Consider the following 72089-nt stretch of genomic DNA (forward strand, 5'->3'; position numbering starts at 1 on the left):
TTGTGTGTTCTCCCTGTGTCCATGCCAGTTTTCTTCAAGTAACACTATATGAACTGAGCTACACACACATACACTCACACCAATGGTGACAGCAGCCACGCAGAGTGCTGGACATCTATTCAGTCCTCCATCATTCAAAGTCGCTTCAACACAAAGCCAGACGGAGGATTTAACTGAAAACCTATAGATTGGAAGACATTTGTTTGGCAGCTGTGGCTCAGTTTGTAGAGGTACCCTAACTTCCTCCAATAATCCGAACACTGTACATGCTCAGTAAGTTAATTAGTGACTCCGATGAATCTCACTGGATTTTTCCTGCGACAAATTGGTGATCTGTCTCATTCATACCCTACCCTTTACCCAATGGCAGTTTGGATTTACTCCTTGTAAATCCTCCTCCGTTGGTGTGTGAACGTGTATGTGAATGAGTCAATGTGATTAACGATGAAAAGCGCTTTTTTAGGCTGCTATAAATGAAGTCCATTTACCATTATCATTTACACGGGAACTTACAACTTATCGACAAAAAATGAATTTGGCATTAGAATGATAGCGTCGATTATTCATTGATTTGATCACACGTTCGGCGAAAATGTTTCATTCCAAGGCATCAAGTCATTTTCATTCTTCCCCAATGCAGACGTATGCAATCTCTTTGATTCTATGCTCATACAAAAGCTTTGCAGTGACGTTCCTCAGTCCTGCACACGTGAACTCTATGTGACTTAGCAGATAATTCTTCTCTCAAAGGAATAATTTATTTCAACTCATTTGGGGGTACCTTTTTTTGAATTCCTCGCCAGGCTCAAAGGCACCCAAAACCTTTCTTCTGAAGGCCGTGGGGAGCTCTTTAGATCTTGATCACACCACGCACACATCTCAGCAGACCCTAAATGTCAGGGGTTTGAATAAATCATGTTACAGCTGCCACTCCTGAAGAATTTCAAATAATTGGCACCTAATCTGGAACCTTGATGGAATTTAAGGTGTGATACCTGGAGAGAGAGGGGGGGGGGGGGGGGGGGGGGGGGGGGGTACACTTTCTAGAGTACTGATCTGTTTTCTCTAATTTTACCGAGTCACACACGAAGCACATGTTTTAAAGGGAGATGTAGGAAAGGGATGAGGAAAGAGAGGAACTCCGGGACAGCGACTTCACGGGGAGCAGCCAAGAGTCATTTAAGCGAGTGACATTTTATTTATTTTCATTTAACCTTTATTTAACAAGGCAGGACAATTAGGAACACATTCTTCATTCATTATCGGGCCGATCTCACTGCTGCTCTGCCGCTCGCTCTAATCTTCTACTCCTCTCCTTAAGTAAGTTCAAATGAAAAATCTACTTCAATGGAATGGAAAGGATAAAGACAGAGCATTCATCAGATTGTTGTTTTCTTTTTAATGTTTAGATTAAATATCATAAGCCAACTCTAAATGTATGTTAGGTATTATCATCACATCAATATTGAGATCATGTTATTATGGATATTAGTACAACTGGGTAGGTTTTGATTATCAAAAGTTATAAATAACCTAAACCTGATCTACAGGTATAGAGGCTGGGACCTTTATGTGTTCAAGTCGTCTGCATGTTCTTCCTCAGCCACCGTGTTCTGGGGAACCGGGCTTCTTCAAAGCTCCAAAGGCGTACTTGACTCCAAGCAACCTGGGCTTATGATAGTTTGTTTCTCTGTGACTCCCTAGTGTGACTGGAGACCATCTGGCCTGGTGACTCTAACTTAAACAGCAAATGGAGTTCACATATATAGCAATTTTTCCCGTGATTTAACGACCCGCAAAGAGCTTTCTAATGTCTTTTGATGCAGTTGCCTGATATGAAATGGCCTTATTTACAAGCTGGCCAAAATGGCAGCGTTACAAGCAAAGGATGATGGGCAAACACATATACAGAAAAAGTCATGAATGAACAAACGAAAACACAAAGTCCATGTGTCCAGTGGGTGAGTTATGTCCAGAGAGGGATGGGAGAGTATGAGAGTATAAGAGGAAAGAGATGGCTGGACGGAGTAGAGAAGGAGGGAATATGGGGGTTCTGAGGAGGGAGAGAACGACCACAACACAGGAAAGAACCATAACACACACTAAAAGACCACTGAAACAAACATGCACAGAATTTCACAATTGTCTATTGAAAAGTTACATTCACCAATATATGGTATATATACATACACCAATGGATTCAGCTGCCATGCAAGATGTAATTGTGGGGTTTAGTGTCTTGTTCATCGTCGGTGTGGACAAATGGGAGATCGAACCTGCGACCTTCCAACTGTGAGACGACCTGCTTTACCAACTGAACCTTCGCTGCCCCAACTTAGAAGAGAGGGGTTTATAAACGGCCAATGGATAAATTACCTCTAACCGACCTGCAGAGTCTGACAAACTGAACCATAACACCTACTGGAGCCCGAATGTCAAATTAATCTAGAGGATGTCAAAATACTGATTACAGTAATGAAAGAATGTGTCGGTGGAAGCTTTCAAATAATAGGATTTTAAATGCAGGAGAGAGATGTTGGATTCATATCGTGTCTTGGGAACAAAAAACAAACTCCAAAAATTACCTGAAAAAAGAAATGCAAAAAAAAAAATATTTTCAAAGCATCCAGAGTTTCTTTTTTGAGATTCCTAGACTGTTTTAACTGATTTTCCAATGATTTGGGTCACTGGATGGTTATGTAATGGTTTATTATAAGTCCTCCTGAGCCTACAACAAGGTAGAGAGGCGCTGAAAACAAATAAGTTACCCTCACATTCCCATCTTGTATGTTGACACACTTTAACATAGGGCTGGGAAAAAAAATATATTTAATCGATTTATTGAATTTGGAGCTAAAATAAGATTTTTGTTTTGCAAGTGCAAGTTTTTTTCTCCCCACAGTTTTAGGGGATTTCTTTGCATCCCGTTCCATCTTTCTTTGTGGGTTTCCGTCGTTGCTGTTGCACTTTTGCTTAAACCTGGGATAAAGCTTGAATTTGATGAAAGAGAGCGCCTCATTTACTTTTTTATCATTTTGGGATTGTTTATATGCATTTTAACTCGGGGGACAATCAAAGCAAGAAAGTTACACTTTTGAAAATATATCTGATGTCTGCAGTAATTAGAAAAAGAAAAACAAATCAAAAATAGAATTGAAGATGGGATTTTTTTAGGCCAAATCGCTCAGCCCTACTTCAACATACACATATAGCATAAGCATAACTCAGACACCACTTGCAGTATGAAAAACTATAAAGCCCAGAACTACCAGAAACAAGAGAAGCACAGTTTTGCAGCATTATACTACTGATGAAGAAATCCCCCAAGACTTGTGTAATCGCCAATCATAGACAAGATTCCCTTGCATGTCAAACATTTGGAGCACGAGTCTCTCAGTACCATCAAAACACACAGTTATGTGGAAGAACGGCCAGATTTAGAGAGTTCAATTTATTGTAGAAAAAGTGTCAGGAGCTCAGTCTTTGCACATTACTTTAAAATCCGGACGCCATTAAGCCAAAGATGTGGTGTATCCAGACTTCTCAGTCATAAAATGGATAAATTAAGGAAATATATATACAGAGCTGGTGCTGAAGCTAACATTAAGTGGAAAAGTGCTATTAGGTAAAAAAAAACAAAACAACAACTTAGATTTTAGCTTTGGCTGACTCATAAAAGTAAATTAATTAGCTCCATAACAGACTTTTTTCATCAGTCAGCATTCACTATATCCTTTGATTCGGGCATTGTGAAAGTGTATCACGTTACACATTAGTTAAACCATTACCCATTCAACTGTAACAACAATCACGTTTTTCATCAACCGAGCGATTTAAACAGATCGTTCCCCAACAAATTAGTGTTTTCTCTATGAAGGCTGTGTATTCGTCTTATTCTTTCCTTCCTCATTCAAATAATAGAATTAATCAAGCCGAGAGACACATTAAATGGAAACCTACAAACTGGTATCAAACCACTGCTGAAAAGTCAATCGGTATTGCTTTCCCCCAAATTAGCCATAATTAATTTCCAAGTATGTGTTTTGGACCTTCCAAGCTTGGCCGCCCTTCTGGGTCTTGCTTGGTCAGGAATCGATTTATTATTTCACTCACTGGTAGTCTCCTCATTGCGCGAGATTTAATTAACTAATTGATTTGTAAAAAGCTTGAATACATTGAATACTGAATTAGCCGAGGTCACACGCCGTTCTCTCCATTCCCCATTATGCCAGTTTATTTGCGGGCCAACGTTTTAGCACTTCTGCGTTTACTCAAAAACCACGGTCGCCCTTTCATTTGTAATTGCTTTTCACCAGTGTGCATCTCGCTGTGAGTGTGATATCGGTGTAAAAAAAAAAAAAAGCATTCTGGCTGCTTAACATGGGAAATTAAAAGCACATGTTTTCATTCTGTTGAACAGCAACTTACGACTGGTGCACGCTGCAGTTGTAGAAGACAAAGTCCACGCTGGCAAACTTCTTCCCCGTCTCCTTCGACCTCAGATAAAGCTTTATTACGCGTTGGTCACCTATAAGGAGAGACAAAACATACAAAGTGATGTACAAGTGATTTTCCTCCAGTGTTCCTATACTTCCCGAATCCATTTATGACCCATCACCCCAAAGACTGTGCCTTATATCCCACTCTGAAATGTTAGCCGCCTCATTTTAAGGTGCTCGTTGTCATCGTCTGGGCTATCTGGCATTTGGGATTCACCACGTTTCTGCGAAGCGGAAGATCGAGCCCCAAGCAGGATCGATAGAATTTGAAGAGCAGTTGCAAAGTGCAGTAGAGCGGGGACTTTCCACAAACGGGTTTGTAACTCCACAGCCTCTAATTTTGATAATGGCAAAGAAATGTGCGCATTTAAAGAGCAAAATGTCTGCATGCTTCACACAGCTGAATGAACAGTCTGACGGAAGCAATTTATGTTTGCGCGCCGTCAAAAGTAACTGCTCGAAATTGGTCGCTTTGAGAAATGGAGTCGCCTCCCCGAAAGTTTTAAATGTCACAAAACTTTTTTTTTTTTATATATATATATATATTTCTCACAAACAGCACCATCTAAACATCAGGTGAGATTAACAAAAGCATCTCAAACTTGCAGTTGGAATAATATACTGTGACATTACTGGAACATCAAAATGCGAAACGTTACCAATCATTGTAAAACTGCGTTTAGGTAATAACCGACAGACTTAATCCCAGAATAATTTGCAAATAAATAAAGATTCTCTGTTTAACTGTTCCATTCTGCTGTAATTACAACGTCCGCAATGAGGTGGTTGAAAAATGTGGGACCTAAAACTGTCACAAACTGTTCATGTTTGTTATAATTTAATGGTGAACTGAGTTAAACACCTGGTTATTTCCTCTCATTATAGCTCCATGCTAACCACTCAGATGTGTATCTCTATAACGAAAGCAGTTGCTTCATGCTAGTTTGTTCAAAGCAATGCTTTGCATTAGTGTTTAGGCTTTGGTCGATAAATTATCCGGTGAGATGTCAAATACCAATTATTGATCTATGCAGAGCTGTAGCCTGTTAGCTAGCGCAACACCAAGACGCCACGTACCTTTGTTCTATTTTGAAACAGCTAATTAGCTGGCTAGCTCGGACTGCAAAGCAATTTTTTTTTTCCTTTTGACAACACTCTGACTCTCTCTATGAAACAGGGTAAAACGAAACTTTTGTAAAATGCTGCTTCTGCACATGCTCAGCAGACGAACAATAACAACAAGTGCGACTTCCAGAGTGTCAAGACTCCCAGTACGTATTATCCTGGGACTTGGTAGTTTCATAGTTACACGTAATGTCAATCCAACTTGGTCTTCTCTCCATACGTATGCCTATGTATTCGCCATAGTTAATATTTATAGTATATTGTTCTCTGCGCGCATGTTTGTGTGGTTTCATCACAAAAAAGAAACAACAGCACCAACCCGTGGCCTGGCATGCTTACTACATTGTTTTCAGCATCTCTGCCATTTCTTTGTAAAAGGAAATCGTTGTCAAATGTTGCCATGTACACGTGAAACTTTTCTGAAAGCAAAATGCAAAAAACAATTTGTTTTCACTTGAAACGTGGCGTAAATGAGGCCGTAGCTTGGTGAAATTTACAGTAACGGTGGACGACTTTGTTTAGATTTTAGCTGTTGACGGGCAATTATTTGGTTCTGAAAGTGACGCGATTAAATAAATTTATATAAAATCGACATGTTACAGCAATAATATCCTGAGGTAATCAAAAAAAAAAAAAAAACACCCAACAAGCATATTAATAATTAACATTGTCAAATCTTAATTAATCGTGTTTGATGAGGTTTTTTCCAAAAGCCATTGGTTCATTTTTCTGACACAATTCATTCATATAATTAATTCATGAAGTCTTTTTAATTGAACTATTTAATTGAAATGATTTATTTATCGTTCTTTTCTGGGACAGTTCTGCATGTGTTTGAAGTCTAAATTAACCAACTTGAGTCCATATCTTTCCGGTGCTTACCCTGGTCTCGTGTGATTGGGGCGATCTCTTTCGTTGATGGAGACAAGCAGAATATCCTTCCGCTGTATATGCGTCCCTCCGTTTCTACGAAGTCCTCGAAGGAGCAGTTCACTCCGGCAGACAGGCTGGGCACGTTCTGTGCCTGAAGCACCAGCTATGAAGAAGGAAGCAAAGCAGCAAGATGGAGTACAACACAGAAATGTAAATCAATAGAGTTCATTAGTGAAGTCCCACAGCAGAAAACGGCAGATCGAGACTTGATTCTTGGCTCACGCTCAAAGTGATTGCCGGCGATGACACAAAAACAAGGCTTATTTCAGCTCATTTTGCATCCATCAACTTCGCTTTTCTTCTGCATCCGTCTTCACGCCGCCTCTCCCCATTACACACGCGTTAAAAAAAACAACCACTGAGCAAACGGGATGGCACAGTACCTGTACTTCTGACATGGTGACGGAGACGGTGCCGGGCTGGACGGACAGTCGGACGCATTGTTCCACTCTGGTGGTGAAGCGCTGGGGCTCCTCGGCTCGCTCACAGTGATCCTTCCGCGAACATCTAGAGAAGCCGATCAAAAATTGCACGTTGAAAACCGTCAAGCGTTACATTCAGGAAAGTACATTGTACTAGGTAGCAGAGGTAAGTCACAGGGTATAACTATGACCTTCAATGTTGGACTGAAAATCGTATTTGTTCACACAGTTGGACATAAGCCAGGCTTGTATTATAGCGGACGCCACAAAATGAGAGTAAGACAGTTATTGAGCAAATCCAGGAAGCTAAAGAGGCAAAGAATCTATTTATCCTTGTTTCCACTGCGCGGTACAGCACGGCACAGTGCAGCACAACAAAGTGTACCTAGACTCAAATCTGTTGCCTGGTCCCACTGCAGAGAGTACGATTAAAATGTAGACGGAGTCATGAACGGAAGATCAGGGTGCTGTGTAGCGCACCGACATTTAAAAGTTAACAAAACACGTAGTGGAACAAGATAGGGAGGGTTGACGATCGTCTCGACCAATCGGCAGACGGCTCGGGCTTGGGTAAATTCCTTCGACAAAACCAAGGCCTCCGACTCGACTTTAAAACAAATGGACGGTTTAAACTACATCCGGACTATTTGAACTCGACACAGACTGCTTGAGAAGCACATCGAACTGACGACTTTTTCAGAGGAAAGGTATTTGTACGTATGATTCATCATAAAAAGATAACGGTGAAAGAAACTGCAGATTCCATGTAGAAGAAAGGGTAAGAACAGAGCGAAAAAGTTAAGCTGCACTTGCATTAGCTGATTGGTACAAGCTGCTCATTCAGGCTTCAAAATCAGTGGCTCATTCATCAGCTGCTTGCTTGGCTACCAGCTGACGGCAAATTTCCAATCATCTTAACAAGACGTTGCCCTTTACAACTAAAACACTTCTCGCCATTACCCTGATGATACCTGCGTGTCAGCTCTTCACCATCTTCACACTTTCACACATTTGATTTTATTGGTTGAATTAAGGGCTGAAGTCAGAGTGCTGCATACTTTTGTGAAGGAGAATTAAATCTCTCATCAGACTCTCCATAGTCTTTTTTTTTTTTTTTTGGACTTCCTGAAAGAATAACCTCCTCTAAGAAAGTTAACTATGTAATCAACCCAGAATGGGCAATTTCTTAACCCACGTAATTTTAGCTGGATTAGTACAAGTAAAGTGGCTCCTGAACAGAAGAAGGACAACTTGCAGAGCACCATTTACATCCTTTGAAAAGAAACAGGTAGGTCTGAATGTGGTGGTTGAATTTCCTGGTGATATTTAAGAGAACTCATCCCTTAATGTCTTTCTCATGTTTGCATCTTGGGTTAAAGTCTCCTTGTTAGAACTTCAGTCCATCAAGTTCGGTCAAGAGAAAGAGCACTGGCTCATTATGTCACAAATCTTGTCTACAAATGTTAGGCCCCGTTTCAGAAAGGTTTTACATTTACACGTCACGGTTTTGAAAACAACGTCTGTTTGCTTACTGAAACCCCAATATCTCGTGGATACATAATGCTGACTGTGGCTTAACAAAGAGCTATGAGACATCTTGGTTCAATAATCAAACAATCACATTGATGGTAAAACATTTATGAATTATTGGTGCAAGAAGGACATCTGAGTTAAACTGTTTGTAGTCATTTAAATGGAAGGCATGTGAATTAATATAAATGAACTTTGCATGGTGGTAAAATACTGTATACTATGGTGGTGCCAAGACAAATCTATTAAATGTGGTTTTTCCAAGAAAGTGAAGCATTAATGAGCATAAGACAAAAAAAATAATCAAAACCTTCAAAGATGACGGATTTGTCAAACAAGCACATGAACTTACACGTTGTGCAGAACACACCAGCCACAGTGAGGATCTCCTGATCCCAGACAGGCTCCACATGAAGTGTACTGCTCACAGCTTTCCACGGGTACACGGTTGACCTGCGAGGAAATAAACACACCTGGTCAGCGTTGCACATAAACCCCGTCCGCGAAACCCTTCAAACAGCTTATATCCTCTATATAAACCATATAGGCCTGCTATAAACAGGCTCGACCCAAGGTGTCCTGTGTCCAGAACATGAGATTAAAAGGAGGAGGCCCACCGTGACTATCAGAGATAAACAGCTCGGAGGGTGCTGCTTACAACCACATACTGCTGTTTACAAGGCTACCCCGAGGGGCAAAGTATGGCTTTGCAACTATGTAAACACGTACTTTCCAACAAACTTATCTCTGCAATATAAAGTGCAATACCTTCAGTTCTGAAGCACATCAGAGAACACTGACGCTCGGGAGCGATTTGGTGATTTTTTTCTTATTCCTTTTTTCTTTTGCGTCTCATGTCAGAGAGTTGAGGCTCATTTGAAACTGAAAGATCTGAAAGCTCCTCACAGATTTACACATCCAGATCAGCTTACCTTCTTTAGATTAGAGGTGCTAATCTTCTCAGGCTGAGCAGATTAATATTCTTCATGAGTAGTGCTAATCAGCCTTCGATGACATCAGGGCCTCACATTGTACATTTTAGCAAGTCCGTTTCATCTGGAGGTCATTTTTAGTTTTTTTTAGATGTTTTATTGCTCAAGCACACTAACTTCCGATGCAAATGTGTGTAAGTATTGGTGACTGTAAAGCTCCTTTAAGAGCCCTTCTGTTTTATTCCTGTCATTTTCCCTTTGGCATTTTATCATTATTCAAAAGTCTGGATTCTTGGCAGTACCAAGTGGAGTCTCCCACATTCTGACCTCTGCATGATGGAGACACTACCTAAAGAATTTGCACATTTACATAGATTCTACACACTAATAATGTTGACAGCTGCCATGCGAGGAACACATTGGGGTTTCCATGTTTTTTTCCTGAGAGCTCTTTAGCACATGAACAAGACAAGGCTAAATCACCAGTCTGGGGACTGGAATACTGGGACGAGCTCACTGCTTCAAGATGTTACAGCTTAGCCACAACTGCCAATACGTTACCCTGAGGCAGGATAAATGGAGTACTGTCTCTCCTAGGCCCTGTCTGCACATCAACATTCCATGATTAAACGCATCAACTCTGCATTTTTGATTCAGAAAGTTCCATATTTACACATTGGGGAAATGAGGTCCATTTACACGGACATGGTGGAAATGATAAAAAAAAAGATGTAGCTTTCATGTTTGGCCAGTAGTGGGTGCTGTATGTTTTTGTAGTGAAAGCACACACACATGCACATAGACAGCAATGCACATTGGCGAAGGAAACAAACATTTGTGTGGACAGACAACAGAGTTTGATTACTATTCCAGGCGACTGTCAACGATAAAACCGCCAAGTCCCAGGAGAATATGTACTGGGAGTCGTGACACTCTGGAGGAAAACATTGTTCGGTTTGTCCATCTACTCACGCATGTGCAGAATAACTATTTACTATGGCTGTGGTGTGCAGTAGCAGTGTTTCCACTGTGATGGAGTTAGAGAGTTTTCCAAAAAGTCCACCTTATTTTTCAAAAAGTTGTGTTTAAGTGAATCGGAGCACCATTGTCATGTAAACGGACGGCCAGCGGAAGTTTCCCATTTCCACTTGAAAATGTAAACGGGACATTAGGTGACTGCAAGCAAAGCCTTGTTATTTCAAACTGTCGTGACTTCAGTCCAACACTGGGGGGAAAAAAACGTTATCTTGCGTCGGGACAAACAGAAGTTATGGAGTTTGATGGCAGAGAAGGATGAGAGGAGTAAATAAAAGATGAGGCGAGTCCATGAGGTATCTGACTGAAACAGAGTAAACCCCCTTGCTCTCATTTTTATTTTTTTTTTTTATGGACGTTCCTCTCCAAAACAGTAAGTGAGCAAAATGAACTTTTGACCAAATGTCTCATACAGTCAACAGGTTTATGCCTGAACCCTCTTCTTAGCAAAAGAAGACCATATTTTCGTCATGACTGAAGATTCCCCCGGAAAAAGGATAAGCCATTGTTCTTAACACCATTAAGATAAACATCAAGGATTACTTATTTTGTGTTCTCTAGATCTCAGCTGGCTGCCATCTGTTTGTCTGCACAATAAGAAGAGACTTTTAACAATCTCTTTGGTAAAACAATTAAAATAAAAACAAAACCTGAATATCAAACAACACTGCCCACGTTTACCTGGTTCCTAAGTGTGTGTGCGATCAAAGAAGTCTTTGCACATCGGCTTACAGAGACGCAACTGCGTCCACAGACGTAGGCAAAGCAGGGATGTTTTATGTTGCTCTCCGCATCACTGACTTGGACATCTGTTGTCTGTTTGCGAGATCATCAGGAAGCACGAGTTACTTTAGCTTTGGGCAAGCCATTCCTGCCCGGTGTGTTTTGAAATACTTTAATCATAATTGTGAGTAATCTGGTTCAACCAGTGTTCTTACAAGTTCCAAACCTCCCGCGTTTCAGCGTCTGACCCTTTCCAGCTCGACGCTGTGTTTGCGTTCTCCCGTACCGGCGGGCAGAAACCCCGCCTCGGGCAAACACATCGCACACAGACACAACAACCAGCGAGGAACTTTGTATTTGGAACCGAAATTGGGAGCTTGAGTGGAGTTTTCGGGGGCGGCTGTTACATTTCTAAATACATCGCTGACCACACGAGGCGAGCGTGATTGCATGACCTGGCGCACGCCTCCAGCTGCCTCGGCGGGGTGAAGTTCGACATCAATAACGCTGCAGAGGCAGGAGGCACGCCAGGTGAGCTGGGAGGTGGTGAGGGTGAATTCTAATGGCAGCTGCAAGCACAGCAGTGTGGAAACCTTCAAAGAGGAAACTCAGCCATCTCTGCACCACTTTCTTTTTTTTTTTTTTTTCCTGGACAACACTTCAAACATTAAATCATATATATATATATTAAAAAAAAAAAAAAAATCTTTTTCATGCCACCGCTGCATCATTAACAAGCCACAAAGACTTACTCTCATTTTAATGTCGGTGTCTAGTTGAAAAAAAAAAAAAAAAAGCCCTTCTTTTATGCAACCGGTGCACCAGGTTTCTGCTGAACATCACACGTTTCTGCTAATTTTCACGGGTTTCATCATTTACAGCATCCTCCACAGCACGCGCCCCTCCTCGGAACCCATGAATCTCACTGCATGAGGCTGCATCTGACACCCACTTGCAGAAATGCCTCCCTCTCCCTCTCCCTCTCCCTCTCCCTCTCTCTCTCGCTCTCTCTCTCTGTGTGGCTGGTAAAAGCAAAAGAGCCCGCATCCAAACAAGCCTTTGCACTCAAACTGCGGTAAGAGAGGAAAGCCAGAGAGAAGGCACTGCTTCTGTCACTGAACCCAATATATCAGTGGCTTCACAGCATGACTCACTCCGTTTGGTGATGTGACACCAACGCTGCACAACAATACAAACAGAGTAACCAACTGAGGCAACTGGAGACCACCGGTTTCTCAGTTTTTTCCAAGAGAAAGTCATTTTTTTCACTTTCTTTTTAAATGAATTGTGGTTTTTTTTGTTGTTTTTATAAGGGCAAAGACCAGCAATCTCCAGCTCCGACACTGGGTTAGCGGGAGCGATGTGTGTTTTAGGTCATGTATACACATTTCAAGTCAACTGTTTTTGCATTTCCGCTTCAGAAAATAAACTTTGGAAAACATTTTGAAAACAATGTCCATTTTCATGGAAAGCAATGCCAATTCCATGTACATCCACTAGTGGCTGCTGTCGTTTGTTTTTGTAAAGAAACCACACACACACACATGCACACGGCGAACAATACGCTACAAACATTAACAATGGTGAGAACACGGACATTCGTATGGACAGACGGCCAAGTTGGATTGTTAGTTTGGCGACCAAGTCCCAGGAGAATATATACTGGGAGTCCTGACACTCTGGAGGGAAACATTGTTGTTACTGTCCATCTATTCGTGGATGTCCAGAACAAGTATTCACTACGACTGTGGTGCACACGAAGCAGCGTTTTCAAAAAGTTGCGTTTTTTCCGGCGTGATAATAATAAAACCATTTTTAAAAAATCAAGCTAATTCAGCTCAAGAGTATATTCCCACAGGAGAAATGTTTGAGGTTGTAATCTCAACAATCAGCGACAGCCTGTCACCGGTTTTCATTTTAAAAACCTTTTGTTCTCCTACTTGAATGCCGGATTTGTGCACATTGGCTCTTCTGAATTTGAGGTACCAAAGTGTTTTTTTTAGGAATATCGGTAAAGTCACATTTGTTGTTTACACTATGATGTTTCCAATTAATCCCGTTTAAGGTAAAGGAAATAAAAATAAACAAAAGCTCCAGAGCGGCTGATGATAACCCCTCCCGGTGATACACATCCATTTGTGCCGTTCGAATGTACAGTTGCTCAACACAGCCTATAGCAGATTCACAGCAGGGTAATAGTAACCCGTGCTTGATAACTATTATAATACAGCCATTACCAGGCACAAGCCTCTTGCAAGACACCAAATAGCAGCAAATTGCTGTCATTACTTGGGCCTGAACAAATACAGCACTAGTAATACAGCCTATCTGACAGAATGAAGGGGGGGGGGGGGGGGCTGGTACGCTCAAGCACAATAGCCGGGAAAAGAAAGTTTATTCAATTGGGTTTTGTGTGATAGTGAGCCAGATGATGTATTCCAGTGGAACAGTTCAATTATTGAGTTTTAGAAATCAGATAATGGGATGTGGAAACGAAAGATGCTCGGCCGAGGACTCTGTCTTACCAAGATGGTAGTGTGTGTGTGTGTGTGTGTGTGTGTGTGTGTGTGTGTGTGTGTGTGTGTGTGTGTGTGTGTGTGTGTGTGTGTGTGTGTGTGTGTGTGTGTGTGTGTGTGTGTGTGTGTGTGTGTGTGTTTAAGATGTGTTTGTGTGTATGTGTGTGGGGGAAGAGGCGGTACGTAAGTGAGAACCACCTATTTATATCAAATATGGCATTTTCATTCCTGGCTTATTTGCTGCCCGAGAAGGGCAAACACACCCCGCTCTGGATGTTGGGGAAGGTTTCAGGTTGAAATAACAAAAAACGAGGTGAAGAAAGATGGCAAGGATTACATCACAGTGGAGGGAAAGTCCATTTAAATTGTCACGGTTGCCTCAAAACAAGACTGGATGATTTTTGTTCCTGGTTTCCAAAGAGAGCAGAGGAGATGAGGAGGGAGGGTGGAAGTGTGTGTGTGTGGGGAGCTTAGAACAAATAAATATCATCTACAAATGAGCCTCCCTCATTTGGGCCATGATAGAAAGGCTCTTAATTTGCCCGGTGGCAGACGAGAGGAAGGAGGAGAAGATGGGTCGGGGAATGAGGAATGCGAGAGAGGTTTGGAGGATGGATGAGAAAGACACACAAATTGTAATTGCAACTGATGTTTCATTCCACATATGGGATCCGCCGCTCGCGGTCCCGCCTTAGCCAGCGCTATAGGCTGAGCTGTAATTGTCCCATCTGTATAATACGGAGGAGAATATAAGGTGCTATCATCGAACAATGGGCTGATGGATGGCTTGTTCTGCAAGACTGCCGCACAATTCAGCGCACATGTTACCAGCAACAAAATGCACATCGATATGCAATTTGGGGTGAGGTACATACACACTGGGAGGAACCACTGAGGTGAAGGGGGGGGGGGGGGGGGGGGGGGGGGGGGGGGCGACATCACCACAACACAAGTAAGATCAAATTGTAACAAAACTTTTTCCTCTATCAAGCAGTTTGCCCCAATTCTCTTTCTCCCTGTGACTATCTGCCTCTTCAGTTGTCAATTTGTCTGGACACGCCAACAAAGACGGCAAATGAGGCAATAGATCACACAAGGCCGCTGAGACATGCAGCCTTGGGAGGAACCGGACGGACGGACGGGGGAGGCACACGGGGCCTTGTGGAGAGATGCGCTATCAGTCTTTATCCTGGAAAAATGGAGACATAAAGTAAGTGCGTTCTTTTGTGTGCTTTCAGGTCAGTGGCGAGTGCGCGGCACACCTTAACGGTGTGAATAGAACTCCCGACTGACAACCCGTGGCCTTTTAAACTTCTCTTTTTCACTTTGGTGCGACTCCTGCATCACCGACTGAGTGCAAATCTCTTCTCTTGTGTATTAAACTCGGCTAATCATGCTAATTAATCCCCCAATGGAGATTCATTTTGTTCCACGTTAACCCATTCTATTTCGACGATGTAGTCACATCACGTCGCTCCGGGTAGCTGATGGGGGTCGGTGGTCTTGCTCAGTGACCGACGGTGGTGACCTGTCCGCTGTGGGATTCAAACCTGCAAATATTCGATCGTCTTCTCGAGCCTCTCTTCCACCAACCGGCGGATGTGGCTGCAATGCAAGGCCCTCAGTCCATCCCCATGGGAGCAATTTGGGGTTCAACGTAAAGCTCAAGGACGCTTTGACATGTAGACATGGCAAGATGGGGAATCAAACCTGCAACGTTCAAAGTGCGAGACGACCCCCGCCACCAACTGAATGTAAGTTTGACACATAACGCTGGCCTGCCGATATGTTTATCTGTATTCTTGCAATGGCCAAAGTTTACATTCAAAACTCAAATATAGTTTCATAGCTTTATCGTCTCCTCTGGGAAATTGGTTTGAATGTTTGTTGTCATAAACCGAAAATAAATTATTGAAATATGCAACACAGAAGTGAAACGTCAAAGAATTAGAATCAAGCAATAAGTCAGATTTATGAAGAAAGAAAGAAGTAAGAACAAAGGAGGACCTGTCTATTCTACAGGTCACATGATCTACCTGGTTTTATATCCAGACCTGTTGACACGACGACAGTGCTCAGAGCCTCTCAAAACGCGACTTTTTGAGAACAGCTCTATATTTTCGAAAACGCTTCGATTCCATGTCTGTGGAAACGGAACTTTGTGGACGGTGGAAACGCTGCTACTGCACATTCACTCCACCGCCATAGCATGTGTGTGGTGTTATGACAAACACAAATAACAGCACCCACTAGTGGCCCAACATGAAAACTACGTCCTTTTCTGTGTCATTCCCCATCATTTTCTAAACAATGCCATGAAATGGCGAAACTTTTCTGAAACGAAAACATGAAGATGGTCTATAAGCCGCCCAGTACAGTAAAAAACACAGTTTCCTTGCGACCAGCAGTAATAACATGAAGATATGAGGCTGGTGTCAATTTACAAATACTGAATCTTCAGTGTTAGTTGAATATAGGACAGGGTTCCTGGAGGCTGTTTTCCAGTTTCTTAGATGTTCGGATGAAATTAGACAAAAAACATTCCAGAAGCAAGTGGATACTTCCTTTGATTCTCCCAGGATTCTCCACTCAGTTCACATCAGTCACTCCAACTCCAGTCTATCAACTTCTGGCCCATTTCCTTCTTTCAAATCCAAGTCACGCTGTTTCCTCCCAACCAAATTAAGACATCTCTGCCTCTCTCGGCTGCTGTCTGTCTCTTTGACCGTCTCACAAATCACATTCTGATCAGACGATCACTCATCTCTTCGCCGTGATGGACGGACAGCCGGGGTGTGCGCGTTCCGAGGTGTGTTTGTGTGGAAGTGAGGAGAGGACGAGGATTCAGTCGGTGCCACGTCAATCAAAAGTATAATGGTGACATATTCAATTCTAAAGAATTGCTTCGTAATTAAAGTTCAATGGACGCCGTTTTCAATTCACTGATGGAATCACAAGAGGATCATGTGATCAAGTTTTGCTGGATTAATCATCAATTTTGCAGCAATGATATCGTATATTTTGGATTCTTCCGATTCAGGAGGTATACATTATGCAGCTTTTGGGGCAGTGTCTGTTCTCATAGTAGCTTTTCTCCTTTACTCTTTAAGAAGACCTTCTAATGCAGAAACAAGTGCATTTTTTAAAAACGGTTCTGAAGAAGGAACTTTTTGAAACTTCGAGAAAAGCTGAGACAGGTGTATCAGCCATTCTAAACCTGATGTCCAAGGTCTCCTCATGGTGGCAGGGGGGGGCCCCCCCAAGACTTTTTACCCTTAAAGAGCATAATAAGACAATATCATCTAAATCAGACCTGGAAAACTATATACACTGATTTCATTGTCACGGCTTCTATTATTGCTTGCTCATGAGAATTGGTATTTTGGTCATATTTTAGCTTCATTTCAAAGTTATGGTAAATTTCAAGGTAAATTCGAGAAGGCCTCCTCTTCAATGATAAAAAGTTTTACACTTTGCCTACATTTGTTATGAAAACCCAACAATGACAGCTTGTGTGGAAAAAAAAAAAGTGATATTGTACCGGCAAGAAATGTTTGTATATTATCATGAGTCTCTACAAGTCGTAGTTAATAGCAACGATTCCTCTTTGGTGTCAGTCATGGAAGAATTATTAATGCTCTGTTAACGAATCCTGAATTGAAATTATTGTAGTGTCAGAGAGTGCTACATTAGTAAAGTAACAACAAGAAAAAGAGTACTTGGATTTCATCACTGTTCAACACATACATGTCAGTTTATTGGCTAATATGTCGATATGTATAGTCTCAACCCTTTGCTGGAGCAACACTCACGTCCACCTCTGAGACCAAATATAAAACTGAAACTACAAAACAACACAACCCATCCAATGGAGTCCTCAGAGACTGCTAATGAGCTCGGGAGCAAGTACTATCAATGCTTCTCGCCGCACGTCCTCGACTGCTGTCAACTTGAGAAGCAGAGTTTAAAATGTTTTTTTTTTTTTTTTAAAAAAGCTGCAGAGCAGCTATTTGTGTCTGCTTCGGGGCCATTCAAGTAGCAAAAACAAGCCATAAAAAGTGTTTACTGATGCCATCGGATGGATTAAAGGTCAGAAAATGTCAAGTATCCAGCTTGAGCTTCACATCCCCGCCGCCCCAAAGGCCTGTGGCATCGTGCTGGCTTACACTCCAGCAACAGTATCCACCTAGTTACAAATAAAAGCGCCTTCAAGCAATATACCCCCCCCCCCCCCCGTCAATAATGTGCCCATGCAAAACAAATGCTGTTCTAATACTTAACTCCCCAATTAGCTGAAGCGGGCCAAGGGCTCTTCTGGAAGAATTTGGGATCCCTCCTCATTATTCCCCAGCGTCCCTGTCTTCAGTAACATCTTTTTGGCAACTTGGACAAACACCAAAGGAAAGTGCGCCGAAAAAGGTTGTTGGGGGGAGGGTGGGGTGTACAGCGGTCTTTTTCTCCCTGACCTCCAAAAGGCCAGAATTGCTGAGTGAATTGAATATGAACCCCTCTCTGATGTGGTGCCAGGGGTAGAGTTTCTCCACTGCGCCGTACAGTGCGGCTCTCCACATTTCTGTGCAGTGGCTCGATCGATACATGAAGGTACATCATCAGACCATTATGCCCCCGTCTGAGCAGGCCTCGCGGAGGAAGAGGAGGAGGAAGAAGAGGGGAGACGAGGCCAGAAGCTGCCAGCGGGTCACCTTACGAAGCTGTTTTACAAGAGGAGAGGCTTGACCTTGCTCCTCCACTTCGGATCTGGTCGGAGACACCTGAGCCCGAGCAGCTCGTACACGAGTGCATGAAGCAAATTACACATCAAATCAAGTCCCCGGGCTCGATTAGCGCGCTTTGAAGCAAAAATAATTGCTTGTTATCCCTGGGATAAGAGAATAAAAAACTCACCTTGTCGCTGTATGTTGGAAGCAAGGCCCGTATTTATATGATAAGTAAGCCATTTGGTACAAAGGTACAGTAGAAATCAATAGATTATGTGCTGTAATCCACTTAGACACTTACTTTGAAGCAATTAGGTGATGTCACCCGTTGGGACATGCGGGATAAAAGAAATATTTCTGTCTTGGTGACGTCAACGACAGAGAGGTGGTGACAGGATGACAAATCTCTCTTGCCGCGCTGTTTTCATTCGATCGGGACAATTTTTAACACGTAATGAGGAAACAACAGTGATGGGGAAATTGATTTAGCGCCGTTGTTGGTTTTTTTTTTTTTTTTTTTTTTATGGGCGCAGGAATGACACGATATCGTGGAGCAGACGGAGACAGAGCGAAAGATGGAGGCAGACAAAGACACGCGGGGCGAGAAAGAACAGAGTGAGACAGTGTGTGTGTGTGTGTGTGTGTGTGTGTGTGTGTGTGTGTGTGTGTGTGTGTGTGTGTGTGTGTGTGTGTGTGTGTGTGTGTGTAGCGAAGACACTAATAAAAATGTGTATAAATCCATCTCCAGCTGATCAAAAGCCCCTCCTCTCCTGGCGAATCAGTTTTATGTTTCAGCATTCGCCGCCTGCGTGTATGCTCATATTCTGGTCACCGCCGCAATAGAGACACGCGGCCCATAATGCCGCAGTCCAAGCCACCACTTTTAATTATGCGCGGGTGAATATGGGAAAAGGTAAATTGCTCTGTCAAGCTGGGAAATGGGCTTTTTGATGTTTGAGCTCTCATCACTTGGCATTTCTATTATTCAACAAGGAGACAGAAACGGAGGGATGAGACGGAGGAGGAGGAGGAGGAGGACAAACAGGACGAGGGTGCTCCTCACTTCTGAAAGTGATCATCAAAGAGAGTGTGGATATGACAGCCTTCACATGACATGATGAGAGGAGCCCGATGGGAAGGAGTGCAGGATGGGTCTCCACAAGAATGGTAGATTTTAAAATCAAGCAAGGGTGGGGTGAAAAAAAAAAGTTGTTCATGCCCAGTATTCACCCAATGTTCGCCAAAATAAATGATAAAGTAATAGAAGAGTAACATTAAGTCACCCTTCATCAAGCACTAACAGTTGACGTCTGGGTCTATCCAGAACAGTGGAATAGCGCTGTAGTCCCCTTACGGAACATTGTGGCCACTAACCGCTTTTTTGGACGATTCCAACTAAAATCTGCCTTTAGCTGATAAAGGAAAAAATTATAACCCCTCTAAAGTATGAGCCAGACTTTAAGCACACATTACGGGGTATTAAAATAGCTAAATTGGACTTGAATGCGGCCAAATGCAGTGAGGCCGTGGGCGTTAGACTGTGCGCTTCAGACCGTTAAAATAGGCCTCAGTGCCTGCAGCCTGTCGCTGTCGCTGGGCGAAGGTAGAACAATTAACAAGAAATTAAAACTGGTAAGATAACAAGGCACATCACATGAAATCAGGCCATGCTTTCCAATAAAAGTAAGTTTTAAAAAAGTCTCCTAAAAGAGGGCACTGGCGCAGACAGTCTAATTTCCTGAGGCAGGTCACTCGACAGCCTCGAGGCTCTGCCAGCGAGAATTCTGCCCACTTTAGTTATCAACCTACAATCTCCAAAGTTTCTCAAAGTAGTAAGAATAAAAGGCCTTGAATATGATCTTGGTGTTTGAAATCAGCCAATTAGACCCGGAAAATCAATTATAAAACACACAGGGAGCATCCCCGACGAAGCCAAGACGGCATCCTGTAATTGTACGTCTCCGTCAAAATCTTTTCAGTGGCCATTATCGTAATCAAGGTCAGTATGAAAAATGTCAGAAGAAACATCATATTTAACCTCTTGCTGATTAATGGGTGAAGGCAAATAAGTGTTTACCGTAACATAGCAACAAACAAACATCAGCTCTAAGAAAACGTTAATTTTACAGCATCATTTGGTACAGTGGCTTAGCTTGGCCTATTTCTCTGTATTTTTGATGTCCCAGTGTTGGTATTATGACATTTACCTGTTTAGTCTTATTCCAGAATCCGATCCTCAAAAAGGTCTGAGCATCAACCTGCTGGTTGATGATTAAAATAATAAATACATTTAAACAAAAATGTTTCCGCTTGTCTTTCTTTGTAATGATGGAAAAAGCTTCAATGACCAAATATTTTTTTATGTGTACACTGTGTTCTGTACATAATTGAGGAATTAAAAATGAGAAACAAAAGAGAACATTCTGTTGATTTGAACATCTCACACAAAACTTTAGGAACATCTTCTGTATTTTTTAAATACTGCCAGTTTGTACTGCCACAGGCAGGAGGAAGTCAAGACATGTACTAAAACTAGTTTATGTGGCTGTGCATGACCAGATGTTTTTGGTTGGACTTGGTACAGTCCAAAAACATGCATGAGGGTGAATCTATGGTCCTGATTACATGGCAACGATTTCAAGTGAAAACACACAACTTTGTGAACACTCAAGCTTTTTTTTTTTTTTTTTTGGGAGCCGTGGGAATGATATGGACGAGCTGGAACCAGCAGATGGCTGTAGTGCAACTTCACGGATGAAGAAGAAGAAGAAGAAGAAGAAGAAGAAGAAGAAGACGACGACTCAGGCTCAGTCCCGAGTGGACGGCGGAGGCGGTGCTATTGCACATGCACACCATCGCCGTGGTCATTAGTTCTTCTGCTCGTGTGCGACCACACACATCATGTGACCCTCACAAGACAAAGTGACAATTTCTTTTTTTTTTTTTCTTTTTTTAAATCTCAAACGGTTTTTCACCCCTGGTTTGTCCGGAGACCTGAAATCACCGTAAGTCATCTTAGAGTCCAGACACCCTCTGACTAGGACACACTTTCTGGTTTTACAAGTTCACTTTTAGCAATGAAGGGAGCTCTTTATTTTATTCTGTGCTTGGGAAAGTAGTTACCCCAAAAGAATATTACCAATATAAAATAGACAGATTGAGAGAAAGGAACACAGCATACCCTGCAAACCAATTATTTTTTCCCACCTCATAGCCCTTGTGCTCTCCTGCTTCATTCTCTGACTGGACTGTGAATTTGGTCAACGTTGAAGCTCTGGAAGTGAAAGACCATTATCCCGCCTGCGAGGAGACGGCCATTTCATCTCGTCTTCCTTGTCAACTTCTGTGATTTGGAATTTTTGCGGAAACAAAATGACATAGATGGAGGGGAGAAAAAAAAATGCAATTTGGAACAAAAAAAAAAAAAAAAGAAAAAGTTGACTGCATCACTCCTTTCAGGAGGAAATGAGCTCGTGTAGACTCAGCTACCGTATAATTTACCAAAATGAGTCCAATCTCACTTTGTATTTTCCAAAATACCTTTTTCATTATTCTTAAAAAAATATAAAAAAAAAACAGTTCTGACAGCACTTTTTATGTCCTGAGAAGAAAAGAAAAGTGCAGGAGTTTGTAGACACCTGCACTCCGACAGAAACCTTAAAGTTTCTACATTAACTGGAGTGTGAGAACCCGGAGATACGACTTCTGGCGCTGATAAGTTACTTTGGCACGTTTTCCACAGGATACTTCAGACACACATGGAAGCTATGTGGCTGCCTCTAATGAACAAGGTTGTAATTGATGCAATAATAATAATGGGGAAAGAGGATAGTAAATAGTAATTAGTTACTGATTAATGATTACTTCCCTGAGAAAGTAGTTACTTAATTTAGTTTAGTTACTGTTCGTGAAAAACCTGATGCACAACCTGAATACGATATAAATCGATAGACCTTTCAGCCTCATTCTATTCGCTCTGCAGAGTCCATCATATAAAACAGACTCAAACGAAACTCCGTCTTTTTTTATAAACCTGTTTTGTTCATTTCAATCTTTTAACTTCAGGCACTTTGCATCAAGCAATTACATTAGAAGAAGTTACATAAGATGCAACAGTCTCTGAAGGAAATCGGTGAACATTTAAACCAATTTTCTGCACTTTGCACCATGTTTTAATGAGATAAAGCAATAATTTGTTCTGTGAACTTGTGTTTATTTTTCATATTCTAGCATACAAAATTAAAGAAAAATCTTTGTGTGTATGTACTCTTTTCTATGAATAGATGTATTATTATATCTATGTATATATTATATCTTTTTTTTCGTCCAATTGCTTTTCTTTGTTATTGTTTATTTCTGTTTTGTATGTGTTTTTTTTTAGTTCATTTTAATTTTCCCTCTAATTTGTCCTGTTCACCCTACATGTATCCATGTATGTATATATGTGTGTGTATTCATCAGGGATGTCTCGATCACACTCTTTGGGCCCCGATATCGATCCGATTTTTCAGAATTGAGTGTCGGCCGATACCGATACTTTGCCGATCCGATACTCACATTGCTATTGCAAATATACTCACTAGTCTATTTTTGGAGCAACTAAGACGTCTGAAGCTAAAAGCAGTACTTTTGCGGCGTCAGATTCGCTTGTACTTGTGCAATTCATGTTAACTGAGAATATTCACCAGCTGATTCCAAAGTAAAATGTTGATTGTCGGGGAAATCTCTAGTGGAAACTCTGTACAAAGTAAAAATAAAACTAACAAAAAAAATAGTTCCAGCTCAAAACTTTCCTGTACTTTAGCTATTCACCCTAAGCTATGCTAACCACACAGCTGACTCCTGAGTTAAACGTCATTATAAAGTTGCCGATATGTCCATTGCCACTTTGGGCTTACTCTGATGATTCCGAGCCTACGGAGCTTATGAAAGGGAATTCCTGTTTACTATGCAGCTGAAGGAGAGTGTGTCCGCACTACTTCGCAGGCTATGTTTGAAAAATGTGGCAGCATCACCTCGGATCATGTCAAAAGTCGGGAGCGCCGCGGCTCCTGCGAGGCTTCCCTTTTGGCAGCGCGCCTCCCTGCTGTCACTGCACTGACATGCACCAACATGTAGTGGACATATCAGCGCTCATGAAAAATAAAACACCGGCTTGAATAATTGAGGAGGACTTCCCGGTCGCGATAGCAGTCATCTTTAATGCAGATGACAGGAGATAAAAGAAGAAATCTTGCGACGGTTCACAGCGGGAGCTTTCTTTACCGCTCTGAGGACAGTGCTGCTCAACACCAAGACATCGTTGTTGGCATAACGCTTGTACTATTATTCTAATTGGTATCATCGCTCACGTGGGTCTTACAAAGCACTTTGCACAATACAGAAACAGACACACACTATCCCCATATATTTAATAATACTCAACAAAACCAAGATACAAAGGCTCATCTCCCGTCGACACCATGAGGAACGAATAAATAGCTGGAATGTCATAAATCTGTCCACAAATCATCTGCAAAGACATATGTGCTGCATGGTAATGGTAACTTGTCTTGGTCTTGTGTAGAAAAGTCAGAAGGGTTCATGGAAGGCCGATTGTACAACATCACAATAATATTCTGACGGTGGCAGAAATTCAAGAACGGGGTCCTATTGGGAAACAATAACCCCAACAGGTCTCCTCCCATATAACTCAACATTAGTACTTTAAGCCTTGCTAGAGCCCGATATATAACTACGACCCAAAAAGTAACAACGACCCGAATTGTTCTCAAATAAAATGTAATAAAACCGGAAATGTAATAACTTGCCGATACTGCAACTAGATTTAACAAGAATTTCAAAGTGATCCTAATATGCTTAATGCTTCAACATTATTGTATTCTGATGATTGGAGAAATTGATTTTGTAGAGAGCAGAAGACTATATATGACTTTGGCAAAAGCAATCACACATAAATACCATAAACTGTATATAGATATAAATCATGTAGGAACAAATAGTCCAAACTTTTAGAACTCACTCACTTTATGATGTAATAAAATATTATATTACACTATTTGGGGAAACATATTTTACCTGCCTCATAAGGTAATATCAAAAAGTTTTAAAGTTCTGGGCTCAGCATCGTGTTATATATATATATATATATATATATATATATATATATATATATATATATATATTGACCAGTTATTAAATTTCAGGTTTTACTACCTTTCATTTGATAACAATTCGGGTCCTTGTTATATTTCTGGTCGTTGTTACATTTGGGGCTCCAACAAGGCTGAATACAGGTGGGAGGCCAAACGTTAACATCCAGAGTACTGCGAAGAACTAAGCGTATCATACGTTAATAATATAGCCGTTGAAGACTGTGATTAAGCTATTTAGTGTCCATAACACATTCTGAGGAGTTTTTAAAAGCGAGAAAATGCAAAGAAAACAGTCAAAATTCAGCAAATGTTGACTAGTTTTACTTAAAAATTTTCACAGAGAAATTAACCACCTAATGTTCTATTCATTTTAAAGTCTTTTTTAGTTTTCCTGACTGCATGATTATGTGTTTTAATGAGTGCAGACACACTGTACACTTGCATATCGTTTAATAAATAGGCAGTGTACATTTCAGCAAACACTAGTTTCTATCCATGATGGAAATTCTTTATCCCCCCCACATCAACAACAACGGGGTCCATGTGTATCACTGACTCCCCACTTCCTCTCTGCGCTCATTCAGACACGTGGAAGTCAATTAAATCTAATCGCTGGTAAATTACACAGCACTTACATGCGGTTATTGTCTACGTACTGGGGGAAAGTCTTGTTGAAGGTTATCACATCGAGGTCATTAAGCGTTATGAGATAAGAGAGCTGTGGCAGGTAAAGGGAAGCAGAAGAGGGAGAGAGGAAAACCAATCCGGCTCTGCTAAACGAAGGCTCTTGGAGATAACTACACCTACGTACAGCGCTCTACTGACCAGGTCGCCGTGGGAAATGCATCATTGATATTCTGTAAATTTACTTTGTTGACCAAACTAGAGTTTGTTCACGTTGAAGAAAAATGCAGAGGCTGTTGATATGCGGTATCCCTGGTGGAGGAGCGGTATGGGGCTTCATCCGATATGGCATGTTTTAATATTCATGAGCAGTTATGACTATGTGTATGGAATACTGCTTAAGCTGCAACTGCGGTACTCCATGTATGCAATTAGCCTGATTGCTTACCCCCCACCCCCACCGCCAGTGTATTTTTTTTGAATACATCTTTCCTCATCAACCTTTCCTGGTGCATCTCAACTCGATTCTTATCCTCCAGCCTCACTTGCACGTGCACAAATACATCTAGAAGACGTGTGAAAGCTTCAGGTGACGGATGTGCAGCCAATCAACTCTGCCAATGCGCAACGTTGGGAGGACTATGTGGACCAAAACCTCTGGGGCATCTTGTGGAATCTATGGCACCGAGAACAAAGACGGTTCTTTTGGTACTAGTAAGTCATACATACCAAATATGTTGGCCAATGTGGGCGTTTTGCACACACTTGCCTTCATATTCCATGCAGCAGCATTGTGGACGGGCACCGCCTACCTGTTTATCGGTGAGGGCGTATAAGTATTGATGATCCGGGCTGAAGAGCAGGTCCCTCAGGATGGGGCTCCCCTCGCTCACCACCACGTTCTCATACAGCAGAGCCGGCTGGGAGACGGAGTTCACAAGGATCTGGAAGACAAATAGTGCGAAAAGGACAAAACGGTGAATAAAACGCCGTCGTAAATAATCCGGTTTTTACAATTCTAGTAGCGGCAACCTGGCAAAATACCACATAAAGTTATCTTTATTTACTGCACCATTGTGGGGCTGCAGTTCTCACTGGAACGACTTAATATCAAAGAAATAGTCCCCATAAAAACAGTAATATATTTCCACTGTGGCCAAAGACGGGATGGAGGCATGTACTTGAGGATGAAGGTTATGATAATAGTTGTGATGTGACAAAAGCATTTTTCCGGCTTCAGCTGTAGTTACACATCAGGGAGAGACAACATATTCACCAACGGCGAGTTTTCCTTTGGTCTATTATGTCTGCTAATGCAACTAAAACACTGGACAGATAAGAGCAACAAATACTTTTAGCAACGTCAACATGAGGATATTGAAGAATGAAAGACAAATGCGTACAGAGGTTGAAGCGTTTGCTAATTATTGCCATTTCCATCAATCTGGCTGCAAGCGTGACTCACCACTGCCACCTAATGCACAAAAGTTCTACTACTACGACTTTACATGCTGCACCTTTAAAGCCATATGGCCACGTTGAAACTTAAGACAATGGAACAGCAGAGGGAAAGATCCAAAAACCAACAGAGGTACCGTTTTGTCTTTTGAAGGACATAATAGGAATTTTGCACCAGCGTCACCCCTTTATCATGTAGAATACTATAATTATTTTCAGTCATTTCACCATCAATTGAACAAACATGTCCCGTCTTGAAGGTTCGCCCAACAAGTTATCTTTGTTTTGCCCCGAGTTGCGTTTTGACTGGTCAGACTTCTGAGCGGGACTTCCAGGGCACGGCGCTCCAACACCAGCCGGTAATCTCTCTATAATTCACCACCGTTTTCAAGTAGTTTCAAACATTCCTTTGTTGTTGTTGTCAGACATCAATCAAAGTCTGCATTAAAAGCAGCTTACCCTGCAGAACCATGACAAACCCGTTGGTGGATGCTCCTAATCTCATCCCGCACTCCCTCCATCTTTTCTTGCCGAGAGTCTCCCGTAATGCGCGGCCCGCTTTGTTCGGGAGGACTGATGTATTCACGTCTGGCTCGTGTAAAAGCCGCCACTTCTCCTTTTCATCTTTGTACGACACGTCGCGAGTTCACTGCAAATGTCGCCGTCAGCTGGAAAGCAGCCATTGAAGCGACAGACGACAATTTCAGCACTTTCATTTGCTCTCGCACAGTTTTTTTTCTGCTGAAACTCCAAATTACAGGAGTTTGTTAGCGCGCCACGCCATTGAGGGAGTAACAACAGCACGCGACAGGACGACTGCCGGTCGGCGCTCGCCAGCATCAAGGAAACTGGCAAAATTGCAGTTATTCGGTTTCGCTCCTTTTAGAGCAGCAAGTTAATCTTCCTCCCCTTCTCTCTGTTTTTGTTCGTCTGGATGTTTCGCTTTCTAATTTCCCAGCCTCCATCTGCTCATCCATCACCTGACAGCAGTTCAGTCTGCTAAAAGTTTTTTATTTTTTTTCTCTTTTGGTATTTTCTGTACTCGCTTTGTCGTCTCTCTTTTTTCTTCTTCTTCTCCTCCTTGGTCTCGACAGTCTCCTCGGTTATTATCTGCCAAATCACTAGCAGAGTTTCCCTTAATCTTCCGGCGAACAGAAGGTTCATTAACAGACAGGCTGTCATCACTGTGTGCGCTTTTGTTGCTTAAGAAAAGGAAGCGGCTTTGGTTAAAAGTCAAGTGCTTTGGTAAATCAGCTTTGAGGAGTTGCTCAGTAGGACACTGAGAACATGAAACACCAGCGAAGGAGAAAATGTGAGGTTATTGCAGAAAGAGCTCAGATTCCGTCTCAATACCGTGGAAGGTTCTCGGTAAAAGTTGGGCAGGTTCAGCCTTGTATTGGGTAAAAAATTGCTTTTTGAAAAGTTGCTGCCAAAAACAGAGGCCCATTCAATCAAGAAACAAAAAAAAAAAGAAAAGAAAAAGGGAATGTATGAACTACGGTAGTGGTGTGATGGTGACGCTTGATAAATGCATTTCCTGGAAAGAGGTCTGTAATTTCTCTGGCCAAGAGAATCATTATTGTGCAATTTCAACCAAATGAAAGTTGTATTGAGCTGCAAGAAAGTTGTTCAGATAAATTAACACAATTTTATCGCTTTGAAGGCAGACAGGTCAATATATATAGAAATATATCACCAATAAATACAAACAGCTCCAACGTTTTTCCCCAATTTAGAGGAAATAGTATACAATCATTAAAATATGTAAATTCAACAATGGATGGATGGATTAAAAAAAGTGCTCTCTTCATATGATTGTGGTCCAAATACTGTCACTTACTAAACCTGTTCTGAAAAGCCCATGGGAGGTTTTTTTGCCACCTGCAGTTCGATTCTGATTTCTTGTGTTGCTTTATGGCCCCTACGATCAAGAAATAATGTGATACCCAGTGGAAATACTCAACAATGAGCAATAGGAGGCTGAACTCTTTTGGTTCATGGGCTGTATGTTCGACACCTTCGACAACCCCCCCCCCCCCCCCCCCCCACACACACACCCTCCCAGGTGTTCTAGCCTAGCCTTTAGTATCCCAATATGCGGTGGAGGGAAGGAATCCGAACATTATCCAGTGATTGAATTGGTTTTTACAGTCGATGTTCACCAGTGCAGCGCAAGCAGTGATGCCAACAAGCAGCCCAGATGTTCAGACGCCACGAGCCTCGCGCGTCGTCTTGTTTACTGAACTCATTGTCGGGGGGGGGGGGAAAAAAAAAGCAAAACGCACCGCCGAGATAAGTCAACCTCTCCATGACTCCAACATTCTTGGCAATAAACCAACCTAAATTGAGTGTTTGCTCCCTTTCCACAGTCTATTTATTGAAATTGTTGCATCAACGGGCGCAGTTATCTGATATCTCACAGCTATTGTTGTTTTAGGAAAAGAAAAAAAAAAGTTTTAATTGCACAACTTTTGCTGACTTTCAGTAGTGTGTGTGTGTGTGTGTGTGTGTGTGTGTGTGTGTGTGTGTGTGTGTGTGTGTGTGTGTGTGTGTGTGTGTGTGTGTGTGTGTGTGTGTGTGTGTGTAAAAGAATTGTGTCCCAGTTGTTACAGTCCAAAGGTCATTTGTTTTAGCAGTCTCCGACGTTGCTCCCTCATGAAGACTCACAAACACCCAAACTTTTATTGACGTCAAGTGAGTGTGACCTTTTGTCCCTCTGTGTTTCTCTCTCCCTCTCTCCCTCTCTATCTCTCTCTCCACCTCTATCTCTGCCCCCCCCCCCCCCCCCCCCCCCGCCGCCGCCGCCTCTCTCCGTCAAACAACACTTACACATCCGCCCTCCACACACAGCCATAGACACAAAAACGCTCCATCCGACCAGTCGAACACTGCTACGAGCCACAAGCTGCAGCATCATCCACCATAAGTGAAGGGAGTGTAGCGGAAAGGATGGGGCAGGAATGAGGGCAGGGAGCGCGCTCTGCCCCACAGCTCTGGGCGGAGGGCAGTTGGAGTGGGATTCAGGTCAGCTGGCACAGGGGGTACTGCAGACTCCAGCAGGTGACTGGAGATTCTCATCTCGTCTAGTAGCCTGCAGCTTTCTGTTCTCCTCCGGCGACCTCTGCACTCTGGAAGTTTAGCATGTCCAAACACAGACTCCTCACCGAGGATTCGGCAGCACACCAGGGTGAGAAACTTTAAGAACTCGAGTACAATCCACTTTTTTTTTTGTGTGTTGCAACCAGCGTCCGCCTCCATTGACCGAATGATTTTGTCCAATGCAATTCTGTGCTCTATTGTAGCTCATGTAAAAATGATAGAGTCATTTAAAAGGTTCAGGATCATGTGAAAATGATTTAAATACTTACAAGCTGGTCAACTGTGATAAGCGTATGTTTTTGTCAATCGGTTTATTTAAAAGGTGAGCTATGCCGACTGGCGTTTGTTTATGAGTTTTTATACTACACCGAAAAAATAAAACACTTGGACCAACTTAAGTAATTGATTCAATTGGTAACAACTAAATGATTCCAGTTCTTCAAACGTAAGTTAGTGAATTATTTTAAGTTTAAAGAACTTGATTGATTTAGGTGTTACCAATTCAAGCAATTACTTAAGAATGGTCCAAGTATTTTCTTTTTTCAGTGTATATAGAAGTGTCAAGTTCACTCTTGTACCATTTAACTTTCAAATCAAAACACGTTCGTTCATTTTTGTTTTCCAAAAAGGCAGAAACACTGAAAGTGATGTAGCGAGCATGCCAGGCCACAAGTTGGCACTGTTGGCTGCTTTTGTAATGAAACCACACGTGTGTGTGCAGCGAACAATACGCTAGAAACATGAACAATGGCGGGGACATTTTTATGATTTTTTTTTTTTTTTATGGGATAAATGAGCCTGGAACAAATACATGCAGGCACCGATTTAAAGATTTGCAGAATGAGCTTTTCTGCCTTTAACAAGCCTGTGCCTTTGACTTAGTTATTTGGTTAAAACGTTTTGGAAGACAAACTCTTTGTTGTGCATTAGCATTTGATTGCAAATGTTGTTTGCATCAGCAATATTGTATAGTTGAGTTTCATTTCAAATGCTTTCACGAGTCACAGAAGCAGTTTTCTAGAATAAATGCGACTGACTTTACTTATTTGATTATGAAAATAAAAAGTTGATGGGCTATTTTGGAAGATGGACATGGACTGAAGATTTTTTTGGCAGGTGTAACTACATTTTTTAATAAAACTGCCATCATGACTTATGAAAAACAGCCAGCGATGTCGGAACGCTTCCCAATGCACTTGGCTAAATATATACTTCATCAGTAAAGGAATTAGTACATCTTCCATAATAGATTCCATAATACGTCTTCCACAATAAAAGCCAGAGGCTCAGATTTCCTAATTACAAGAAGTGATCGTCCGGTAAATATTTAACTGGTTTTCAAGCCGATCCAAGCCTTAGAAATGATCACAACCCTGAGAAGTCCATAACTCCACCTTCCTTCTCCCTCTTCTTCCTAGTCTGCGTTCGCTCAATTCAAAGCCATAAAAGAGAAGGAAAGGCGACGCCGGGGCATCTGGAACCTTTTTTTTTTTTTTTTTTTTTTTTTTTATGTCTCCATTCTGTCCACTTTCTCACCGGCTCGTCCTTATTTGCAGCTATAAGATGAAAGCGGCACTCCTACAAACAGCGTCTACTTGTTTTAAAAGGTGCTTATTAAATATGCTTTTATAACTACTCCCTGGATGATTATTAGACTACAAAAAAGCCCTCATAAAGCTTACCGCTTTGATGTTACTGACAGGCTTATGAGTCATTAAAACAAGCACTGGGTTTTTTTTTTTTTTTCTTTCCTCCCCTCCTCTTCTCCACTGATTAGTTTACCTCTTCGGAGTGAGACAATCACACGTATTTTTTTTTATTTTTTTTTATCGGGCTCGGCAGTGCCACTCTCTCCGATGAGCGTGCCGACATTAATTGCTGCTATTTGCATTGCAATTATCCGCCGATCAATTATTCTTAAAACACGTGCAAAAGGGCGAAAAAAGAAAAAGGAGAAAGAAAAAAAAAAATGAAGTGACATATCAATTGAGTCACTTCAAGGGAAAGATGAAGTGTCGTGCAGCGTGGGGGGAAGGTCCATTTATATTCCAGGCATGCGGTTAATGCTCTTTACCGGGGTGATGTACACTGACGAGGAGGGAGCAGGTTGCGTGTCTTGGCTGAGGACGGTGCAGTTAAGAAATGCATCATGTCTCCGACCTTTCAGATGAAGGATATCTCATTAAAGCTACCTTGGGTCCATGTGCCACTGTAAAAGAAAGTTGGGATCCGGATTTGAAGTTAAAGGTGACTTTTTTTTTTTTTTTTCTTCCCCATGATGAGTCCCCAAACTCAGGTCCCCTCATTTTTCCTCCCTCCCTCCCCGCCCCTCCGAGTCCCGCTCTCTGTCTCCCGGATCCCCCCGGGATGAAGCTCATTACAAAAGCAACGCTGATATTACCAAGGACAAAGCAACACTTACACACCCGGACACCGGGGCCACAGGTGGGACCAGAAACGCCTGCTCAAGTGCGCACGCTAAAAATGATCAAAGTGGACAAGAAAAGTCAACAACCACGGCTCTTTGTGTCCTCTGGAAGTGATGCCGTAAACCACTTCAAAGTTAAAGCCCAACCGAGGCTCCAGAAGACTTAATGCGACGATAATCTGCGTTGCAGACTGTTTGTAGGAAACAGCACCAATAACCTTCCATCACTTAACCTACATACTAATACCAACTACTTCGATAATTTAGCATGTCAAGATTCCTCCAAAGAAAACTTCCACCAAACTGGAGAGAAGTAATCTGATCAAATTTCAATTCTGATTTAACCCACGCCATGTGAACTTAATCAGATTAGATTGATGTGATTGTTAAATGTGAAATTAGAGAAGATGGAATCCTTGTTTAGGACCCGACAGGATGGAAATGTCTTTCCTGACTGATTCCTCCTGTCTGAGCTTAGTGGAACCATCACGCAGTGTTTATTCTGTTTTATGGAAGTGGCCAAGCGTGATCGTCTCTTCATGAACAGAGTCTGAGTTCTTTGGCGGGTCTTTTTCGAAATGCAATACAACAAACTGGATTAGTTTTGTACAGGTGGGCGTCCAGGTGAACCTGCATGCAGCCAACGCCACAGTGCTGAGCATTATGGGATAGACCAAGGGACCGAATCGTATTATTTTCTTATATACATTAAATACATTCAATCCTCAATCTGATCAATGTATTTTTCCCCCCATTTACAACAATGAAATCAAATTGACGAAAAAGTGAGCACATAAACTCGGCTCCCAGAGCGTCCTCTTTCTTGATTTGTTTTGACACCGTTAATTTGCACGTTTAACTTTTCACACGGTGTCTGTTGGTTTCTTTTTGCCAGGCAACAGATAGAAACCCTGACAACGTGAGAGGAGCAAGTAGTTGGGCGCACACAGTGGGTACGCAGCCTGCACCATAGCCCGTTTTTTTGGCCTCATTTTGCATAGCAACACTACTGGCAGGTGAAGTTAGCTGATGTTTTCTGCTGGGAAAAAAAAAAACACATAAAAGGAAAGAGTAAAAAGAAAAAAAGAAATTGTTAGAGCTGTTCATTATCAGGCAAAATGTAGAATGCAGCAAATTCACATGAAGGATGGTTCTGTCCATGAGTGCGTCGCCCTTCGTGCGACAAAAGTGTGCTTTGGGATGATGATGATGATGATGATGGAAGCAGTTAAGGTGGGATGAATGTGGGAGGTGCAGCGGGACAGGGAGACAGATGCTTGGTGTGTGTGATTGTGTGTGTGTGTGTGTGTGTGTGTGTGTGTGTGTGTGTGTGTGTGTGTGTGTGTGTGTGTGTGTGTGTGTGTGTGTGTGCGCACGCGAGTGTGTCGAGAGTGCGCAGAGGAGGACAATGTCATAAACGTGAACAAAGAGGAGTGATGAGGTTTGGCCGGAGAGCTGCAGAGATTAACACCACGGTGGGTTCAAACACCGGTCACACCTTTGGGGTTAGGTGGAGCGCATGGAACACAATCACACACTCTCAATTATTCTCACTTTTCCTTCCTTTTTCTGTGGACCTTCATCATGTTTATGTCCCTTTGTTTCTCCATTTCTCTCGTTGACTTTACTCTCCCACCTTCCCGTCTATCCGTGATCATGTACTGTTCTGTAAACGTCATTCCACCTTATGTACCGTCTTCTGCAAAAACATTAACACCCAAAGGTGGATGGGTGGATGGATGGATGGATGGATGGATGGATGGATGGATGGATGGAAGTTGACAAGGGATTTTTCATGTCGATGGATGGATGGATGGATGGAAGTTGACAAGGGATTTTTCATGTCTTATAAGATACTTTAAAAGAAACCTATTTTGACCAAACTTAGTGAGAATCTTAACCAAAAGGAGATCTTACATGAACCCCGACACTCCACCGAACTCCACCGTATTAAAAACATTACTACATTTAGACATTCTTCATTATTAAACTCTAAAGCAGAATAATTCTCAGTGCACAAGAGAAGAGGAGATCAAATTTACATTATATTGAATAAAGAAGTGTTTGATAACAACTCAATGCTAAAGCTGTGGCTACGAGCAGTGATAGTTAAAATAAACACACCTACTGAGAGTAGAAAATAGAAAAACGATTAAACATGCGAAAGTTTCTTTATTGATCCTTCCTTCCGCCAGAATTTGTTTGAATTGACAAAACTTACTTTTAGCCTCAAATACTTAGATGTGATTAACATGTAATTAATGAATTAATTACAAAGACTCATTAATTAGATTCCTGTTTTTAATTGAGTCCCACCACTAATTTAACAATACTCTTAACATACTGTAGGGTCACTGTGCGAGCTTCACTCTTCACCCCAGTATTTTTTTACTCACTCAGTCTTTTTCGTTCTCTGTATGTGTCAACTCTGTATTTGCTTATCCAGACACAGTATTGCCGTGTCAGACCTCAGCTGTTTAATGTTGAATTAATTACAAGAAAAGAGAAGGAGGGAGAAGAGGATGAGGGGATTTGAAAAAGAGGGGGAAAAAAACACATAAAAGCGTAAAGAAGCAGGCATTAGGAGCTTTTTACTGAATGTTTTGCCTTAAAAAGAGACATAAGAAACGTCCAATGAATGTTAAGATCTGATGTAGTAGAGAACGGAGGGAAGGGAAAGGAAAGGAAAGGAAAGGAAAGGAAAGGAAAGGAAAGGAAAGGCTTTTCCTTAATGAAATCCACAGCTGAGTGTGTGTGTGAATGGGAGTGTGTTAACAGCTCCTCGTCGTATTGGAGATTCTTAATGAAATTGATCTTGGTCTCATCTATTGAGAGGGCTGAGCGAGCAGACAGACACACACACACACACACACACACACACACACACACACACACACACACACACACACACACACACACACACACACACACACACCCGGGAGTGCTAATAACTGTGACAGCAGGGATCCGTTTCCAGAATTTCAATTTATGGGGGGGTGGGGGGGGTAAATATGGAAAATATGTAGACACATGAACAAGAAGTGAAGGAAAGACGGACGGAAGAAAAAAAGGAAGTGGGGATGTGATGGGGGGGGGGGGGGGGGGGGTTAGGTGGGTGCAAGCTGGGATTTATAAGCCAGTCATCTCAGTCAATGCGTATGTGTGTCTGACCCTGACTGGAGGGCATCCAAAGTATCACAGCACACCTGCTGACTACACAGTCTACGTCTCGTTCTCTTGCTCTCAGACACACACACACACACACACACACACACACACACACACTTCGGTTGAGCCACATCAGCGAGGCAGGTTACTTGGAGTGAAATTAATCATCGTTCTTTTGTCGCACTGCTGCTCTCACAACAGGAGGCCGGCCTCAGGTGACACACACACACACACACACACACACACACACACACACACACACACACACACACACACACACACACACACACACACACACACACACACACACACACACACGAAGAGTGACGCCAGACAGCTGGTCGCTGACAGCATGGCACGATGAAGCGGTTTTGCTAACAGCTAACATTAGCTGGCTCCACTTAAAAGAGAAGAACAAAGTGCGGTCAGGTGAACGTGCGTTACACACGACAAGCGCCAGAGTCAGTTGTATAAAAAAATCATGGATATAAATATTGTATTAATAAAGGTCTGTGCACTTCTGAAGTAGCTACGTTTGACAAACTCATTCAGCGAAAAACTTCTGCTCATGCTGTTGCTAATTCTTCCAACATGAAGCATCGGGGGCAAACGAATCACTGTGAATGGAACCAACTCACGGCCGGCAATTCTGTTAGAACAACGGGATCCACCAAGTCAAGTCAACTTTGTTTTATATAGCACATTTTGAAAAACAACCAAGGTTGACCAAAGTGCTTTACAGGTCAAATGGGAAACAAAACACAATTTGCGAGGAAATAAACGATACCATATATCAAGGTGTCAGCGCTAAAAAGCCAGAGAGTACTATACATATGTGTCTTCAGAAGGCACTTGAAGGCAACAAGAGCGCTTCAGATTTGAACAGGTCAGCGGTTCCACTGACTTGGTTCAGCCAAAGAAAAGACAGGGTCGCCTCCATTTCTGAGTGTGGATCTGGAAACTTTCAAAACCATCTGATGAGCCGACTTCAGCGATAAAACTGGAGCAAGGACATGTAAAAGCGCCGATAAATAAGAAGGTACTAACCCAGTTAACACTTTAGTTTTTCTTCCTTTGAAACGTGCCCATCTAATTATGACAACCCAAGATCCCAGAGTGGCTCAAGCTCAAGCTGCTACTTTCATAGTTAACTACCCAGAATAGCAACCCGACTTCACGGCCTGTCCATATGAATGTAGGCGAACTCTCCATTGTTAATGTTTACAGTGAATTGTTCTCTGCAACAACCCTAACCCTAACTTTTTTATAAAAGGAAAAATACAAAAATGTTTTAACTTCTAACGGTGTCATGGAAACAAAACCTAACTGTCCTATAGCTTTTGGGGCTGCTAAATCACTGGAAACACGTTATAAAAGTTTAGTTCATTTCATCTTGAAAAAGTTCAGATTTGTGATTAGATTTGTGCGCAAATTTTTGCACATTTGTTTCTATAATTGAGTCGTTTGAACAGATCGTCGTTGATATTAACTTCATGAGACTTTGTGAAAGATTAAAACATTTATAAAAAAAAAAAATAATGAATTCCAGTGTGCTGTAACTCCCTAAAGGTGATTCCCAGCTGCAACCTGTTTACTCACCGTTTGTGTAGTTTTTTTTGTCGGAGTTTCGTCTTTTTCAGCGTTCTTGTCTTTTGTTTAAAGGCTCCGCTGTTATATAACGTGGATCAACCCAAACATTGTTATCTGAGTAATACACTCGATCAATAACAAGAGGAGCTGCCATCATTACACCGCCACTCCGAGCAAGTGGCATCTTATAGCCGCCGCTTGAGAGGAACACCTTCAAAATGTCCTTCATCCTCCCGGCTGTTAATGTCCCCAATACATCACACCAGGCAGATTCACATATCCAAAAGCTCCATTTGAAACTGTGTTAATAACAGCTACTTCATATATATATATATATATATATATATATAGTTTCACTCAATTATATTTTAAGATATTACTTGCTTCTGTTGCACTTTTTCATGTGACCAATATGGCTGCTGAATCTGCAAAATGAAAGTCCCTCAAGGTTTTAAACTTAATAGAAAACGTTCAATAACAATATTCAGTTAGTATGATCATCCAAAACGACCGGATCGTGTTGTAGTGGTCTGAGCTCTCTGTGATAGAAGAGGCCAGTGATTCATGACTAAACAGTAATTTTCTGTTTGTATCACATCCAACATCTCAGTCTACTAATCTTGTAAACAAACATGGCGGACCCGCAGTGGTACGACTTGCAGTACGTATCTGTAGTTTTATATTTGAGACTCACCCTGATAGCATCCGATTCGTCATCAGTCCATAAGAATGTCGGGTTCTCTCCATTTTGTTCACATTTATAGCGTATTGATCTTTGAACACGTCTGTGTTGTTTCATTACATAAGCAAGCAACAGCGCTCTCCCATGGCCTGGCATACTAACTACATCCTTGACAGTGTGTCTGCTGCTGCAGTGTAAACGCAACATTTTATTTAATTTTTTTTAACGGATTAGGTGTTGTCACGTGAAACGTCATGTAAACGTATTGCAGTCAAACTTACCGTCGTAACCAGGTTCATGAAATCTGTGCTGCACTGTGTAGCTGGTAATAAACATATACGACAGCTGAAATCGCTGTAAAAGTCTGTAGGAGGCTTTGACTCAACTACGTGCCAAAATGTGACAAGGATGACTAAAGGAGCGAGATCAATTAGTAGCTCTCACTGCGAAAATCCCCGAAGGTAAAACTTGACAACAAGTTGAATTATAATGATTTTATTTTTCTTCCCAAAGACCTCTGGCGTGATTTATCGGCGCCAAAAGCAAAGTAATTCTTTCGCCTTTTCCAAGACAGACCACTGGGAGCATCAAAATGTCCCCGTATGCTTTAGAATTGCACCCATTCAGGGAATAAGTGCTATAAAATGACACTTCACAACCAGAGGACTCTTACAGAGGACGTCTTATTCCATTCAAGGCAGGAGCGCGTAAATAAACAGGAACGCGACTCGCTTCACCAAAGCTGAGTCCATGCCCTTCTTTTTCTCTCTGGGGACGGCGTGGTTAAGGTTCTGATGTCAGCCTCACTCGGCAGGAAGCATCACATGTGGGTTTGCCGGTTTAAGGCCTCTTTAATCTTTCACAAGCGTGATGGACTTGAGTTTCCCCTCGGCGCAGCTCTTGCAAGCCTTCTTCCACAAACACGCACATACTGTACGATGAGCCGGTCTCTCCTGCCTGCTCCTATCAGAACCAGCAGCTGCAGCGAGTCCCTGGAACAACCGCTTCCTTCGTTCTTCATTCTCTCTGCTGCTCTCACATCTCTTGCTCGCATCTCTCTAAACAGCATCTTGGTGTTTCGCTCTATCTTGTTGAATTGATTTATGTAATACCCTCAGTATTTCTCTAAATTTGCCCATTTGTTCAGGCAGACAATCATCACCTTTTTTTTTTTTTTTTTTTAAATAGAACTCAAACCTAATATTCTATCTTATTTATTCCAAATCAAGGCAAGAATTGTTCTCATATGCTTTTGTGGTCCGTGAAACTGCTCCCGGTTCAGTTACAGCTATCAACATCTTTATTAAAATAAGATATATCAGCTTGCAATTTAGAAATGAGTTGATGTGCAACGAGATCAGGCAGGGTAAAGTCACCCGTCGGCACTCTGAAGGGTTGCATTAAAGGACTTGTTGGGGTAGTTTTAGAGAGCTCTCTCTCATTCGACTCCCCTCCTGGAGCCCCCACTGCGCCGCGCCACCCCTGAGAACACGTCTGACATAACTGGGTCTGGCTGTGCGCCAAAGCAGCAGCTCAGCGTTCTTCCCCGAGGCGGACTCTGCAGGCTGAAGGCACTGGAAAAGCTCACGACATTCTGCACGCTTCCGCAGAATGTCTTGAAACGGTGCGGTTGCTGGTTTGAAGCCTCGACTGCTCCGGCGCGTTTGCACGGGGATGTCTGTTGGGTTTTTTGGGGGGGAGTAAACTTGCAATAATACACATTGTGGAGAACGTTCCTATAGAAGGTGGTGTGCAGAACCAAACGTGCAACTAAGTCCCTGCTTTGAATCAGCTTCAGCAGCATATGTGAAGCCTGCGTCCTTCACTGTGAGGACGGGACTTCTGAAGTGTTGCGTTAAGTCAGCGGGTGACCGTGAGATGTTAATGAAGAGTGAAAAAAAAAAAAAACTGCCATGACGACCTTGTTTTTTTAACCACTGAGACGATGTAACATATTGTGAAGACATTAAAGTCAAAGCTTTGTGTCATTAGGACCATTTCTTACACTAATAGATCTCACAATATCTGGCATCTACTCTATAACACTCGACAGTGCCGACCAAGACTGATAACCGAAGGGTGTCTTACATTAGTCCAGCACATTATTCAAGCCAACCACTTAGGAACATTGTCCGGGATCAGATTAACAATCAAGACAGCTTTGGAGGAAACTGAAAAGGAAATCTAAGTTGACATGCCAGAACTTTGCCATCGCTTCTCTGTCGATGTGCTTGCATTGTTACTGGAGTGTTTGGAATGGTCAGAAATGCAAATTCGTTTATTTATTTTTGGTGATCTCAAAGGATTAAAAAGGCTTTATGCAGACCACTTATAATTTTGTATGTTTGAAAAGTAGTTCTTGTGGTTCAGTGGTTCTGCAGTTTTCTTCCCGGAGTTTTTTTTTTTTTTCCTTTCCACTGTGTCGTATACTGTTGGGTTTTTCTCTCTAAAAATGCCTTGAAATGACTGTGTTGTATTTGCCATTATATAAATAAAATGGAATTGAATTGATACAAAAAGCTGTTTTCTAAACTCAAAGTTTAGTTATTTGACAGTTCAACAGACTTTTGCGTGGTTTCTTGTCTGTCCCAACACGGTTTGGTGAGAATCCCAAATCCTGGGTAGTATCAGAGAGCCCACCAGGTTGGGCAGTAAAACTGAAAGTGAAAATCAGACTGGGAATACCCAACCCTTTTATGAATTTAGTGGAAGTGTTTAAGCCATTTCATTGAAAGCCTGCACTCATGATGCTTCCAAGGTCACGAGGGAATAATGTTTTTGTTACAGTGATTATGTATTTAAATTTTTTTTTCCTGTTAACTGGAGCAATATTGATTTTAACCATTGTGTAAGCCAAACAGGAATAGGAGACTATGCAAATATTCATAATTTAGCTTATTCGGTCTTGATTTGTCTATTTCATGCTTAATATAATCAGGCCAAGCCATTAGCTTTATCTAGGGATATCTAACAGATACTGTCTACAGCTGATTGCTTATTTAATCTAATATAAGGCAGGAATAGGACTCGTATGTCATAGCAAGAACTTATACAAGCTCTTAATTAAATTAACAGTGATATTATTTTATTAGATTGCGTTCATTATGTTTCAGGTAGTTTTCATTGTCAATATCAAATCATAAACACACAGTGATTCATGGACTGTAAAAATGTCAGCCTTTTTAAACATTTACAACATAAACTGCGGTAAATGCGAGTATCTGGCCTTGAAATGCAGACGTTTAGGGGCGAGCATCTGTCCATTAATGGTTGAAACTCGTTGGCTTTCATTGCATCTACAGCAATAAGTGTCACTGTTTCCTGCTTGTTAGTCATCAACTGTGTGTAAGAGGCAACCGAGGAGAGGGGACACTGTGATATGCCGTGACTGTTTGAAAATTCATCTAAAAAGTGAAAAGAGTACAGATCCCCCCCCCCCCCCCCCCAAAAAAAAATACATTTAACTACTTAACTACTATCGTTTGCTGTCTTTCTAGGGGAACAATTGGATTCAACGTTGCTGCAACGGTCAGTAATGTTCAGTCATCTGCCAAAGCATTAGTGCCGGTGACATAAGAAATAGAGAAAAGGAATAATAAAATCAAGTTAAGGTGGATTCTTGCATTTGGTGGTCACTCACTAAGGAAACTGCTTCTGTGAAACACTTGCCAAAAAAAAACATTTCCCCAGATATTCAACACGACGATTCCAAACAGTTGGAGGAATTACTCTTCTACATATATAAAGGTACATATTCTCTCACTTCCATTTAGACTTTTGGGCAAATTGCAGTCTGCACATATTTTGACCTGTGGGGCTTCGGTGGTGATCATGAACAGGAAAACTATGCAAACTCTACACTGAAAGACTGGGAGTTGAAGCAGGAACCAGACTGCTGAAAGCATTTTCTCCTGAGTCATCAGAAAACACCAAATATTGGTCGATATATGGATCTTTTAAGGTGTCTGTACACATTGTAATTCATTCGGGTAAGAGGTATATCAAATATATATCCGGTCAGCCAGACCAGGACACGAGGAGGAACGTCTATCGAGACATTCGCATGCGTCCAGTAGACCTGATTTGAAATGTTTTGAGATCTTTTTAGGGTCCATAAGAGATTTTCCTCCTTTAGCTCATGTTTCCAAGACATGTTGACATAATTACGTCAACATAACCAGTCGATCGACATGATTAAAGGCTCCAAATACAGAATATACTCCGAGCTCCATACGAGCCAACAATGCTTGTGGCGTTTTTTTTTAGTGACTTCACTACGACAGCGCCAACGTGCTTGAATCACTGCAGTGACGGCGCAGGTGCACAGCGATAGAAAAACATCTATCTCAGGTTTGTGTGTTCAGGGACGCTTCCCACAGCGCGCCGGACCGAGAGTCGAAAGTCGAGACGGAGCTCTTAGGTCTGCCGGGCGGAGAAGGGTCGCGGAGTAAAATCCGCCTGCCGGCCCTGAGCTATTGTTTTCACAGCCCCACTGTAATAGCTTTATCTTGACGAGGACGAGCGAGGACAAATCTCCGCAGCTCCGTTGGTGACGTGTGTTTGCGTATTTGCATCGGCGTTCTGCTTCCCTCTTCATATCTGATTTGGCTCTCACCACTCCTCAGAGCTTTTGGAAACAATTGTGTTGGTCTTCTGCCCCCCCCCCCCCCCCCCCCCCCCCCTCTCTCTCTCCATCTGTCCGTCCCTCTCTCTTTTTCACTTGTCACACACTCTCTCATTCTGTTGCTTTTCTTTTCCCCCCGTCTTCATCCCCTCCCCTTGATGTACCAGCTCAGCTGACACACATGAGCAGCCAAGCAGAACACACTCGTGTATAGCGCAGCCCAGCAGTGTGTAGATGAGTGTGTGTGTGTATGTGTGTGTGTGCTGTGTGTGTGTGTGTGTGTGTGTGTGTGTGTGTGTGTGTGTGTGTGTGTGTGTGTGTGTGTGTGTGTGTGTGTGTGTGTGTGTGTGTGTGTGTGTGTGTGTGTGTGTTTTGCCCCCGCGGTGAGTAGTGAAACTACCCACTGAACTAGATCAATTTGTCAAGAGCAGAGAGGTGTGGGCCTCCAGGACCACCGTAGCACTGTCTTCAAGGTAAACAGAGGAGTATGGATTTAAAAAAAAAAAGGAATTCCAGAAGATGACGCACACACACACACACACACACACACACACACACACTCTCTGGATCACTTCGGATCAGCGTGACAGGAGCAAACACCAGGAGGAAGGGACACTTCATCACTGCCACTCCTTCAGCATGTGTTGCGAGTGTTGACTTTGACAAAGAGCGGTCAAGACCCCAACGTTGACTGTGCATTTCATGTGTGTGTGCATAAACAGCGAGAGCGCGGCCCACCCCCGAGAAGAAAGCGCTGGCTCATTAGTTAAAGGGAGGAGGGGGTGGTTTGGGGTTTGGGTATAAATTATCAGCCGCTGCCCCGAAAGAGCCGAGTAAAGAAAACAATGTCACGGTGCGGTCACGGGGCGAGCATCTTCTGAACAAATGATGAATGTCTCTCTTTCTTTCGCTCTGCTCTCTTCCTCTGGCCTGTTGCCACGGCGATTAATTCTGGGATGTACAAAGAGAGGGGGGGGGGGGGGGAGGAGAGAGAGAGAGAGAGAGAGAGAGAGAGAGAGAGAGAGAGAGAGAGAGAGAGAGAGAGAGAGAGACATTTTGGACAGCCTTGCTTCAAAAGTCACAAGCTTATCAGAACTACACACACACACACACACACACACACACACACACACAGGTGAGTTCCAGCCAGCCCCCGAGGGGCGTTCCTCTCTAGTTAAAGTTGATTATTCTATTAGTTCTACTTCTGTTTGTTCCTGATGTACAAAAGAAGAAGAATTATCATGAAACACACGACCCGAAACACTCGTTTGAGCAGTTAAGCGAATAAAAAGTTAAAAGGCCGGGTATTAAAGTGACAGAAGCCCGAACCTCCCTCCTTCCTACCTCCTCTGCTGGGGTTACCAGAGACTCTGAAGCATCCGACTTCCTCCTCTCGGATCAGAGCGCTGGGAAACCAGGAGTGACATTCCAGATCACCAGTGATCACACCTGCTGTCGCAGGGGGAAACCGGCTTAATTACACTTCAGCGACCTGTTAGCGCCAACACATCCGTCAGGGTGTACGCTGATACCATGTGGGGGCTTTTTTCCCTTTTGAATGTCGGAACCCGCTAGAAAATGAAACGGTCTTCTGATTTCACAGGAGAAACATGTTTCTGAAATAACATGCCAAACTATAATCTTCCAAACTTTGGACACATATTGGTATTTTGAATCGCGACTAAAATAATACAGCCGTGATTTAATCTTATTTAAGTAAGCCATAGTTGTATAAGTTCTGAGTAAAATCAGTTCAATAGCTATTTTTAGTAACTAAAATGACCTGAAATTATTTCATGTAGAACTGACAAACTGAATAAAGGAGAAAACCCTAATGAGTGTCAACCAGCAGAGCTTTTGATTTGATATTAACAAGAGTGAGTCATGTGACATTCAGTAAATCAACAATGTAGCTTTGTCACTAACTTATTCAGTAACTCTTCATTTTATATTAGTATTCATTCAAAATTAACGCAAACACATTTTGATGAAGTCAACCAGAGATTAAACAAACGTCATTTCGGGAGCTTCTTAGCGTTGAAAGTGATAAGTGATTAAAGCCTCGTTTTCACAACGTTTCAAGAGGAATCACGTTCTTTAGCATTTTCATTTCAGAAAAGTGTTGAGTTCACACTGTAACGTTTTGAAAACGATGTCCGTTTACATGGAAACGACAGAAACGGTGAAGACAATGTGATTAGCAGCAACGTTTCAATAAAGTTGTCCTCTGTTTCCATGGAGTCGGGGCGTCTTTGAAAAGTTGCCCCATGAAGGGCTGGTTTCAAAAAGTTCCATTTTCATTGACTCTATGCGTTGTTATCGTCTAAACGGACACCCAAAGCACACGTGAAAACCTTGTCGCGTAAACGGGGCCTAAGAGAAAAAATATGGAAACATCCATTCAAAACGATGCTTTTTAAGTTGAAGAGAGAGCTTTTATTTGTAAAACTAAACTATTGTTGGTGTAATCGGGCTCTTAATTATAAATAGAAACAAACAAATCCTATTTTATCACATTGCGCGACTGAACACAAATGTTATCTGTCACAGCAGAACAAGAAACTCAAGGAACAAAATAAATCGTACATTTGTTTTGAGTCGCATTTCACTTAACTCGATGAGCAGAAAAGGAGCTGATGTGATGCGACTGGCACATTGTGGTCGACGCAGTTGCCTGGAAATCGACAGCAGTTATGAATCTTAAAGGAAAAAGGTTGACCAAACGGTGCATTAAGACGGTGTCACATTAATCAAAGGAAGCAAAGAAAAACTGATCATTAATAAAAACAAAAAGCTGATGCAGCTCACGTGCTATAAGTTTGTGTCACCCGGCCCTCGGACCGGCGCTTCCTAATATCATTGTTCTCTTCTTTCTTGTCGTCTGCATTTCCCCCTCTCCCCGCCTCGGGAGCGCAGAGAGGTGGACGGTCAGATTAATGAGCTCGGCATTCAACCCGCTCTTCCTTCTTCTCAGCGTCTCTCTGGATGCTTTGGAAGCCAACGGGATGAAAAAGGCCCAGGCAGTAACTAGCGTGCTCATATTTTTAAACCTTTGTTTATGCTTTGTTGTTGACACGAAGAGTGAAAGTCGCCTCAGCGAGCGTCAGCTCAGTGAAGAAAGAAAAAAAATAAAAAAAATTGAAAATGCTTTCGCGTGTAAGCGCAGGTGGCAACAAGCTACAAAAATCCACACGCAGATGCTGACGCGCGCACCCGTCTACCACTTCTGCCCGTGTGTGTGCGTCTGTCGCCCCTGCTCGGATCTGTAATTACAAAGGAGAGACGATAAGCCACTTTTTCCCTCTCCTGTGGGAGCTCGCAGCTAATTATAGAGCCAGCGGTGCTTCAAATTGCCATTTAAAACAGCCATACGGTGGGAGACAATAACGCACTCCCCTGGTGGTGTCTGCGAGGAGGTATCTTAGTAGAGGAGATAGCAAGAGTAGCAATGGTTGAAAGGAAGTGTGTGTGTGGGGGGGGGGGGGGGTTCAGCCATGTTGGGCAAAATATATGACTGATTCCCTTGAGCAAAGAGCCGTATTTCAGCTGAAACGTGTGAATGTTACAGTGAGACGACAGCTATTGGTCCACATTAGGAAGAGTGAGTCAGGCTGACGTGAGGGGTCAGCGGGTGGGGTAAGTGAGATGACGGGGTACATTTCTCTCAATTTTGCCTTTCGTTCGTTCACACAAGGTAACGCAGGCTATCGCGTCTGCTCGGGAAGCAACAAAGTAGAACAAGAGGCTGAATGGACAGAGGCGACACTCCCACGTTTCGGTCGAAGATGGAAAACAGACGGAAAGCTGTGGGGGAGAGAGGGAGGGAGATGGAGGGAGGGAGAGAGGGAGGGAGAGAGGGAGGGAGATGGAGGGAGGGATAAGAAGGAACAAACAGAAAGTAAAAAAGAAGGAAGGCTGGAGAAAGGTGGAAGAGGGGATTTGAGGTCTGCGGTGGAAAGTGCTTGGAAAGAGCCAACACACACACACACACACACACACACACACACACACACACACACACACACACACACACACACACACACACACACACACACACACACACACACACACACGTGGTCGTCTTTGACACACACAGGAATCCCAACATACCCTCCCCTTTCTTCTTTCACACAAACAAACACTGAAACCACATGAAAAAAAAAAAAATACATAAAGGGACCGCGCGTCACAAACGTATAACATTGTGTGATTTTATGTATGAGAAGTTTTATATACCTCCACGGTGGTACAATTGCACAAGATGTTTATTACAAACCTGTATAATAACATATTTAACAAGTACCAGCGAGGGCGTGCGTGAGTATGTGACCGTGTGTGGTAATATTCCGACAACGCTCCCTCGGGGTTACATGCCTGTAACTCGTGTGTCAATTAATTACCAGCGCCTGTGTTTGTGTGTCTGTGTGTTTGTGTGTTTGAGTGCGTGATTGTGTTACCGGCCATCAGTGTAATGAGTGTAAGAAGAGCCGTCACCCGACACTGGTCCCATCTGTAACTAACACCAGGTTGGATTCGGGGAAGATATCGGTTGCAGACGTGTTTGGTTTGCTGTAAGATAATGTGTTACCAGTCGCCGACGCAGAGTTGAATGGGAGCTCTACGGTTTGAATGCGGACGTCCATCAATCTGTCCCTTTTCATGTGACTCACCAACATTAAAGTTGCAGCTGGCTGCAGCAGAGCTCCATCAACAAAGGGCAAATGGGCGGATACACCTTAAACAGGTCACCTCTTCATCGCAGGGGAAACAATGTCCTCACAAATTAGATTGATCGGGAGGTCAGCTCGAGTGCCTTTGGATGGCGGGATTCTGGAGTTTCTGAAGAAAACGCAAACAGGAAGTACATCCTTTTGGCCCCTCGGTGCAATCCAGTGACGGTTCTTGCTGTGAGGCATCGGCGCGAAACCAGTACGTCACCGTGCCGCCTTTAAATGCCAACAACAAGGTCAATGTGAGAATGTGGGACTGTCCGAATCTGCTCCCGCTTATTAACACAGAGTGATGCTGGCATAAAGGACAAAAGGAGGAGCCCTGACATCCCTGTTTCACACAGCTTTCCCTGAAGGGACTACAAGCTATTCAAAGGTGAACTGAGAGATATAATCTCCCCAATGGCTCCTAAATCAACTTTAGGGTGTCTTCTAAACCGGCCCTGCCCTCTCAGACCGTCTCAACTGGCTCCCGACTGTCTATGTGGTGTAACAGTGGCTCGACTTCATGTTTATCCTTTACTGCTGCTCAGAGGAAAAGTTCCGCCGACCCCATGCTCAGACAACTCAAACCGAAGATTTCATGGCAGCAGGTGAAGGTTGGGGATGTAGGGTGATGGGTAACAGAGGTAATTTCAAGGTCCTCCCTTCTGTCTCTGGGACATAAACCCAATGATTTGTAAACTCTTCTTGCAGTATAGTCTCTGTCAGCCATGAGCTCATGTGAGAGAGCGAGACGCCTCGGTGGCGTCATGGCAACCTTCATCATAAAGAAGTTACCCAAACACTACCGGTTCTTTCTATTCCCAGTGAGTCATGAGGCCAAATTTTATAGACAAAGATTTCACAGTAATACTGTTCCTGCAAAGATGCCAAATATTCACAAATGTGAACGCCTCATAAATGTCTTCAATCCAGCAGAGTTTTAATTTAAATTAGTGTCCGGTCAGATGTAAAATATAACGACAGTGTCTCGTTCTGTCCCTGAGTTATGGCATTGAATACCAGCCAGAAGTAGTGTTTTTTCACAAGATTATGATGTCACAGCGAGGCCGAGTTTTAACCTTTCCGACATAAAACATTATCACTTCTTCATTTTATGCTTTCAGGCATAATTGGAAATCTGTCTTATTTATGTACTAGTGAGTTATGAAAAAAAAAAAAAAGGAAAAAAAAAAAAGACGTGTTTTCGCAGGTCAAGCTGACTTTGACTAGACCACAAATTTGTAATCAGTTCATCTCTAATTAATTTTTGCCAGATGTGCTTCCGTCCTCACACTTTTGATTTATCCGGTCCAGATTCTTTTTTTTTTCTTTTCATATATAGCACTAGTTCGGTTAAGTCATCTTAAGGCATTTTACACAATTAGGTCAAGACCTTAAAAGGAAAGAGGAAGAGTCTCACGACCCACATTGGCAAGAACAAGTTCAAGATGTTAACCTCTGAAATCTAAAAGGTCCATCGCTGATGATTTGATGGAGAATCCATCCTGACATTACAGGATTAAGTGAGAACAGGATGGAAACACTCCCAGCTGAAAACCATAACTCTTCTTGCCCCAGCTGTTGCTAATGAAGAGTTATAAATAACACTAATTTACTGTATGTCGGCAATGTAGCAAAATCATCATCTGTGAATATAGAGTGAGGAATTTCATAAGAACAAAGTAATTCTGTGTGTAATGAATTAATTTGCTGAGTTGTTAATACAGGGACAGAACATGGAACAAGACATGGACAAAGGAGCACTGCCGACACCAGATGAAACTGTTGAATTTCCAATTCCCCGTGCGACTCCTTGACGTCTGCGCTCCTTTTTGTCCTCATGGTGTTGAGAAGGATATCTTTTACCGAGATACCACAGCAAAACATGTGTATCTATAATGTAGGAGGTACACGACTTTATGCAAATGTTCCCTTCTTTGTGGAAACCCTAAATACTCTCAGCGTACATCTAACGAAAGCAGACGACGTGACAACTGTCGTCTCCGTGCAGCGCGGCTTTGTCGGGGAGAAATTTCTACCACAGTGTGACTGCTTTATGTAAGATCTCCATGAGTCCTCCGATGGTAAAAATACCACCGCAGTAATCCCACCAGAACATTTTGCCTTAAATATCGTGTGCATCTTAACGCCGGGACACAAAATGTGCATTTGCTAAAGGTGGGTTTGCTTGGCACTTTGGTGCAGTCAGCGGTGCTAAAGTGTTGGCAGAGGATGTTGGGAACATGCTTTTTGGGGGGTCTCTGATCTTCTTCTATATATTTGGTTATTTAGCGCAATTATGAAGCTTCGAGTGATGTATTTAAGTTCATGATTTTAAAATAAGAGTGTAGACAGGTTTGACTTGGGCTGCTATTTATTGACGTAGGTGGTTGTATCTTGTAATCCGGCTGGAATTGTTCAGTCAGACCTGGCAACCATGGCAGTGAAAGGAAACTGAACACAAGATCAAAGCCTTTCAACATTAAAGAAACGCCTAGAAAGTATGTCGAGTTCAGGAAACGTGAAGGACGACTTCACAAACAGAGGCTGGAGGCATTTTGAGTGTCCATTTTCAACGGCGCCCGGAGCCACTGGGAAATGAACTTCTTGAAAAGGGCTTCCAAGGTGGACTTTTCTTTTCTTTTCTTTTTTTTTAAATGCTTGGACGGGGCAAAACAGAACTTTTCTGAAACCAGCTACGAAATAGTTGATTCATTCATCACAATAAATGAGACATGTGCTGCTCACTCTTGAATTGAACGGTGCCTCTCGAATACATCTGGATCACATTTGGAGATGCATTTTATTAGAAACACCCACTACTGCGTGGGCCAATATGAAGGAAGACAGTTTAAAGCAGCTCCAATGTTACTGCTCTCTCCGTGCATACATAGGGGGTTTTATTACAGAAAAACAACCCTACCACAAAACTACATTGTTTTCATGTGTTCCTGCCATGTAAACAGATATCTAAATCCAAAAACGATGTGTTTTCACTCGTGTGGTCGTGAGTCTTTACCATCTAGACGATAATGTAGAGTTCAGAGGTCCAACTTCATCAATGTGTAATTTGTGAGCATATCAGTTGGTATTTTAAGGGGCACACTTAAAAATCTGTGAGATTGTGTCGGTTGTGCTTTCTGGTTTTTATCATAATCAGGACGTCAAACAAGATCAATATCCGTGTCTGTACTTTTTGTTTCGCGCGTGATGGTCGAGTCTCCGTAGAGTCCAAGTCAAACAAAGCGGGGCAATGAAGTACCTTTCTATGGAACATCTAAAATAATTACTGGATCATTAACATGAGATGTTCATAAAATGTGTCTGCTGACTTTGAAAATACATTCAATATTTCAAGGGATTCAAATGTTCAAATCCAAATAACTGTCGTCTTCAGAGCAATGCCTAAATCAGGGTTGAATATAACAAATATTGACCATTGTGAGTCAAAGTGCATGGCAGTGACGACAAAACACACAACCTGACCTTTCCGCCTTCACACTCAGTGAGTTGTGAACTTCATGAGTTGTTTGTTAATTTAACTGCCTGACGCAACGCTCAAAAAAGTTTAACGGTGACGAGCAACAAATGAGACACCAGAAGAGAGGTTCTGTTGTGTAAACCACACTAAACCCAAAGTACTAGTTTTTATGAGAGCACAATGGTGTTTACCAACCTTTAACAGCCTTTCCAGGATGATAAAAGCTTTTATCACGTGATTTCACGGCGAAAGCATTACAGTGAGGAGCATCAAACTGAAACAAGTTATTTGTTTCAGGGCCAAATATAAATCGATGCTTTCCTGCAAAAGTAATTGATTTTTGTTTATACTACTGATTGTGCCTCCAGGTAGCATGATGGTTTATTCACCTTTTTATTTAGCGCAGAATGGCAGCAGATAATGGGCGGCAGTAAAGACGAGGCTCTCGCGGGTATGAGACGGCACGACCGGAGGCTACGAACGGGTTGGGCCCTTCCTATTATTGCTCCAGACGTCGCGCCTCCGTACCGAGGCCCGTCTCGCGGCAGGCCGCTCAGCTGAAGCCCCGCATTCCGCAAACAAGTCACTCACCCACCCGGCGCACGCCCGTTACGAAACCAAACACACCCCGAGGCGCAGATTTGAATATAAATTCAAACATAAACAAACGCATCATTCCTCATCCTTGACAAATTCCTCTCTACTCTCCTGTCATCACTTTCCTCCCTTCTTACTTTAGCTTCCCCCTGATGGCAACCTGTCAGTCTGCCTATGTTGGCTCACAATCCATTTGTCTTTGCTTATAGCCTGTGCGTGTCTCTTCGCATCTGTATTTATTTCCACGGAGAAGAGGCGGAAATGCCGACGAACAAGCGCGTGTGGTTATTGCAGACAGACGGAGCGATGTATGCAGATGTGTGTGTGTGTGTGTGTGTGCGTGCGTGTGTGCGTGCGACTGGAAGTTTGTAGCATCCTCTGCCAATCAGCCAATCAGTGGAATATATTTCCAGCCACCAATTACAGAGGAGGCGACAGCACCAATTTGATCTTCCATTATGTACTAATGAGATCTAGATGAATAAATGGAGATGATGGAGAGAGGCAAGAAGGGGGGGGTTGGTGGTGGCGGGGGTGGGGGTGGGGGTGCGGGGGGCTTATCAACCAACGACTGAGCATTTGAAAATATGACTGACTTTTGTCAAAAGGTGTTCAAATATGGTGTCACTTATTTTCTCGGTTTGTGGATCAAGAGCTGACCGTTTCCACCCCCACTTTGTCTCGTGAGGTCGAATACAGGCCGTCAGTACAAAATAATTCATTCATCTTGTCCACATTTAAAGTAAGCCGCACACAGAGCGGATTCTATTGGACCGGACAGGACAACAAAACCTGGGTCGCCCGTCACTCTCCCCGGGTCCCGGACCAGGTTGCAGCAAACAGAGAGGAGGGGACTCTTTTCTTTTTTTTCAGCAGGTGTCCAACATGAGTTCCTCCTTGTCAGCTATTAGAGTGAGCAGCTGCCCTGTTCTGTCCCAGACGCAGACCGTATTGATCTCTTCTCCACCATCCAGGAAGTTGAGATCATGTCCCGCCGAGTGATGTTCGAGGATGATGCCGCCTTCATCAGTCAGCCGTTAGCATAGCCACCGGCAACAGCTTTGTGCATAGTGCGCGTGACTGTGTGCGCTGCTTCAGCTGGTCATGGAGGTATGGATCCGTCCAGGGAACGGTGAACGGGCAGGAGTGATCCATTTTAGTCCTGAAATTTCAAAATGTTTTGATGTGGCCAGGATCACTCCGGAACAATACATCCAATCCACTAACGTCTCAAACAGGGACAGATTTCTTGATGTGCTGCTTGTGGGATATTTCAGTCCAATGTTCGACATAACCAGAGCATTGGGACCGATCAGCAGAGGAAGAGGCTGCTAATCTGCCTGGAAACTATAAATGAAAGCCAGCCTTCTGAATAATTTACTCCATAAGTCAAGCAAAGATAAATACTGGATTTTAATGTGGAACTACAGGATCGTTAGTTTTGCTAATGGGTGAATTGTTTTACTACCAGGATGTGTTGACTTTAAACACCAACCAGTCTGGTTGTCATTTCTAATTTCATTCATCATTCATCTCTTCACGTGTTCCGCGTCGCTTCAGGACGATTGTATTAACGAGAAGAATTCAAGGCGTGCGACTGTTAAAGGGAAACTGGGAGAATCAAAAGCAAAGGAATGAAGGGAACAAAGTTTTGTTAGCGATTTGGATATTCTCCTCGGGCTGCTCGAAAAACTTCCACCACCTCCACAGCGGAAGAGGCAGGGGGCCGTCTGCGTGTCGCCGCTGACAGATCCCCATCCCCGGGGCTGATCTCCTGTCACACCCCCGAACCTCGCACTCCTCTTCAGAAGTATTAGTTTGAGCGCCGGCTGTTGTAGAAGTGACAGTGCCATCATACGAACGTGACCTTAGGGGCCCAAACAGGCTGCGCGACGAGGAGGAATATGCGTGAGGGCACGAGGGGAGAGAGCTGTCAGCTTAAACTGGGGACTTGTCAATAGTCATTTGTGTTGGTGGGAGCGCGCCCGCGCATCAAGGGCGACAAGTTTCCTGATCTTTGTGTAAACCGCAGCCAACGAGCGACTGCGCTGACTTTCAAGCGGTTCCTTGACAGATTCACCCTGGCCGTGAACCAAAGGAACGGAAAACATGGCCAATCAATTTACCAGCCTTCTGATTCAGTGGTGGCAGTCTGGACGATGTCTGTACCCGAGTCGAACGAGCGGCGCCGCATGCTCAGGACGGAGACGTTCCCTCTGTCGTGGAGAAAGGCCTATTTGTAAGAAGTTTATTTTATCTCTCATAAAAACATTGTTCCACACGATGGAAGCACCGGGGAACATTTACAAAACAGACACACATCCAGTTGAACTGTCTAAGAAAGAATTGAACCAACGAATCCACCAAACGTCAAACTCAAAACCCAAAACTCAAAGTCCGGAGTTCTTCTATGCAACGTCATTTAAATACAACTGAACTTCACTGCTCGAGCACGTCGTCTCGCAATCCGTCTGCAGGTTTGAGCTCCGTCTGTCCGCATGTCGAAGTGTCCATGAGCAAGTCACTGAACGCTGAACTGTGAATGTGTGCGTCAATGGGTGAACGTGACCAACCTTGTAAAAGGATTTGATTAAATCAGTGCAAAAGGGCTTTATATGTGAATTTCATTTGCTTGTGAAAATCTTAAAAAAAAAATCAAAAATGAGCTCAAATCAAACAAGAGCATAAAATAATATAATGTATTGCAAAAAGATAGAAGAACTTGAAGTCTTGTGTTGCCTGCGATGATTTAGTTTCTTTAATTGTTCTCATTTGGTCAAAATAAAATGTTCTAAATAATGAAAAACATTTACCTTTACCCACCATCCATCTGCTTTGTCCACTCTGAACTTACTGTTATCTCCAATTCTCATTGTCTTAGAGTAAGGAAGGTCCCGTGAAACTCTTTTTAATTCACCATCAATTAGGATTTTAACAATCAAATTGCCACAAATCACTTATAGATGACGTCAATCATAGACCAGGTTATTGAAGATGCTCAGTGCCAGATATGTGGTCTGGAACCTGCGGCTCTGGAGACACATGTGGCTCTTTAGCCTCTCTGTGGAGATACATCAATAAACATTTATACATATTTTTACACACCAGTCATTTCCAGTGTTCATTAAAAAGGGCTTTAAAAAAAAATACCTGAAATGGGGGGAAAATATCTAAAACCGCAATAAATCGGAAAACTGCTGACACAGTCTAGAAAAAGAAATGTCCCTGAATTTCTAAAAGAAAAAAGCTTAGAAGTGGGAAAACACATCGCAACGGCTAATAGAAGAGCTAAAACAGTTAAAAAGCTGAAATGTCCAGATTGTTAAGAAAAAAAAAATTAAAAAAGAAGGATGAATCCACTAAAATCAGGTCCAAAAACAGCTGAAAACATAATTAAAGCTTCATAAATGCAACACAGGATACAGTTTTTATATCAAGGTAAACTTGTTCCGTGGCTCCACTTAAATTTCATTTGGTGGAAAGTGACAAAAACGGCTCAGAATTGTTGCAGACCCCTGAAATCCAACCTTCTCACTGGTTTCTCAACACATTTCCTCAAGTTTGTTTTGTCAAGGTTTCTGCCACTAAAATCCCTGCTCATGTTCACAATGTACCGGCGATTACTTGTATGTTTCCAGTGACTGTGCACTATTTTACTGACTATCTGACCAGAAACCCCACTTTGCCTGATAACTTACGCGTGTCCGTCGATGTCTAACACAGATATATCGAAGGATCCTGCGAAAGGAAAAAACGCTTAGTTCACTTTATTTAGATAGAATTTTGGGATGTATGAAAAATAGCAGATTAAACAAAGCAGTTTAAAGAAAAAGTAGATCGAGTAGAATACTTTTATCAGTGTCGGTGTTGCTTTGTGTTGACAACTTTTCTCTCCTTCTTCTCTATATAGGGTTGCAAATACAAAAATAAAGTAAGGTGTCAAGCTCATGCCAGTCGGACCCCGGACACCCGAGGGTGGCTCTGCTGCAGTCCGTTACGCTTTATTACCCCAAAACTTGTCACTGCGTTTGTCTGACTCCATATTTCTTCATTGTGAGGATTCTGAACAATCCACTACTGCTTTGGAGGGTTTTTCCCGCCTCTGAGCTCGCCCTGTGACTCTTTTTAAAAGTGCGCGATTGGATGGCAAAATATATTAGTTGTGCTTTATTTTAAAGGCACTTTAGAGGAAATTAAGTTCTACATGCGACTAGTGAGTGTGGGTATATGGCAGCAGTTGTGTGTGTGTGCGTGTGTGTGTGTGTGTGTGTGTGTGTGTGTGTGTGTGTGTGTGTGTGTGTGTGTGTGTGTGTGTGTGTGTGTGTGTGTGTGTGTGTGTGTGTGTGTGTGTGTGTGTGTGTGTGTGTGTGTGTGGTAAGCCTGGGAGGAATGTGTTGATTCCCTCTTTCTGTGGTGGGTGGGCCTCGCTGTACGCTGTGCCAGGCAGTAAAAGCCACCAACTCAGCTCTGAGGGCTCTAATCCCTCCATCCTTCCCTTTTCCTTCCCCGTCCTCGCGTATATTGGTTTGAACCGTTCCCCTTTTCATAGACGGGGCCCACGTGGTTGCCAGGTTAATCAAACAAAAACAAAAGTAAAAAAAAAAAAAGAAATGGAATGAGAGGAAAACAGAGGTAAACAGAGGGAGAATTGAAAACGATAGGGGGGGGGGGTTCGCCTGATGTAGGAAAAGGGAGTTCGATGTTCGCGGAGAGGCAGAGGGAGGGCAGAAGACGGGGCGAGGAGAGATGGAAACGGCCCAGTGGAAACCATGATGTCATGATTAGTGAGGTGCGACCATCCTGCAGTCGCACTGGCACCACACGGACGCCGGCGTGCGCACACACAAAACGTCTCTGTCTCGGCCCCTAACCGATCACAGCTGCTTCCAGAAACAATGCCGCCATTGTCGCCGCTCAAATTCTCCCCCGACGTGCACGCGCAGACACACACACACGCACACACAGATGTGCTCACAGTGCACGTGCAAAGAGGCTCTGCACTCTGACTTTCTGATGCTTCCCCCTAAAAGTGCCAAGCTGGTCGCCGATCGCTCAAAGCTGCTGTAAGCAGAATCCCTGGAAAACTGCACATGACTTATCCACATCATCACAATTTTCTTTCTTTCTTTTTTTTTTTTTTTTTTAAATCCACTTAAGTTGTAATGTGAAGTTTTCCAGAATCACAGCGGGGCATCGAATCGCAGCAGAATATAACGCTGCCAGGAATTTGGCACAATGTTGTGCGAACACCAGCATCAAGATGGAAATTTATGAGTGAAAATATTGCATATTTATCTCGGCGTGAATAAATCTGCCTGCATCCGACTCCCTGTCTGTGACAGATTAAATAAAAAGCCTGAGCAAAGTTTCAGTGTTTTCTTTGCTTTCTATTAATAGAAAAAGGCACACATGGTGATTAAAACCAAAACTGGCAGCTCTGTTTGAGGTTGTTTTTCAACCTCCCGGGACTCCTGAGAGCGGAGCAAACCGAGCTCTCCGAGCGGCGGGGGCCAAGCGCTCGCGGAGGGGCTCAGTTAATACGTAACGACGAGTTAACTCATTAGAGATCAATTACCAGCGAAGACGAGTCTGAGGGAGGAGGGATGATGGAGGGACAAGAGGGGAATAAAAAGGGAGGGAAGTGATGGAAAACATTGTGCAAGCTGCTTTGGTCATAAAGAGCTGGGGGGGGAAAAAAGTGCTGACTCATCGCAACTTTCTGATTGTATTACCTTGGAAAGTATGAATGCAGGGAGAACACAGCATGACGCCTTGGCACTGGTTGAAGCTCCCACATCTGGGTGACATAAATTACCTCAGCTCGCTCGTGTTTGTGAGCATCCAAACAAAGTAACGACCACGGGCAACGCCGGCATGACACGGGAAAACACTGACAATACATCACATTTGTTTTATTTATTTATATATATATTTTTTTCCATCTTTTGGTTGCGTGATGAAGGAATGGAGGAGCTGCAACCTCACAGATGTTCACTGCAGCCCGAGACTGAAACGATGTACTGTAAGTTACTGGGCGCACAACGGCAGAAGCTCTTCTGCTCTCAATTTTGTAATGAAATATTTCTAATTCTGAAAACATGTCATCAGTAGCTTGTTCACTCAAACCAGTAGACGCGTTGTCAGCTTATAGATTTGTGGGACAGTTACTTGTCTATACTAGTGTGAGATCACTAGAGTTTTAGTTGCTAGTAGCATTCATCTGATATACAATCTTTAGCATTTAAAAGTTTGGTTGGCACGGCAAAGTTTGGAAAACAATGTGCGTTTACATGGAAACGACAGAAACGCCGACGACGTTGTAGTTTTAATGTAGGATCACTAGTGGGTGCTGTTGTTAAGGAAACAATGCACGCACGTGTAGCACTATTTACTCCGGCTGAGGTGCGCATGCGCAGTGGCAGCTTTTTTAAAAAAAAGTTGCGCTTCCTCCCATTTCCATGGAGACGGAGGCAGAGTCCGACTGTTTTCGAAAAGTTCCACCTTGGCAAAAGCTGTGTTTCCAGTGGCTCTGGCCACAAAAGTTTTTCATTTTTACTTGAAAACGTTTTTTTTTTTGTAAACAGGGTCTTAGAATGAATGTTTTATATTTGGAAGCAGTATGAGTGACCTGCTTTTTCTGTTAACGGGAGACAAAATGATTGGCTTTTTTTATTTTTGCTTTGTTTGTCATCTTAGATATTTGAAGTCTGGTTTCGCTCTTTTTCATTCATGTATTACAATTGTCGCACATGTTTTAACAAATCTCCTTGACCCGGGACGTAACACTCAGAAATTCCACTTTTACAAAAGCCCGTTGTGTCTGCTGCATCAGTTCATGCATGTAACAGGGCACGGGATCACTAATACTCCTTATATTATATTAAACTCAACATTAGCATCACATTCATGTTAAAAGCATTCTCTCTTTTGCTCATGCTTCTACAATCAGTCGCTTGATAAGTCTTTGTTCAACAATTTATTCCTTCACATTGAATTTCCATAACATTTTCCTTCCATCAAAGATGCTAATGATTCTTTTTTTTTTTTTTTTTTAAATACTATTAAAGTGACCTATTTTATAAAAACTGGGCCCTGCGTCAATTAGCGTGACACATCCCGGGATGTTGGCTCATGGAGATTGATGGCAGCCTAAAAATCCAAGGGTGAAGTACGAGAGTGGAAAGGAGCCTAAGAAGTTCCGGCTCGTCGGTACTTCTCCCGACAGCGAGCTCATTACGGACGGAGATAGAAAGAAAGACAAGAGTCCGGACTAACCCCTCAGACGTGGAGAAAAATACTGAATTGTTCACCGTGGGCAGCCAGGAGGAAGCAAGCTGCTTTGCAATTACGGTGCAAGAAAAATAAAGCGGGGAAAATATAAGTCGAACCAGCGTGGCACGTTCGGCACACGCATCGGACGAAGAGAGGAAATGAAGGCGAGAGCGACGCGGCAATCATTTGCAGTTTTGATACGTTGCTCTGTAAATGAATGCAATTTCATTTTTGTCACAGTCCGTGTCAGCGACGTATGGACTCCCTGCGTCACGCCAATGAGGCAGCCGGAGGATTCGTGTGAACGCCGACAGACAGAGACGCAGAGGCGGAGAGAAAAAGTGAAGAGTGTTTGTGGGGGTTTTTTTGGGGGTATTTTTTGTCATTATTCTGGGGATGAAAAAAAGCTGACGCTGTTCGCAGGAACTCGCTCATTAACACAGGGAGTTTGAATAAAGCCTCCTGCTACCTCGCTGCTGCTGACAAACAAGAGGAAAAAGCTGAACACCTGCTACATTTTCTACCACGGTGAAGTGAGGAGCTCAGTCCTCACCATGTCGCTCTCTCACTCTCTCTCTCTCGCTCTCTCTCTCTCTCTCTCTCTCTCTCTCTCTCTGGTCATTCGATTCAATCAGCGCTCTGAGAGGGATGGATGAGATCGCTGCTTTGACCTCTACTCACAAGCAGTCATCTCGTCTCACCCAAAACAGCATACACATGCAGACACACACACGCGCCTCGAGACAACGGGGGTCTATTTGAGGAAATGACATCACAATCAGCCGACGTGTCGCTCGGGGTCAAGGCTGGCTGGAACCCGCTGGAGATTATCCCGGCGAATGGTTATTACACGCCTTATGAGGGATTGCTACCACGAGGGTGACTTCAGATTGCCCCCCCCCACAAGTTAGATTGATAGCGCGGCCCATTACTGATAGATGGATGAAGCAGATTATGGAACGCTCTATTAGTGTCACTTCATATAGGCGGTTGAGGTGTGTGTGTGTGTGTGTGTGTGCGTGCGTGCGTGCGTGCGTGCGTGCGTGCGTGCGTGCGTGCGTGCCGGCAGCGTAGTAGAAGGGAGAAAGGTGTCTGGAACAACCTGCCACTCGTCACTGATTGCAGCGCTGAGGGTTTGAAGCTTATCTGCTGCAGAGCACCGCTGAAACTCCGACCTGACTCCAAAAGCATGCAGATATTTTAAACCTGCTTAAAAAAAGCGCATTTAAACCCAGAGCAGAACTGAGTCATCACGACTTCGCGTAGTACCTCGTCTTATATGTGTCTGAACAGGAGGATACTTTGCTTCTACTGCATTGCTCAGAAGTACTTTACTGATATGCACATTTCATGGTGTGAAGTAATTTACAATATATATATATTATAATTTTTTTTAAAGCCATTGCTGAAAACTTAAATGGTGCTATAAAGCAGGTAACATGAGAAAAACAACAGCATTGTTGCAAAGACTAACACCCAATTAACATCCGGTCTCTGAGGGACCAATTTAATTGAAATTCTGCATTGAGAAGCTTTTGGACATGCATTTTTCATGCAGAAACACTTCCCAGTGGTGATTACTGCCTTGTTTTTTTGTTTTTTTCTTCCAAGTTTTAATAAGGCATGTCCCAATCAGATCGCAAGCATTGTGTTTAGGGTGTGCGTCCTCTTGAACATTGTTCAATAGATTTGACATCTAGTTAATTGATCCCGGTAGATCCAGAATTTTAATTTTTTTTTGCCTAAACTAGCACCTTGTTTGAACCGTGTTTCTAACAACATTTAGCAGTCACTTGTAATATGAGCAATACCGGCGTCTCACAAGGCAGTCATTCATGGCTGGACACTGTCAAGGTTAAAAGAGTATCGGACATCCTGAAGGGGGTCCCCCATCCATTAACCCAAAAAAGACACAAGATCAATAACAAACATGCTCACACATACAATTTACAATACCTCGGAATCTATTATATCCGGCAAGCTGCTGAATACCAAAAAAGCTTAAAGTCAAAGTCACTATTTTAGCCATAGTTAGCCTTCATTCACGGGACTCAGTTTACCAGATTAAAAAAAAAAAGAAGATCTATTTCACGTAGACTGGCATTAGCATTAGCAACCCTGTGGCTACACTAAACTAGAAAGCCAAAACAGGACATCACCTACTTGTAACATCAACATTCAAGGTTTTAAGGCATTAGCATCACATTAGCATCACATTAGCATCGCAGATGTCTGGTTTATCGGGAGCTGGATAAATTTGAGCTAACACTGAGTAAAAGGTAAAAGCTACATGCTGGACAGTTTCCCAGACGAGAGAGACAGAGTCGTACACACAAACGCTCACTGCTCCAAGCCACTTCGAAGCGTTTGTTGAGTTTTGTGGGAGGAAATCCGCGTGCCTGGAGAAAACCCACACGCGCTCGAGGAGAACATTGAAACTCCACAAAGACAGATTCAAAGCAAGCCTATGGTTTCTTTCTCTGAAGCAAGGCTGCCAAACACATGTGCCGCCATCAATTTCATGCAATATGTAGAAAGTAAACATGCAATGAAATTTAATGGCCTGGCCAAAGCAAAAGTAGAAACTGTCGTCTAACGCAGCCCTTTGGACAACTCTTCAGGTTTTTGGCCCTTTTTTAACCGCCATTATTTTCATTTTTCATTGTTGTTGATGAAGCAATTCATAAATTCAACAAAATGTAAAAACGCCACGGGGCATATTCTGGATTCTAGCTGAAGAAATGAACCCGTCTGAAGCTGCGTGGGGTCCTACGGAGAAATGAATAGTCAGTGGGTGGACTTCATTAAGCGCCCGACTGCCCTTGGGTGTCGCGCCCACAGTCCGCGAGAGCACGCACCGATGAACACGGGCATGCGGAATGATGCCTGCGCCGGCACATAATACACTCCGGAGTACGGTGACCGTGACTCCCGCTCGTTTTCGCGCTTCGTTAGGAGCCGCCGCCGCCACCGCGCCCGCCCACCTTCACCTGAGAATATGCTGCAACGGCAGAGAAGGTCTCCCTCCTTTTTCTTTGGGCCCATTCCCCCAGACGAGTGGGTTATTAACCTCTGTGGAGCTGCAGGTAAGGTGACTCACCTCTGTTAAGAAAATGCCACCCGTCCTCACCTCATCTGTTGGCTAATGGAGCCTGGAGGGCTGGCCAATATGGGCCGCTGGGGATATTTAATCTTTAGCCCAAAAATTACTCCGCATCATTACATGTAGGGGGAAGAAGGAAGGTTCAAAAAGATTTTTTTTTTTTATGTCGGATTGTGTTTAGTAGAGCAAATAAAATGCATATTAGATCACTAATGCGTCACTGGATTATAGCATATAGCTCTACAATGACACATTAGCTAAAATAAACGTTTGCACTTAAATTTATACACTCTTAATGCTTAATTATACTATATAATTAGGTTGATTATTTGCTCTGAGGTTGCTCTTGTCATTAGGTGAGGTGCTAAATGGATTGTGGGAGTTGGAGTTTGCTTGCAGAGGGTGAACGCTGGGTCCTTTCAGCCCGCGGTGACCTGCGATCGATGGAGACCTGGCAGAGTTTGAGCCGTTAACGCCGCAGTTATAAACCAACCACTGCACGCTCTCGCCCTCCCGTCCCCTCCCCTCCCCCTCCCAAAGCATCCGCCCGGCTCCATCGCCCTTGCTTCATTTCTCTGTCTCATCCATCTGTCTGCTTTTAATCTACCCCTCCTTCTCTCGCTCTCTCCTCCCGTTTTTCACTCCCATCCCTCGTTCTCCCGCCACTGAGTGACAGTACAGTTAAACTGTTTTTTGGCTTCCGAGGAGGAAGCAGACCAGCAGCGCTGCAGATTGGCAGCACAGAAAGCTGGAAATAAGGTTTGCAATAAAAATAAAATAAATATATAAAGTCAAATATAAAAGCATCGGATTCCAATCACCCGTTCCAACAATTGAAAAAGTTACAAAAAGTATGAAAGTCGAACGTTATTGTGGTATTTCAGGCCGATCCAAGTACAAACACAACACACACCACTTTGGCGTTATCTCCTAACACAACATGACTTACTTACGCACGCGTGCGCAGCCTTTCCCAGACCACCGCCGCAGCTTTGGGACAACGCTGCGGGTTCAGGAGAGACTCCGTTATGAAACGCGAGTACAGAGAATCATTCATGGCTTTAAATGGCAGCGCTCAGCTTTCATTTCATTCATAATGAAGTGGAAGTCAGTGGGTCTCTCCAGGATGTGATATTGTGTTTAAGTACCTCGGCTCATGCCAGGAAATGAAAGCGATACGGGGGGATTCATTTCATACCGATGATGGTGAAACAAGCGAGCGCTAAGAGGCGAGTTCGCCCGCTCGCGGCCTGATAAAATGTCAGATACAGCAGCGACTCTGAACATCTGGTTACAGGGAGTTTATAATGAAGGTCACCGGGCTGTGCCTCGCTGTGGCCTCCCTGGAGACGCACTTTTGTCATTTGTAGATGTCTACATCTATGTGTGTGTGTTAACTCAATCGCTCCGAAGAGGAGAATAGGGCGTCCACATGAATGCACCACTCCGAACGATCTCGAGCTAATCTGGTGATCTTATCCCAGTCTGACCCGAGTCTTCTTTCCGAGTTGGTAATCTCCCATAGGTCTTCATTAGGGATTACCAAAGCCATGTCTGCAGTATGTTAATGCCTAGATAACCTGATGGACATCAATATGGGCTGCTATGCTAATCCAACCCAAAAAGTGTTAAGAGATAATGCGCAATCTCCCCTTTCATTGTATGTGGAAAGGTTTGTGCAACAATAGGAGAGATATTTTGAGTTACTTCTGTCTTTCAATATTTAAAAGAAAGTCAAATAAAAATAAATAAGTGGAGGGAAAAACTTAATTATTCTTTTAAAATGCACATTTTAAGGACTGAAATTGTTGTATTGAGACTAGATAAAATGTTATAATCAGCTTTAATGCAAAAACACCAGTAGATTTTGAAATGAAAGCCTCTTTGGAGCTCTACCAACCTCACCAAGTGGGCAACACAGACTTAATGTTATAGATGTATTCTTAGAATAAATGTTAAAAACCACATGCATAAAAGTCCCCACACATATAGGGAGACAGATCATTGTACTCATTACTATAATATCACAGTATGATCTTTGTATCTGTCTATGTTCCTTCATGATATATGTAAAAGTCCTAGTTTGCTTTATATACATATTTCTATGATTTGTGAATATTTATAAAGGAAATCATTGCCATACACGAGTTCTGCTGTACAAGTTTGTTAAATCTATTTTTAATTCAGATATATTCATTATTAATAATCATAAATTAAAAAAAAAAGACATGAAAAGAACAAAAAAAAAAAGGAGACGTGACATCTTGCCTCCAAAGACTCTGATGTACTATAGCGGCAACAAATAAATGGTTTCTCATTTCCACCATCCGTCTGTGTTCTTGTATTCAATCCTCTAAAAACATTACTGCTAATGTTTCTAAAACGTTAACAGAACTCCTTTCGCACTCCACAGAGGGTTTTTTTTTTCAGTAGATAAATAAGGAATGTCATTGTCCATTTCTAGTTTTTTCCATTTCTGCGTCTATTTCCACAAACACTTGTTTTTAGGATCGTCTCTCTCCTCCCCCAGACGGCCAGAATGACCACAGAGCGGCTTCCAATATTCCACAATTTTGCAGCAATTTGAACTTCACTTTTAGACAGCTGGCAAAATTACCGACAAGAAAAAGGCATCAGACTTGTCACTACCGTTCCATCTGGCCGCGCGCTATACCCCCCCCACGTTAGCCGTCGTGCCTCTCGTCTGACCGTGTTGTTCACGAGTCACACAAACTTCGAAGAGCAGCTGCTATGACGCCGGATCTACCAACGCCGGTTCGAACCCAGCCATGTTTTCTGGAGTAACGCTCCTACAGTCTCAACAAGGGCCCCCGACTTCATCACGCGGCAACGGGTTAGCGCTCCGCTAAAATAACACGGTTAACACACACAAATAGCTGCTCAGTCCAAGTCCTGCTTGGTTAGAAACGTGCTCTCTGAATATTTACGAGAGGATGAAAGAGAGAGCCTGTCGAATTAGCTTTTCTTGAGAGCGTGCGCGTATATGTGCGTGCGTGCGTGCGTGCGTGTGTGTCTATACGCCACTGCACGACACTTGTACCATCTCGCCCCGACACAAATTACCTCATTAAATTTCATTGCATTAAAGCCACTTTTATGAATTTAGCGCAGTCCCAGGCCCATTGTTCGCCTGCGAACGAGATTAAAGCAACATTTGCCTTTCTCCTCACATTCAATTACTTTTCTGGAAGGACAGTTCGGGCATGGCGCCTTAACGAGAGGCAGCAAGAATTAACGGGGGGGGGGGGGGCAGTTATGACACTTTGGACAAGTTCTGAACTCAGCACAACAAAGTGAAACGTTCCCGTTGTTCGCAAGGTATTTCTTGCTTTTGTTGAATTCTCTCCGTCATTATCGTTGCTAAAAAGGAAGCGTAATGGAAGCTAAATGAATGGCATCCAAATAAAAACACAGTGAGAGCTTTTTATCTTCCCCTTCAGATTAATTATTTATGTGTTTTGGTGTGTGTGTGTGCGCGCTCCGCTATCGGCTCTGTGTGCTGCCTTTGTGTCTGATAGCATGGGCCCCTATAGGACACGGCGCAATAAAAAGAAGAATGAGCTGAGGTTAAGCTTAAGACTCCCTCCACACAATGCAGATTACAACAATTGACAGCATAAACACACACACCCACACACACATGGACTCTCACACGCACACATAAAATGAGCTAATGGTCAATGGGATCATGTTGCTAGGCAACAGATTTAACTCCTGGCAGTGAAATGCTGCGTTTTGGCACCGCTGAACTTTTACTCCAGGAAGTACAACTAAAGCAAAAAAAATTGAAAAAAAATACAAGAGGCATGAATATAAAATAAAACACTACCGTGGTACAAGTTTTAACCCCCTTGAGACAACCAAAATACCAGTAAACAAAGTTTATTCTTTTTCATGTCTACAACTAAATATATATATATATATATATATATATATATATATATTTTCTTTTTCTTTTTTTTACATCTTTGTACAGAGCTTTGAGAGTGTAGGATGCACTGTTCACTTTTCTGCAAGTGTTATAAGTCCTTTCACTCTTTTACATGAAACAAACTTGTGGAGAAGACCAGTCAATGCTGAAGGATGGTGAGGACACTTTGAAATCACATTATGGTATTTCTTCCCCATGAGAAGTTGTAAAGTTACCAGTTTGGAAATTCCCACTTTCATGAAATAAAAACGGATAAAATGCAGCCTGAGAGGAGAGTAACTGTCGTTACATGGGCCATAGGCAGTCCAATTAAACTGTTAATTCACCATGTAAACACTTCTATCTGATTAGATTGGCTCTATCTGACTGGAATTACGATCCGATTGTCGGGATTGTCTGGTCCATGTAAACGGCACTTTGGATGGATTCTCACTGTTGGAGCTGGAGCTGTGTGATATTATCTTGTAAGGCTTCACGCAGAATGTTTTGAGGAGAAATATCAGTGGCAAAGCATGACTACAACACTGCTGCTTGGTATTGCAGTGTCCAAGGAAACTTTAAAAAGCAACACAACAAGCTGACAAATTCACTTTCATGGGTGGCTGACCTGCAGGTGGAGCTGGACATGGGGTCACGTGTGCGCGTCGCAAATGGTTAACATCAGTACAAAGCATCATGGGATTGTCGGGTGATGGAATTATCATTGCAATCACTTTATTCACTGTTCAGCAGGACGTTGGGTTGTCTCATTTGGAAAGAATTCATTCAAAATGAGTTAACGAGACCATGTAAACACAACTAATGTCGAATATAGACACCGCCTGTACACAGGAGGATATGGACTTTGAGTCATGACACGCTGGAGGCCGCCATTGTTATCATTGTCCATTTGCTCGTGGTGTGCATGCGCAGTAGCAGCCTTTCAGAAAAGGCTTATTTTGGGAGCGATTTTCAAAAAGTTATGTTTCCGGTGGTTCCAAGCGCGGTTGATGAATGGCTACACAAAACACGACAAAGGTTTTCTGTTTTCACTTGAGAAAGCCTTAGACACACGGGGTGGACGAGAATGCGGCTCTAATCCGCAGGTGCCTGGCACATACAGTTTGCGAGCTCCAGAAGACAGCGATATTCCTTCATGGGACTTGGTAGTTTTATAGTTGAGAGTCATCATAATAACCAAAGTCCGTGTACTCGCCATTGTTCACGTGTACAGCGTACTGTTATCTGCATCCATGTGTGTGAGCTTTCATTACAAAAAGACCACCATGGCCTGGCATGTTAACTACATTGTCAACTTTTCCGCCGTCTCTGTGTGTAAAAGTGCATCGTTTTCAAAACATTGGCATGTAAACACGAAACTTTTCTGAAACGCAAAAGCAAAAACGATGCATTTTCACGTAAATCATCGCCATGTAAATGGGTCCTCAGTGTCCCTGAATGGGTTGATTAAGGGTGGAAAGTTACCCTTTTTACCATTTATATTAGTAAGTTGTCCAGACCAGTCGAGACACGCAGAAACAAATGTCCAAACTTGACTACAGACCCCTCCCATGGATGTTTCTTTACAGCTTTCACTCAACCCGAGTGAACGGGGGCCCTGGAGCCATCAGGCGAGTCAACAGGCAGCAGCAGCCAGCGAGCATTGTGAGGACAGAAAGGAGCTGGTGGCCCGTCAGCCAGCCTATACCGGACAAGTGGGTTTTGTTGTCTATAGCTGGTCCAAGTGAAAGCCGACGTGGAGAGGCTTACGTGGCCCATCTGCATGTGAAAAACAAGAGGGGCTTCACACGCACAGGACACAAAGGCTCTGACCCTCTCAAAGCAATGGATACACACATATACACACGTACACACACTCGAAACCGCAAACAAGAGGCGACGGTGGGCGACGACGTCACACTGCAAATGTATTTTATTCAGGATCGGCCTGCTTTTCTTTGCACTTTTCAGTTTGCCCAAAACCAATACTTGAGAAATGCATGTTTCTGTTCTTGTTTTTTTTTTGTTTTTTTTTTCTGCAGTGCAAGCAGGTTTAGAAAAGGAATAAACTGGACCACCTACACCAACCAGGACCACAATAAACAGTGAGGGAGGCTTGTGTAACCGTGGAATCCCAATTTGTTCACTGTTGTTCCACCAGCTAGAGCGCCATTGACTGAGACCACCTTTGGTATTATTGTGTGTGTGTGTGTGTGTGTGTGTGTGTGTGTGTTTTTTTTTTAATAGAATGGTGGCGTTTCTTTCTTTCTTTCCTTTTTTGTTTTTTTACATCTGTGAATTTAAACTCATCTGTATTCGTCTAGGCTCCGACATCACTCGCAGCCAAATCCTTCTCCTATGGCGTTCCTCTCAACGCCCTCCAGCTCTTTTACCAAAACAAAAAAATAAATCTGGGAGAAAACAACAAGAGAAAAGAACTACCCCCCCTTACCTCCTTTTTTCCTCTCTCCTTCACTCCCTTTACTTTTCCCAAATCAAAAGACTCGCTTCATAACTTTTTTCGGCAGGTTTTATCTCAATGCCCGCGATCCCTTTCTTCACGCCTCCTCTTTCTTTTCACTAACTCCTCCTCCTTCTCCATCTCCAAACTTGCCTCCCTGCTCCTCCTTCCTTTCTTATTTCTGCCTGAATTTCCCTTCAGCCCCTTCTCACTGCTCTTCATCACGGTTGAAGAATTAAGGGAAAGTGTGTGTGGGTGAGGATGTGCTGCCATTTGTGTGCACTTTGTGTGTATTTAAGCACATTTTTTGGCAGCACGTGCTCGTGTGTGTGTGTGTGTGTGTGTGTGTGTGTGTGTGTGTGTGTGTGTGTGTGTGTGTGTGTGTGTGTGTGTGTGTGTGTGTGTGTGTGTTTGTGTGTGTGTGTGTGTGTGTGATAAGGTGAAAGGCTGGCAGATATGACACACCTCGTCTTCTTATTGCTCGGGCCTCTCTTTTAATCTGGCAAAACAGGCTGCGCGTGTAATGACCTTTAGAAAGGGTGAAGATAAGTAGATGAGGCCGACTGCGAGGAGCGCTGAGTTACTGTATGGAGGAGCCGCCGCTGGAATAAGGGGGTGGATGACAGAGGGAGGAAGATAAATGGATGAAGGGATGGGATAAAGTGGAGCATTTAAGGAGATCTATGCAGACGGAGCACTGAGAACATGGGGGGTGACGGTGAATTTTAAAGGGAAGGGATTCAAACCTACACGTCAACGCCTTCGAGCATTTTGCTGCATTTCTATAAAGCACGAGGGGGGGGGGGTTCTTCGTTTCCAGAGTGAATAAAGAAAAAACACTGTGCTGAGAGTCTCTGTTATGTTCATCGTTAGAACCACAGTCAGCAGGACAGCAGCAGCGGGGGGGGGGGGGGTCAGTACAACACCGAGCCAGATCTGCACAGTGATTGCTCTTGAAGGATTAATACAGTAAAACAAAAACAAAATAAACCACAATAAATATCTTCTGAGCGTTGACTTAAGTCCCCTTGAAAATTTGCTCTATTTCTGCATTATCTTTATTATGACTTAACTGTATTACTTAACACACAATTAAATGCAGCTAATTATATATAGATAGGTTTGTGCAGGGACGTATAAGCTTCATGTTGGCACCAGTTTATCAAAATGTTAATAATTTACCACTTTTCTTGTGTGTGTATATTGGTTTGTTTCATATTTTGAAGGCCTACAGGAGGAATGAAGCTCCTGTTGCATTCTGAAAGCCCTCTTGGAGAAAACCGGTGGAAGACTTTTACTTTGAAGGCAGTTATAAGACATATTGTGACATATAGCATCAACAGTTTCACTGAGGTCACCAAATACTGTCTGTTCAGCTGCCCTCCTGTTGTAGACTTGGAGTGAAGACCACCACGACTGAGAGCATCTCAAGACCAAGAAAAGACCAAGACTTTAAAGGGCTGAGACTAAGTTGAGACCAAAGCCTTGGACTGATACTACAACACTACTTTACAGGGGTCACCCCAGCAGGTCAGTACAATCTGCACATCTTTTCTTGCACCAATATTAGTCACCAGCAGCAGCATTTTTCTGCTCAGCTGGTTTTAGCTGAGGAACATTTATTTTGAACCTTACCCAGGAGCCCCAGAGTATCTCTTCTTGAAAATCACTATAATCTCGATCAAACTCCACCTATGGTGTTAAAACTCACAAGTACAATCCCACTGAATAGAAGAGTATAGGTCATATTTCAGAGTATATGTAGAACTTGTTGTGGGCCAACATGCCGTGGTCGCTGAGACTTAAGCCAATGTACTACCCGTCAATATATCTTTTATTTTCCTGCCATTTTAGAGCCATATGTGTGGTCACCTCTCAATACAGTCACTTTTTAGATCAATAAGCACAGTGCAGAGATGTGACAGGAACAACTTAGCAGCGGCAGAACCATTTTGACTGTGCCCTGAGAAATACACGAGGAGTAAATACAATCAGAATATAAATGCTGCATGTTGGAGGGATGCTGAAGACTTGATGCAAGTCAAACACAGGCCAAGGTTTCAGGGATTGACAGTCATTTTCACTCCAAGAACTGACACGAAACTTCAGCGGGCACTTATTTGTATGCAGCCAGCGCCGTGATTGACAGTGTTTCTGTTTTGGTGGGAGCTGTTTTTAGGATATCCGCTCTTTGAAGCCTCCACATCTTGAAGATGTGGAGCTGTGCCCCGCACCCCGACACCTTGCTTGCTTGAAATTGCTTTCCTCGTTGCTTTTGCTCTAAGATACCGAGCATCAACTTTGATGCTCGGTATCTCAGAGCCGTAGTCCACCCGGGCCGGGGCTTGTAATTCCACGCTGCTGAGCTAAATGCCTACGATGTCGAGGGTAATGATAAGGATAAGTTTAAGAGGATGAGGTCACGGGGGATGAATGGGGTGAGAACGAGGAGACAAGCGGCGGTAAAGAGATTGCGCGAGGATAGAGGTATAAGGAGGCAGGCTTGAGAAAAGGAAGGGGTGAAGGGGACGGCCCGAGGGGGAACACCGAGTGAGGAGGTGGATGGCAAGCCGTGAGACAGAGGTGGGGGTACTCACAAGCCCCTGATTATACTAATCCTGATGGACCCCCCGGGTGGCAGATTATCGCCTCTACACATGCACACATGCAGAAAAAAATATTTAAAAAAAGGAGAGGGATAGAGACACCTTCTGTTGCCCCAGCACATGTTGATTTGCCCCACTCTCTGAAATCCCTCAGCCACTCCAAAGCCTTCAGCTGAAGAAGAGCCGGGACATCGAGTAGAAAAGTCCCGATCTGCTAAACCGAAGAACTCAACTTAAACCACATCAAACCAATTTTTCCCATCTTGGTTTTTGACTCAATCCTCATGACGTTTGTTTGAAAGTCTTAGGATGTCTGATAGTTGGGCGGTTTTGAAGTGAGTTAAGGTTTGTGTGGATGTCGCCCATTCTGGACTTGGTCGGCCAATGAAACCCAAAGATAGAGTGTGAAATGTTTTTAAGGTGAGTTTACCACTCATTCAAGGTAAATCAGTGATTTTTGCAACAGCAGTAAAATATAAATGTTAACAACTCCTTTCTGTTTTTCACATGACCATTTGTCAATCAGACTGTGGGGGGGGGTTGCAGATTGAACCCCTGCTGTGGTAATCAGATAGTCTGGATTACGCGTGCCATCAGCTCCTCTCTTGTTCGAGCTAATCCGAGACACAAAAGCACAGTCAATCCAACAGTCCAGAAAACATCGTTGGTCTTCAGATTTCCACGAAGGAAAAAAAAATCACAAAATCACTTTTTACAAACAAAACCCTGACAATACTTTTCAGCTACCAGGAGTGAACACACTATTTCACTCCTCCAAAGACTTCAAAAGACATTTATTTTGCCATCGGGCTCTCTGAATGTGTCAATAGACCAAAAAAATCTGTCTCCAAACAGCGACTCAAATGGTTAAAGGGAATTTTCCTTAAGTTGTGCTACACTTTTTCAGTTTGCCATTTTCACAGCTTAGATTACTGAGGGCAGGTTTGAACGGTTTCCGGTGAAAGTGATGCATTAATTGAGTTTACCATGAGCAAAATGAAAGCTGTGACACATAAACCATGAGTACGATATGTTAGACCGTTATGCCATGAAGGTTTCGAAACTAAAGATTCAGATCGTAAATAATCCACCAGTTTTAAAGAAGATCACATCTTTCAATGTGAGACAAAGACTTGTTTTGGTTCTGGTTATGACATTAAGCAATAAAAATGCATCAGAACTACTTCTGACGACGAACATCAACAATCAACAGAAATGTGTTTCCCACTCTTCAGATTGGAGTTTGCCATTTTGTTAAACAGTAAGAGAACAGGAATAATCTGAGATGATGCTTAACTTGAGTTGGCTTCATAGGTAGAGCTGTTGGTACTTCTTTTTTGGACACATCTTTTTATTGGGATACTTTGAATGAAACTGATTTTACTTCCCAAAGAACACTTTAGTGTGTTAGTACCCTTTCACTCAAAAATCAAACATTCCCTTCAAGTGACCTGTTACTCCGGATTATCCACAAAAACCTGCACAGGGGGCGATTATTTCTGCAGTAGAAAGCAGATCCCGTGTTCAAAAAACAAACAAAAAAAACTGCAACTGTCCTTTAGCGAACCTCTCGAGCGCCGCTCGCACGCGTTAGCGTGGCCTTTCTGAGCGGGTTTAAAGTCGCACAAGCACACTGAAGGATGATGTTGTGTAATGGAAACA

General features: G+C 42.9%; 1 protein-coding gene across 1 annotated transcript; it reads right to left on the reverse strand.

Moving 5' to 3' along the window:
* Positions 1-4424: 4424 nt before the first annotated feature.
* Positions 4425-26741, reverse strand: LOC308113618 (plexin-A1-like; the record flags this gene model as incomplete). Its single annotated transcript, XM_080470012.1, has 6 exons — positions 4425-4528; positions 6507-6660; positions 6941-7064; positions 8862-8962; positions 26025-26156; positions 26721-26741. The coding sequence occupies 6 exons, from the start codon at positions 26739-26741 to the stop codon at positions 4425-4427; spliced, it is 636 nt and encodes a 211-aa protein (XP_080326138.1).
* Positions 26742-72089: the final 45348 nt, after the last annotated feature.

Source organism: Lipophrys pholis (genome assembly GCF_963383615.2).
Source record: "Lipophrys pholis genome assembly, chromosome: 8".
Taxonomy (NCBI): domain Eukaryota; kingdom Metazoa; phylum Chordata; class Actinopteri; order Blenniiformes; family Blenniidae; genus Lipophrys; species Lipophrys pholis.